Below are 70,345 nucleotides of genomic sequence, written 5' to 3' on the forward strand. Positions count from 1 at the left end.
ACAGGAGGACAGAGAGAAGACACAAGGTACGAGGAGTATTTCTCCAGCTGGTGGAGCTCTGTGTGGTCTGTGCTGTTCATCTGTCACTGGCACACACACACACATTGTGGGTGTAGTGAGGGTGGCTGTGTACTTGCTCATAGTGGAGAAGTATTCAGATCCTTTAGTAAAAATGTCAATACCTCATTACAATTCAATTACAAGTCCTACATTTGAATATTTACTTTTTTAAAATTTTTATTAGCAGTAAAATAAGCATAAGTATCTCAAGTACAAATACTCATTGTTGGGTGAAAACCTTGTATTTTCAATCGACAAAACGATCTCAACAATGCCTTTATTAGAGAGCCAACAGTAGAGAGTTGACAGGAAATGAGGGGAGAGAGATAGGGAATGAAACAAAGGCCCCCGGTCAGATGTTGAGGTGCATGGTCTGCACATTAGTCCTTACAGGCATTTTGGAGATGCAAGATTTTCACTCAACAACAGTCATATTTGTTTAATTTAGTTTAATCTGCAACTGCCTCAAAAGCTCCCGGCTTACTGTGTGTCAACTGCTGGGTGCTAATTTAAGTGAAAAGTTTGCTCGGGAATATGCACCACTGAACCACGATACTGACACGATAAAGGCCTTAAGGCGAATTCTGCTTTAACATATAATCCTAAAACCGTTACTTGAAGGTGTCCAGGCGTCAACATCTACTTTTAAGACCTTTATTATTTCATCTTTGTGGCACACCAGCTAATGTTTGCAGAGGGGCTACTACCAGGTTAATCCGGCCATGTCGTGGAGAAACAAGTATGATATTTCTTAAATTTAGTGGAGAAAAAGTAGAGAATCTCCCAAAAAAGAAAATACTTAAATAAAGTACCAGTGCCTCAAAATAATATTGGCATTAAAGTATTTGAGTAAATGTACTACCTCCTGTGGTGGAAGTTAAGTAGAAGTAACAATAATACAGTGTAAAAATACTGCATTTGAAATTGAGTACTTTGAGTAAAAGTACATTGTTACCATGTCAAACCAGCAGGATGTAACGCTTTAATCTATAACAGTGCATCATATTTATACATTGATCACATGTTTTGTATGTAGAATCAAAGTAACTAGTGACTATAGCAGTTAATAAATGTAGTGGAGTAAAAAGTACAACATTTCCCTCTGAAATGTAGTAGAGTAGAAGTATAAAGTAGCATAAATTGGATATAGTTAAGTAAAGTACAATTCTGAGGTACTTGTACCTGAGTAAATGTACTCAGTTACTTGTGTGTGTTCAGAGATGTCGGAGGTGCTGCAGGATAAGGAGCGTCGTACGCAGCTGCAGCTGGAGCGCTGCGCTGAGGAGCGAGGGAGGAAGATGGAGGAGCAGAGGAGGAAGGAGAAGCAGCGCAGGGCAGCAGCCGAGGAGAAGAGACGGCAGCAGCTGGAGGCAGAGAAGGTCAGAGGTCGCACTGATGATGCATTCACTACACATTAAAGGAGTGAGAAAACAGGATCTTGTCTGTGGGTCGAATCACAGACACACTGACATCCGCTGACACTGAAATTATATTTTTACAGAACTTTACAAGAACTTAAAATACTGCAATGAAATACAGTATAAAGTTAACAAAATGTTAAAATCTGACCACGGATTTGAAGCCAAGTTACTCGGCCATTTTCAGTGACACAATATGATTAAAATATATTGACATTAATTACCCAGCACTGTTTGTAAAAGCACCCGAATCTAATTCCACTAACTTGTTTACTTGCTAAATTTCTAAATTAAATACATTTCATGAGAATGAATGTAAAGAATTTTTGTCACCTTAGACGTCTGTCATCTGCAGGTTTGATGTCTCTGTTGCCACATTTGGTGTTTATGTGAATGTTTTTACATATGATATGGTTAGAAGCAATATCACACTATTAACATAAACGTGTTTAAGATATCAACATACAGTATATATATATATGGATCTCACATAAGATCACACATACAAAATTGATGTTCTGTTATTCCATTAAAAACCTGTAAATCAAAAACTTAAACAACTTTTGATCATTTTTAATCAGAATTAGTTTGAAATTATTGTAAAAAGATAATATATCATGATCATACAATATCATTAGGATAGGGTTCAACTGAAGGTAGATAAACAATACTTAATCATCACCCCTAGCCCAAGTTGGCAACTCTTGTATGTACATTAAATCCCTTTTGTCCTACCAGCACTCTGTTGTTCACATTCACAAACTTAAACTAAGAAACAGGATAACTTGTGATGAAAAGCATCTGTTCCACCAGAGATCTCTCTCCCTTTTTCTCTCTCTGAGCTCTCTGCCTATTAATTAATTGTGTCGATCCATAACAGAGTCGGTGTATTTCCAGCTGTTGTTAGGCTTAGAGTTTAGGGGAATAGCAAGTAATTAATGCAGAAGCTCTAATGACTTTCTGTCAGCTGACCAATTGTGTGCATTCAACTGAAACGTGACAAGTTTGGCTGGTTTTCTGCATCAGTACACAGGCACCGAGTTTATTTTTCTCCCAAGAGGTGCCCGACGTAGCTGCAGCGGGAACGTGTTCTGAGTGGGTGGTGCTGTGCTGTCAAATCCTCCCAACATCCTGCCCAATCTTCGTCGCCACAGCAGATCAACACAGACAGAATCCTATGGAATATCACTCAATATATCATAGGAAGCCATGAGGAAAGCCTGCGCGTGACTAAGAGATAGAAAGATGTGCGTTACCTGACAAAAAACAATATTGCAACAATACAAATAGATAACGTACCTCGGCCGGTATTTTGGAGCACGACTACTCTGCTTTTTAAAATTGGAAAATTATGGTGCAGGTGTCGGAGCCAGCAGCAGAACCAGAGATAGCATCTTTTTTATTCCATGCATTCTTCTTCCTTGTCAAAACATGGCGCCTACATTACCCACAATGCATCTGAACAGCTGAGAGTTCGGTCGGAGAGTCGGGTGTGTTATGCTAGTAGCGGCTAATGTAGCCTGGAGCCTCTAACCTGCAGCAGAGATGAGCAGCAGGACGCAGAAGTCTGGTCAGCTCACTTCTCTCTAACTCACCAACACACAACTTGTTGTCTTCAGACCCAACGGACGCTGACTCGAGTGACGTCACTTGAGGACATTTATCAGACTTCACACGGCTCCCTCTGAGACACTAAAGGCTTTACTTGTTTCACATATGGAGACAGACACTGGTGTGGAAAATCAGTTCTCCTTTAGATATAGAAATGGACGCAGTTTAGCTCACAGTTGACTCCATTTCAATCTCTCTTTGTCTTCATCAGACAGCAGCCCATTCTTCCCATATTGTCACCCCACTGTATGATTTCCCAATGGGCGCTCACTATTTTTTAGTCATTGGTGGGGGAAAATGTAGAGACACATTATTTATATTATTTTTGTTTGCTGAACTATTGAAATTCTTCGCACAATAGCTCATATTGTCTGTAATTAGTCAAAAATACCTGTACCACTTGTGAAGTGCTCTTGACGAGGCACTGTCTTTACAACAGCAAGGCTTCACACTGTGGCGTAGCATTAGCAGTGCGTTAGCAGCTTGTTAGCAGAGCAGCAGCTTCAGTCTTCCGTCTGTGTCTACACATGATGCGTTCAGGCACAGTACTTAGTGTAGGTCACCCATGTTTTGCCAGCGCTCACACTTGAAGCGTAAAGATAATCTCTGGGCCACCTTTACGGGGATGTAGCACAAGTAACATGCGAGCCGTTACGAAGCCTGTGTTGATTAAAATAGAAGCACATATAAATCTGAAGTAGTCGATGATGTCGTGGGTTATGAGATTGTTCTGTTCATGGTTGGTGGCCTTTTCTCACCACTCTACATGAGTGGGCATCACTTGGCTGAGAACCACTGACTCATATTATTAGAATCCCTTCTAGAGTCCAGCATAAAGTATCTGCTGCGTTTGTGTGTTAACCCTTTCAGCTTGACTTGGAATATAAATTATTAGTGCCTGTTGAGATGCTAAGCAGCACATAAAGGGTTAACAAGCCCCGAGTCAGTGACAGTTTGATCCACAGAGAGTTCACCATTCACCGCTCAGCGTGTGGGGGGGGTCACTGTCTCTATTGATTTAAGGGTTCTATTTGCATGCTAACAGTCCCCTCCTCTCTCCCCTCCTCCACACACTCATATGCATAACTTAATGACATAATGATTGGTCAGTCTCAGGGGGCGATGACATCACCGCCAGCGTATCATGTGCCGTTTACTGGAACAGACAGTCGATGCTTGCAGTGCTGTGACAAGCACATATTTCACCTCTGAAGAGGAAAAGACATCTACAGAATCAATGTTTCAGATTATATAGACGGAAACAGAAGCTTTCATTAATCCTATTAATATCGGAGCAGGCAGAAAATAGTGAAAAATGCCCATCACAATTTCCCAGAGACCTAGGTGACGTCTTTAAATTATTAGTTTTGTTGGATCAACAGTCCGAAACACAAAGATAATCAATATAGATATAAAACAGAGAAGAACGTTGAAAAAGCTGGAACCAGAGAATATTTGTAATTTTGTTCTTGATAAATGACTTAAACAATCAATCCATTATCACAATTATTATAGATTAATATTCTTTCGGATCATTATACAGTAGCAGAGATGTATACTGCAGTATACTACTCTGTACTCTGTATAGTGATGTGGTAGGTCTGCAACAAGTAATTTCATGATCGATTAATGATCATTATTTGCTGATTATTTTCTGGATTAATCAATTCATTGTTTTTGTCTATGAAATTAAATACTTCAATCAAAATTTTCAAAACCCAAAGATATTTAATTAACTATTATATGACCAAGATTAAAAAACAATTAATCGATTATTAAAGTAACTGCTCATTAATCTTCTCGTGATCAACTACTCGATTAATCAAATAAACATTTCAGGTTTTCTGATTATTAAAGCCCAAAATAGTTAAATTTGCAGCAGCTTTTTTCCAATTTTAAACTTCCTCTGATCATATTTGGGAGTGTTTGTAATCGTCACAGTGGTTCTGGGTCCTTTCCTGGCTAAATGTTTAGGCGTATTGTGTGTAAACCACATGTAGTGTCTCTAATTCTAATTAATACTGTACTGTGTCTGTCTTTTAATCTTTGCTGGTAGGTTTATTTAATATTCTGATAGGGCACTGCAGATGGAAATTAGTCCATTAATGACTAGCTCTGCCACATTTGCCTCGTAATTAATGATACTTAATGCGCCGCTCTGTCCCTGATAAATACAACAAATTAAATACCAAAAACTACTCATAGAAATTCACAATTTTGTGCAGAGAAATGTTGTGAGGGTTGAATGTGTGTTCATACCCCTGGAGGGACTAGCTATGCTGAACTGTATTATACTATAACATCCTCATTCTTTGATCTATATCTACAGATATATATCTTTCCACTTCTACCATTCCTTCCCTTATCTTACATTTCTGCTGTCTCTTTTTAAATCCCTCTTCTTGACTCTGAGCCCCTCCTCCCGTCGTCTCTCCTCCCTCCTGCAGTTTGTGCGTGACTCCGCATGCACCTTCAGCAAAGCCCTCACAATGCTGAGGTGGGGCCTTTCCATCCTTTATATATACAAAGACAGTATACTGGAGCAGTTTATGGTGTGCAGTTCCTGTATATACGCCTGCTGTCTGCTCACTAACACCGCCACATTAATGGTCGTTGATTGAAAAGAACAGTATGGGATGTGGTTGATCCACATAAAAAGCAGGAAGAGAAAGAGAGAGTTGAATTTCTGGCCTGTGAAATAATGTCTGATCATCAACAACTACTTATAAATCTAAACAAAAGTATAATGATATTTACTCTATATAATACAGTGAACACATCACTAAATATACTGTATAAATATGTCAAAAAAGTACTTAAATGTCAAAACAAACCACTAGTTTTCCATCATACTTTGACTGGTATGATCATGAAACAGATATTGTATTTCATCTCATGTGGTATTAAAATTACTTAACCCTGCAGAAATACATCAATAACCCATTAAATCTCTTTGAATATCTGATTGAAAAATATATGAATAATAGATTGACACTGTGACAATATCTCAAATTTACTTGTGTATAGATCTTAATCTAAAGGCAGAAAATACAGAAAGACCATTGGATTCTGTTCTCCATTCATTCAGCCACACCCCGTGGGTGAAGGCATATCTTTTGATCTGTAAGTGTAGTAGGAAACATTCGATTATATTATTATTTCTCTTCTAGATGGAAAAAAACAATTAATTTGAACAACTCTGTGTAATTACATACATATTATGTATGAAGTATATTGTGTTGTTGCTCTGTTGTGGTTTGTATTTTTATGAAGTTGCTGTTTGTATTTTACAGTATATTATAGTGTGTGTAGTAAGCGAGGCAGAGGAAGGTGGAACGAGTGAAGGAGACAAGGAAAGGAAAAAAAAGAGCAGTGGAGATAAAACCAATGCAACCAGTATCAATATCCAATCCACCCACTCTGCGTGTGTGTGTGTGTGTGTGTGTGTGTGGAGGCATGGTCCCCTGTGTATTTGTGTGTTTGTGGGGGTGGTGACGGGTTGCATTTTGTCCCTTCCCGTCTGACTAAACTGCTCTGTGAAATAGACTCAGTTATTAGAGAGAGGGAGAGGGAGATCGAGGTAGAGAGAGAGAGAGGGAGGGAGGGAGGGTGGGGTAAACAATTGTGAGGTAGGAGAGAGAGAGAGAGAGAGAGAGAGAGAGGGAGAGAGAGAATCAGTGCTACCTAGAGGGAGCGGCAGACAGAGAGGGAGACAGCAGTGCTGCTGTATTATGTATCACTGAGTGACAGACGAGCCAGCGATCGAGCGCTGGTGACCGCCAGGAGACACAGAGCAGACGAGTGTGAAGAGGACGGAGGGGCGAGGCTGCTGCGGTTGCATGCGGTAACCATGGCGCAGCCGTCTCCGAGCGCATCGCCGGGCGCCCGTCGCCGTAGCGACGGCTCAGTGAGAGAGTGTCTTTTCTTCCCTGTTTCTGAACGCAACGAGCAGGAGAGGCTGGAGGCCCTGGTCCGCCGGAGAGCCGGAGGTGCCGAGAGACGAGGAGGAGGAGGAGGAGGAGGAGGAGGAGGGGGGGGGGGGGGAGGCCCGGGACCACCTGGATAACAGGCCTAAACGCTGGACATGGGGAGGACCGCCTGATGGAGTTGAGGGTGAGTATGATGGGAGGTGGGGGTTTTGTTGACAAGGTGATGGAGGAAGAAGGAGAGCGATCGTGATGATGTCAGTGGAGGGTTGGTTTGAGACGTAGAACAGGGGAGACCATACAGGCGGATACTGATGGGGGCTGGGTGGAGGGGAGGAGAGAGGAGAGGTGTTTCGGGGGAGGTCTGGAGGTCAGGGGGAAAAGGAAGAGGGGGATGGTGGGATGAAAGGGTGGGGACGACAAAGCAAAGACAGGGTGGCTGTGGAAACAGAGCGGGTGAAATGAGGATGAAGAGAGGAAGGTGAGGAGGAGAAGAAGTGATGGAGCTAAAGAAAGGAGAAGGGCAGCGGATGGAAAAGGGTGTGGAGGCTGCAATGCAGGAGCTGCTCAGCGCTTTGTCTCTAAATCTCATCGGGGTTCGGAGAGGCTGTGTGTGTGTTTACAGTCGTGCAGTGTAATCAGACGTGCTGCAGCTGTGGTTATAAGCTGGTGGTTTTAGCTTGTAAATATGCTACAGGTGTGTGTTTGCATGTGTGTGTGTGTGTCATTGCTCTGTTGTTTTATTTCTGGGAGGCAGGTCTAATTCCCAGAGAAGCAGGAGTTACACATCAACCTTGAACGCACCAAAGCCACACACATAAACACAGACAAAGTGCGACATGAGGCTGCTTTCTGTGCCGACATCCATCTCTCTTAATTTGTCTCTTTTCCTTCCGTGTCACATCATCCTCGGCTTCACTGAGATATTTCTGCCGTCAGGTCGGCCAGCGGGAGGCCAGAGCGCCACCAGCTAGCTTCCAGATCCTGTGGTGCATTCATAACGCCATCAATTATTAACAGTACCCATCAGCCCGGCCGTTCTGGCACTGACCTGGGACAGGGTCCACCCAGCAGCTCATCTGGCTCCGGCCTGGCTGACTGGCAGATAGGCTGCTCTGGGATCTGCCGGGCCCAGCAGAACGCTCACTGCAGCAGAAACAGCAGCATCTCATCTTACAGCTCCACTCGATTAAAGGACAGAGACTCACTAAAGACGCAAAGTGTGTGTCTGTGTGTGTCTGCGTGCTGCACATTTTTCTCTGCTTCCGAGGTAGTCCACTTTAAATTCTGGGCACTAATAATAGCTGCCTTTTCTCACTTTATTCTGACAAGATGTTAAATCCATCATGGCAGCAGTCGTAGTTTTTGTCTGAACCAGAGGTCCATCACAGCTGACTCATTCGTGCTCATGTGCTTTATGTTCTGGAAAATTGAAAGAAATATGGAGGCAATTGATTGGCCAATAATAAGCTGACCTTCCAGGCTATAAATCAACCAGCTATAAGCGGCTACTTCAGCATGATAATAATGCAAATACAACAGGAAACCGACGGTCAGACATTACAAACTCATACTGTGCAGCCAAACATTGTTCAAACCACAGTGCTTTATTTAAAATTCTAGTGGAGATCCTAACGTTTTTTTTAGTGTTATTGTCCGTCACCCTGCAACGGTTTTCTCTCTACCTAAATAAAGTGCTGCAGGGATGACGTATTTTTGTAGGCCAACCCTGAAGTTAGCATCGCCCTGGTTCCCTCAACAAAAAGTCAATGGGATTTTTCTATTGGATTTTGGATTATTGAAGAAAATAAACTCTGTGGCAAACAAAAGTTTAGGATATTTACACATGATACTTTACTTATACTTACAAGTTTATGATACTTACATGCTCCACTTTTATGATTTTTGAAGCGTAAATGAAATCGCCAAGAAGTAAAAAGCTAACGTTAGGCTATAAACGAACTACACCACGGTAGATATATCGACAGATAGATATAGAGTTTAAACACAACGATTAGTGAGCAGATGACTTTCCGTGTTCGGCATGAAGACGTTTAATGTCCGCGACAACCTCTGTAGTCTCATTTAGCCGCTTGTTAGCAACCGCCTTTTTTAAGACACGTAAAAGCTTCACAGTCCACGAGTGGGGGGGTATCTACTGACGTATTTTATGTCGTAGAACAAAATGTATAAAATCTCTTGAGCTTGTGTTAACCACAGACCTTATTTCAGGCATCTAACCAAAAAAAACACATTCAAAAAAACCCATTGACTTCCAGATGAGTGAACAGGAAGTGTAAAAATGCTGACTCATTTCTGGGTTTTAGGACTCATTCCTGCAGCACTCTATTGTCGGTCACCTAGCAACAGTTTTCTCTCATCCTAAATGACTACAAGCGTATCGTGTAGACTTCCTATGTTGCCATTACACTTGCAGCTTTGGTTTACTCACAGCTTTATTGCATGATGTGTCACTCTGTTCCGCCATGTCAGCTTGGACTTGTTTTGTCTGACTTGATGAGAATTCGACATAATAATGCGGCACTTCCTGCTGGGAACCTTGTAGTGTGTGTGTGGTGTATCTCAGATGTTTCTTCAATGTTTATGTCAGTGTGTGTGTGTGGATGGAGGTTGGTTGTTGTTACCTGTTTGTGTGTCGTGTTAGTGACCCAGGTGTACGAGTGTGTGTACATGTGGACGTGTGAGTGTGTAACGCTTTGCTTTCTCCGCTCTGCTTCACCTGCTGCCCAGGTAACCCTAAGACCCCGCCCTGCCATGCCATTGGCTCCACTCAGCCCAATGAGCTTCCTGCTGCTTCCAGTGCCAGCCAATCCCGTAACGGTACAGACCACATGACTCTGTGTGTGCCACGCTAATTCCGCCCCCCCCCCCCCCCCCACCACCAATCCTGCTGTCTCACCTGCAGCTGTTCCTCCGTCTGCATGTGCGTGGACGTCTTTGTACTGTCACATCGGCTGTTTTATCATCCTGGAGTGCATTTATGACGTGTGTGTACTGTGTCTGGTGATGAATTCAGTGCAGTGTTGATATTTAGTCTTTTCTTTGAGTAAATTCCAAAACATGCTTCACCGATGATGAACATACATGAACATCTTTGCATAGAGATGCAGCGAAAAGGTTTTTCCTCCAAAGTCTCAACTACAGGTCGTGTCTATCTGCAGAGATATCCGGCAGCATTTGGCTGACACCCAACATGGAACTAGAAAGAGACAATCAGATAGTGAAAGCACACAGATGATTTGATTACTTTAATAGAGTTATTTCTTAGCTAGAAACACAGGTTTCTGTTGCCAGGGTTTTTCTTTGTTACTGCACAGTTTGGTAAATGCGACATAGTGCACAGGTTAATGTTACCTGCAAGTATGTTGGCAGACACGCGAAAGTCTGGGCTGACTTGCAGATGAAGAAAAATGTCAGAAACAGACAGAAATACTGTGACGCAAATGAATCTAATATGATTTGTAAATAACCTCTCCTCTCTCTGCTCCTCAGTACTCTTGTATGAATATCCACTGCCTGATTTTTACATATTACAGCCAATTACTGTTTACATTTTACTAATGTTGGTAACTCTGCTGACTCTCATCATGATGGGATTTTCAAAGCCAACTCCACAGCCAGAATTACAAAGATAGATTTTAGACTCTTGACGTGTTTGTGATTTCTCTCCCTGCACGAGTCACATGTACAAAGATATATTGTTTTTTGAAAAGATGAAATAACGAGTGTTTACGAGTCGAGATGGAATGAAAAATGCCTTTTTTTATCCTTTTAGATCACATCCCGATCATATTGTGCACTTATTTAACAATATATACCAAAACAAATTTAAAAAACACTTTCTTTGTGTTCTTATATCAAAATCCAATCATGTTTTCTTCGTGTAAAACTAAATATGACTTGTGCTTACAGAAGCTTGAACCAACCAATAATATCACAACATCCAGCCATCAATCAATCTTCAACTTTTAGCAGCACCAAGCTAACGTTCATTAGTTAGCTAGCTAGCAACAACATGGCACGTCGGTTATGACACGCCCACTTTTCAACGGTCAAATGAAATTCCTCCCAACATCACGTCCCGCCTCGGAAATACGTCACGATACAGAAGCTCGATACTCTCGAAATGCAGTTTCATCCCGACTTTAAGGTGATGAAATCCCAAAGTAATAAGAGAGAGAGAAAATGAAAAATGCTTAAAGACAAACACGTGTGTGACCTCCAGCACCGACTGTATGTTGACTTACTGTACTTGTGTTTGTCTGTAACAGAGAGATAAACAGTGCTATTGTTCATCAACAGTTCACAGCACATACACTATTTCCACCTAATGAGTGTCTGGTTTGGAGCCCCCACTACACACACACACACACACACACACACACACACACACACACACCCATGCACACCCTTATCACAACAAAGGGCTGCTCCACTTCCTGTCTTCCTGGCCCAGGGCCGTGTTTAGTGATGCATACATATCATTCTCAGCAGGGAGCCCGGTCTATAAAACACCCCTCTCCACACACACACACACACACACACACACACACACACACCATACATCATACCAGACATTTACCCCGCAGCTCTCTCTCTGAAACTTATTAGACCCCACATACACACAGGCAAGTACGATCAGATCAAAACACACACACACACACACACACACACACACACACACCAGACATTTCCAATCATCCCATACTGCAGAAGCAGCCCCTGCAGAAATCCACTAAACCCTAGAAAATTAAGCCAGAGTGTAATTTCACAGAAACTTGCCACTTTTACTCTGTTTCTAACGCACTAACTTGATTATCAGTTGGTTGAGAACACAATAATGCTGTTTCATAATATTAAATTAATTATTCAGTTGGCTACAGAACTGATGCAGGACACCAGAAGCAGAGAAGACCATCAAAAGGGAAAAAGGAGCCAGTTAGTTAAGAAAAATCTCTGAACGTTAATATATTATCTCCTCTTAAAACTAATAAAATTGTGTCGATAAATCTGATTATAATACAAATTATGTTAACATGATAAGCTGTCATGTAAGCACCCTGTCTGGTTTATTTGATCATATTTATTTTGAGCATAACCTGATTTACAGAGCTTTTTATAACACTTTTTATATTTCTGGGACAAAAAAAAAACAGCTTTCAGGTCTACAGCTAACAGTTTGTGTTAAGAAGCTCCTTTAATTAAGTTTATTAAAATGAGAGCAATTAATGTCAATTAAATCCTTAGTTTTTCTTCCTCTTTTATTGACTGTATTTTTTCTTCATGTATTTATTAGTTAAGGGACGCTGTTGTGTTAATAAACATTAATAAATATGCCACAGTTAATGCAGCAGATTCTATCAAATAACAGAAATACAAACAACAGCACTGCAGCTGCTTGTTCCATTGATACCAAATCCAAATCACCTTTAAAGCCAATTTAAAGGCTTAGCAAAACAACTAAGTTTCTGTAAGTATTGCATTGCATCACGTATGATGCTAATCCATTTTCCTCGTTGTCTGTTCAACACACTAAAAGGCATAATAGAATTTAACAAAAGGTAAATAAAAATGAGCCAGCAGCAGGTTAGCTTAGCTTAGCACAAACACTGCAAACAGAGGGAATAGCTAGCCTGGCTCTGTCCTAAGGTGGCTAATGAACACGTTATATCTTGTTTTATATCTGTTTGTGCCGAGCTACATTAAAAGGCTGCTGGCTGTAGCATCGTTTTGAACGGACAGATGTGAGTGTGGAATTGATCTTCTCATCTAAATCTCTGCCAGAAACTAAACAAGGCTGTTTCCCAAAACTCTTTTTGTTGGAAAAGATAATGTGGATTGAACAGGACATTATGCTACATTATCGTTATCATTTTGTAGCACTAGAAACATGTTTCCTGTTCATAACAACTCACCCTTCCAGACGTAAACCTGAATATTATCAAACACATCACGGTTTTAAGAAGTTTTATTTTCCCTCTCATCTCTCTGGATGTTGTCACGATGCCTTCAGGTGCTGCACGAAATGTTTTCCTCTCAGTTTCATGGGACTGCAGCGGCCGCCTCTGTATCATCATTCCTCCATTTCATGATGAAGCAGGTTGCAGAAAGACTTGCTGTGTCTGTCTCTGTTCTTGCTGCTTCATTTCTGTCTTACATCACCAAGGTTAATTTATTCAGCAGCCTGCATGGCTTATCGATCAGCAGGATTGTTTTCTGTGTGAGCTGGCACTTTTGTGTTTGTCGTGCGATAGGTGTTTGTTGTGGGGCGTTTATTGAACGTATTCGTGACATTTACATCATCCCTCAATACAGCACGAGTCAGTACTTTGATTCGCTGTCATATATGTGTCTGTGTAAGTGATTTGTGTTTATGTATTTATCTTTTTTTTTTATCAGTAGTTGACTTCCTGTCTCCACCTGGGATGGATCAGCCAATCAACAAACAGCTCTCCAACTCTTCAGCTGCCCTCCATTCACCAGAGAGAGGTAAGAGAGAGAGCTGACATTCAGAAATGATTCTGTAGCACTCTCCAGGTGGAAAGTAACTAAATACATTTATTAAAGGACTGTATAATTGAGGTATTTTCACTTTACTTGAGTATTTCCAGGTATTTCCAGGCAACAATTACATAAAAAAAACATAACTTTATAACATAAAATGTCCTGATAAAGATTCAGTGGTGCCCAACCTTTTTGGCTTGTGATATATTACAAAAGAACCTCCCTTAAACCTCTCAGATGGTTTCATGTAAATAACTGTTTGACACAAAAGGAGCTTTTTTTTCAAACTTTCAAATATTCCACAAAGAAAGCAAAGATTTGAGCAAAGTAAGTAAAATAAGAAACAGAAATTTGTGTCGCAAAGATTTATCTTGTGAGCCACCTCAAGCTACAACAATAAAATGCTGCTTACATGTTGATGCTTCAGTATTAACAATCTTAAAGTGTCACAGGGGACATTTTTCTAAGTAATGAGTACCTTTACTTTTGATACTGTAAGTACATTTAGCTGATACTACTTCTGTGCTCTCACTTGAGTCGGATTTTAAATGAATGAGGTACCTGTAATGGAGTAATTTTGGAGGTTTGATTGCTGCCGTTTTTAGGAGATTATTAATTGTAAGTAAAAATATGACAAAATTATTTTTTTACCCACAATAATGAAGAGAAGGAGTGTGTTATTTCAACCCTGAGTAGTGCCTGCACAGGCTGCACAATGCTTCAACAGCCTGCAGTAAGAGGACAGGGCAGAATGTATGTACATGAAAGTAGCCTGAGAGGCCAAAACAAATTGAAGGAGACTCAAATAATTGTATTGTAACTTTTTTGTCAACTCCTCTCCTCTCTCATGTGGATTTTGGCAGCTGGGAAGTAAGAAGACGATGCTTAGAGATGATTTAGTAAGAAAATAAACCAGAAGTTATAAATGTGAGTGGGACATAAATAGGATTTTGAGAAAATGAGGGGTCTATTTTTGTCATTTTGAGAAATGTTTTTAAGCTTTAACACATTTTGCATTGAAAACAGGTTGAAATAATCCCCCTTTGAACATTGAACATTTTGCATGATACACTGATTTCGAGTGGCTATATTTCACTCTGCAGTACATGAAATTCATGGTTGCTCACCTGACTTTGCACCAAAAATATCCAATATATGTTTGTCCAGGTGCCAATAATACAAGTGCTAAAAACTTGTTTATGGATTAAGGTTACAGGAAGAGGAAGAGAGGATCTCTTTCATTTGTATAATATCATAATATTTTCTAAGTGTCTTCACTCATTGGGATCTTCTTGATTTTCTTTTGCCCGTGTCATCGTCATGGTGTGTGTGCATTTGTGTGTGTGTGTGTGTGTGTGTGTGTTGGCCTGTGACCTGTCAGTGTCTTTTGTGTCCCATCGAACAGCTTCCCCCAGCAACCACAGACCATACAGAAGTTCCTCCAACCGCAGGAGCGTTGCTGGATTCCCTGAAGAGGCGTCCAGAGCCAAAACACCCACGGTCAGGCCTCACACACACACACACACACACACACAGGCCTGTACACACACATACACACATACAGAACTTGACATTTGCAACCTCATTCAAGAAGATTTCACTTCCTGCCAGACTCTAATGTGGTTGACATACAGTATGTTATATATATGTTGTTTACAGTATTTAGACTTAAAAATGAATGTTGTCGTGATTTCATTGTTTTCAGTAAGATGTCATGTCAGCGATATGTTTCTGACTATGGATGGATTTATAAAATGCAGGGGGAGTCTCCAAACATACCGGCCCGCAGTTCTTCCTTCAGGGCCAACAGCAAGGGCCCCGCCACACCGAAACGGTACTCAACACACACACACACACACACACACCTCACCTGGACTATAATCCAGGTGATCTGATGTGGTTGTGTTGGTTTTCAGGGTGAGGTCGACCCGGAGTCGCGCCCAGTCGCCCTGTTCCCCCGGCCAGTACCCACCCTCCCCGCACCGGCAGAGGGCCACCACCCCCGGCACCGACGACAGGGGTCACTCTGAGGTCAAAGGTCACAGCACCCTGGAGAGGAAATCAACCAAATCTGAGACCTCGGAGAAAAAGATCCCTAAATCCACCAGCAAAGAGCTGACTGCAGGTACAGGCACAGCGTGAAACAGAGCTTTACAAAAACACTGCCGTATCATTGACAAACCTGTCTGCACCAACCGTCTTTGTCTCTCTGCACATGCCCAGAGTCTCCGGGCACGCCCACAGGAAGGAGTGTCGGTGGGACGACGGATGCCGAGGAGGCGTCCAGACTGCTGGCAGAGAGACGACGTCTGGCCCGAATACAGAAGGAGCAGGAGGAGAGACAACGGCAGGAGGAGGAGAGGTGTGTGCTGACACCATGGGTTTTACATTTAAACTGATCTGCCACTACTTGGATAATTGATTCCTCGTTTTAAGCCATTTAAAAAAGCTTTTCAATTGATTTGCTGCATTTCTTTGTCTTATTTGATAGTTAACAGAATGTCTTTGGATTTTGGACTCTTGTTATACAGATTTTTCACTACTTTCTGGCATTTTATACAACAAACGATTAATTGAGATAATAACTGGCAGATAATTCCAGTTGGTTTGAAGCTGAAGCTAGGACTGGGTGAAATGGAAGACAGCATGTTACAATAACCAGAGAATCTTATTTAGATGTGTTAGTGCATACTGTATATACTGATAATACAGTGATAATACAAAGACTGGAACTGGGTTTTTTTAGCTGCTTTTTCAAGTGTTTCACTAATCATTATGCAATAAATCTCAGTGTTAGTTTACACAAAAGAACTGTCTCGATTTACTATTTTAAAACATATTATGACCAGAAACATTATTGACAAACAGAATTAAAATGCCTTTTATTATTCCTGAAGTAGGCTAGCAAAACGCATCGTGCTGTTGTACGGTGGCCTGTACAGCTCAAACCTCATGTGTTCCTTCAGGCTGAGGGCTGAGGAGGAGCAGAGGAGGCAGCAGGAGGCGAAAGAGAGACAGGAGAGAGCTGCGCTGCAGGCAGAGGAGGAGAGAGTGAGGCGGGAGGAGGAGAGGAGGAACAGGGAGGACGAGGAGAGACGACAGAAGGAGCAGAGATGGAAGGACATGCAGGATCAGCTGGACAAAGAGGTCATGAATGTCTTTTTTTAGTCATGTAATGTTGCTTGTGATTATCAGTGTTGGTTTCTTTCTTTTCTTAATTTTATTTTTAACTTTTGGAATAAGTGTACACAAAAACACAACCAGGAAACTACAAACCCTGATGCACCCCCCTTTGTCTTCATCTAAATAAACTATTTAAACAATTACTTGTAGAGTAGACTATTTTCATAGTACTTTTACTTAAGTAAAGGATCTGAATACTTCTTCTATTACTGCCACTTATAAAAGATAAATGTCTTATTTTCAATATCAAGTTCAGTCTGAGGACAGATGCAGTGTTTTCTTGATTGAAGCCTTTGATTTAAGGTGGTATGTGCATCATTTTAACATCCATAAATTATTTCAGTAAACAAACTACAACCTTTTACAGCTAGAATGAAATATAGACGGAGAATATGACTAAATTGGATGTTCCTGGGTGTTTTTCAGAGGGAGGAGGCCTTCCTGCGAGCCCAGAAAGAGGCAGAGAGGAAGAGACAGGAAAGAGAGCTGCTGCACATCCAGGAGGAGCAGGAGAGACTGCAGAGGAAGAAGGTATCAGATATCAACACATATATCTGTTTCACGAATTATAGATTTCACAAAAAAACACAACGACTGACAAAGGACAAACATAAAACATTGATACATTTAAAAGATATGGTGCAAACTATTTTAGAAGCGAAGAGTATTTCACTTTGAGTGACTCCTTCATAAACGGCACCAGTAGTGGCTGTTTTTACGTTGCGTTTTTGTCCGTTTTCACAGAGAATTGAGGAGATTATGAAGCGAACAAGGAAGAGTGAAGTGGAGCCTCTGTCTGGTGCTGCAGGTGAATATTGAATACACCACCCTCCTTTAACACCTCCCTGCTGGACACGACCAAGCTCATAACCTCATCTCCCTGAGGACTTCATTTCCTGCACCGTGGCAATCTGATTCCTTTTATTTTTATTTCTTTTATTAACTTTTTTAATTTGTATGTGTTGGACTGTTTTGTCTTGTTTCTCCAGCATAATTAGTTTTCTACAAATTTGAATGAGATCAGTCTCAGCTGCAGTGTGACTCAGCAGTGTTAAACAGGCCGGGGAACAGTGCCCCCTGTTGGCTAAAAGGCAGTAAGACCAACACTAAGTACACTGCAGCATTTGATGAACTCTCTGAGCCAAACTGGCTTAAATTACTCTTGTTTTGTCAGCACAGGTGGCCCCGGAAGAAATATGACTTCAGTATTACACGCAGAGTTATAGATAGATTTTCTAGAGAGAAATGTCTCAACAATAAAGTGTTTTTATGGGATTTTACTGTATTATTGCCACAGAATTGAGAAGCAGCCACAGGTGAAACACCACATTAACTGCACAAAATGTGAGAAAAGAGTCATGAAAAAAATGTCATGACAGGCTTTATGTTTCCACACAATTATTTATAAAATTGTATGAATAATTTTAAATGTTTAAAATGTTGTGTTTAGTCCAATTTTAGTCCAATTTAATCTTTAATCTTTTGCTTTATCGGCAACTGTTTGATGTTTTAACTTGAAAAACGACTTTAACAGTTAATCAGTTATCATTTAGTTTAGTATCAAAGATACTAAAGGAACTGGAACAACAATGAGAAGGTTAGAGCTATTGAAATAAACAACAGTTGGTAGAGACTGGCTTGGATATCAGATGATAGTCCGGTTGGTTTTAGGCAGGCAGCTCTGTTATAATATTCACCAATGAATTTCCCAGAAAAATCACTTTTAAAAGATACTGTGTGTTCACAGCATCTGACGTGAGGGCAGAGGCTGCAGTCCCCCCTGAGGAGGACGCCCCGACTCCAGCTGAAGCCCCCGTCATCACTCTGGGACCCCTGGAGAATAAGAGCTTTGTGGACGAGCTGTCTGACGGAGTCCAGTCCATGGACGTCAGGTGAGACGTCCCTCTCTTTTAACTGTCGCTGGCTGTGTCCAGAACTTCATGCTCAAATGTATTTTTTCAAATCATCAGTTTTAGCATCGTCTCTGCATGTTTGTGTAATGAAAAGACACCACAAGAACAAAAAGAATCACAGCTGTTTTGCACTTTTTTTCATACTTCTTGTCCATGTTATACATTTCACTGAGTGTGTCTGCCAGGTTTTGTCTGCATTGAGGTGACTCCCCACGTACGAAGCAGCCTGTTGGCTTCTGTTTTCCAGTCTTGCATCTCATCGTTGCCCCGTGCTGCTCGTCCAAACAGTCAAAGTGTCGTACTGAGTGTCTCAGATGACGGAAGAAAGATGTCTCTGTTGCCAGGGAACACTGACATATTTAATGTTCATATAAAAAATACACAAGCATGGAGACTGCTTTCATCCAGATCTCATTCTGTAGCACATCTTTCCATAACGAAGCCTGAAAATGTTTGTAAAATCACCCAATATTGATTTAATACTGCAGCTGTATTTGGAAAAGTGTAAATCAATTAAATGTTCTGTCTCTGTCATCATTGTGTCTTTAAGTTCTCCATCTGTCTCCATCAGTCCAGTGTCCAGGGAGGAGCAGGCGAGCGCTCAGGAGTTTTCACCGGTCACAGAGGGGACAGACGGCTGCCCCCTGGAGCACCTGATGGACCTCGACGCCCACGGGCGAGGACAGCGTCAGGGTGCAGAAACACCCCCCTACCCCAAGCTGCAGGCCGGCAGCGGGGTCGGAGACCTCAACAAGAACCTGCTGATTCAAGCGTACAGCGCCGCCTCTGAATCCTCCCAGCTCATCCACAGCGTCGGCCCGAACAAACTGGACGTCCAGTAGCCAGGTAGAGACGCCTCTTGTACCATGGCAACAGTCGTCTGGAGGAGTTCTGTATTTTCTCTGTCAAATCTGAGACTTCAAATCTCTAACAGAAAGTCTATGTTACAAACTGGGGACATGTGATTTGAAAGACAGGCAGGGATGGTCTAATGAAAGATGCTATTGAGTTGCATTATGGGAACTGTAGTATCCAGTGTTTTTGAAGCTCGACCCATACCAGAGATTAAAGGTCTTCTTTTTAAAATCTGTCCCCCAAATTTATGAAAGTACTAAATACTAAATAGCCGGAGTACCCCTTTAGAGGAAATACGCTTACTCTCACTCTCAAAATATGAACCTACAGCCAGCAGCTGATGCTAAGCTAAGCTATTTCTTGGTTGGGCACAGGAACTACAGGTTGTCGTTTTCACACTTAGTTTTTGTAAGAACTAAACAAACGTGTTAATTAGTGATCTTTAGAGGCATAATTATTGAAACTGTTTTATCTCCACAGTGATGAATAAAAGTTGTATAGAACCTTAAAGCTTTGAATATTGTGCATGAAGTGAAAATACAAACAAGGAGCTGCAGAAGTCTGATAGCGTTTGATGGCCAACGACAACAGGAAGCTAATTGACTTTTTAAGGTCAATTAGCTTATGGAGCATTTGCACATCCACTCTGCTGTATAGGACATAAATACACTTATGTGATGGGTTTCAGTGAGTCATAAAAGTAATATAGATTTAAAATTGAAGCTCTTTCTCTCTCCTACGACCTTTTGCAGGAGCTGGCAGGTTCGGTAGAAACAGGAGCCAGGAGAAACAGACCAAGAGACCAAGAGATCACCTCTGTCTGCAACAGCACCAACAATCATCATTTCCACAAGGAGCAAATGCTGAACAACTAATTTCACATCTGTATTACCAAAAGTTGCAATCTCATAACAGTAAAGCTTCTGGACACATTTTGAGGCAGTGCAAATGGGCAACTTTGACTCTCACAAACACAACATAGTTCACGCAAATAATGTGAAGTATATTTATGACATGAATATGTGACAGAGAAGGAAGTGGGATCAGCGGTTTTGCATGTTTGTCATATGAAAAAGTTTGGGAAAGTAAAACGACTGTAAACTTAAGGTCATGGTTCAGTATCTTAAACTAAGGCTTGCTAAAAACTAAAACTTTGTTCATGTTATAAAACTTGCTGTATAGGCATGAGTTGCAGGTGGAACCAGTTCAAGATCAATGCACACATCAACCTGCCTTTTCATTTAAGTCATCTCACAAAATTCCCCGACACTGGACTTCGTCATTTCACGACCTTTTTGTTCCTAACAACTCTCTGAAATCAGCACATCTCCTCTACATCTGTTCCCGCCGAAGCCACCATTGCCCACCTGCGCTGCCACAAAATATCACTCGAGTATCATCCGCTTTGATCTCTCATCCCTGCTTTTGTAAAACTCTGTAAATAGATCTGACTGGGTGGAGTAGTCTGTCATGGTAGGGGGCAGGGAGCGGCTCTGTAGCAGTTTATCTGGAGGGAAGCCGTAAAACAGACACTGTTGTGTGAATCCTGTGTAGCATCTTCAGTGAGGACTAGCTAGTTGAGCTGTTTATGGTTGTAGCTGTGTACTTGAACAGTGTGTGGGAGTTTATCTCTGTCTATCAGTGTTTCTGATGGTTCCTGTGTGTTTATCTCACCTCTGACCTGCTCTACTGCTGACAGCGACTCCTACTTCTATAAAAACCCAGTCTGCTGAAGATTCCCTGTCAGAAAACCAACAACAACTCATATTATAACCCCGCTGTTGACCCATAACGCGTAGCGTCTAGCTTTGGTTTTTCTGCTGCTCGTCATTGATCAATGGACGTTTTGTGGAGGTGCAACAATCCACAGCAATATGAAGAAAACCTGGGAGGAAAAAAGGGGCGGGGAAAAAATATGTCATATGTCCTGTATTTTTATCTGCAGGTCAGGAAAATATTGACACAGTGTGTTGTGTATTTGTCTGGCACTGACTGTAACCACGCTAGCTGCCGTTTATAGTGTGCACTTACAGTAGTTGTGTGTTTCACTGCTCTGAAGACGCTTGTATCTCCACCTCAACTCATTCCCCCAACTAAAATATACCTCACCAATTCAGAACAGACTCTGGTGTTAAACAGCGCTCACCACCTCGCAGCTCATCACCTCTGAGGCCTTAAACCTCTGTGCAGTCAACATCTTCCCTTAAAACCACCTGTCCTCTGTGCTTTGCCCTCAGGCTGTGTTTCATCCAGCATGTGTACTTTTGCTGTTTAAAGGCCCTTTTCCACTAAAAGATCCTGGAAGTAGAGAAACAAGAACTTCTCATATACCTTGAGCAAGTTTGTTTTTGATTTTCAGCTGCACCTGATTAGGCAGATCAAAGTAAGTCCAAACTCCCCCACCAGAACCCCACCCACATGCCCCCCAAACAAATGGACCCGTCACCAACCAAACTCTGTACAAATTTAGTATTTAAGGAAAATCTGTTTATTCAGTTATATATTTTTTTGTTGATTTTTCTCTCTACATTATGTCTGGATCCAGGTATGTCATTCTGGTTAAAAATACTAAATTCCTTCAGTTTTTTTTGACCAGCCAACAATCAAACTCTGTACAAATTTCTGAGTATTTAAGGAACATCACATTATATTCTCTCTATTCAAATATTTAGTTGTGCTCAGTTGATGCATATTCCTTTATAAATATGTTCAATCTGAAGGTGACAAGTGTGCTGGTGGTAGTGGTGTTGGTCCAGAGTCTCAGTAGGGGCCCACAGCTAATTTTTGCCCCAGGGCCCCCAAGTAGGTTAATACAGCCATGGCTGAAAGTATCCTCTCAGTCACAGGGAGGGTTTTTTTTGGGGGGTAGGAACTGTGGAGAAGGAATCAAATTTGGATCCAGGTGCACAGAGAGTTCTTGAAAAACCTTGTTGTGGAAAAGCGGCTCCTCTGCTCCTCCAAGGTGAGGGGTGTTTACCCATCACTGCTGCAACCTTCATCGCTTAGTTTTATGTTTTCACTCTCCTGTCGGCTTCCTTCTCTCCATGTTAGCTCATGATTCCTCCAGATTCTGCTGAAAATCATTGTAAGAGGGTCTCCTGGGTCCCTTTGTATATGAAGTAAAAATAAAGGACATAATGTTTATCCTAATATTACTTAACTCTGTGACACTGCAGCTTGGTGGAATATATCATTGTAGATGTGGTGCATGGATAACTGCTGAAAAAGAACAATAAACTTCATCAAGCCATTTGTGTCAGATGGATAAATAAACAAATGTATAATAATGGCAAACAGACAACTTTGGTTGTGGAAATTAAATCAAGGGAATGTTAAAGATTCAAAACTGTATAAGATGTTTACCTCTGACGTTCATAACATGCCACATGAAATGATAGATCTAGTGTAGGGCTTAATGCAGCTGCTTTTATTTATCATTATATCTCACTGTGTGTTAACTTTATGCTGCACTGAAATTAAAACTGATCTGCAAATGTTGGAGTGAATAATTAATTAATTCCTTGAGATTCCTACACAGCTGTATTGGTCTGAGGATGTCATTAAATGTACAGATACTTATATATAAATGTTATTGGGAACAGAACACAACTTCCTGTTTAGCTTTCAGCCTTCAAAATAAAACGGAATTTGTGACCTGTTAGTTGAACATTGGGAATGGTTTGGACAGGAGTCAGAATAACAAACACCAACAGTACTAAGTAGTCTTACATACACATATGATCTGTTATCCGAACACATGGACAGTCTAATTCAGTGTTATTTGTTGGCAAATGACCATAATACACAGATGCTACAAACTGCTGTACTTAAACAGGACAGGGCATGCACATTTAAGCGCTAATAAGAGTCGCAAAACAGTATAACCCATGCAGGGCTGAATTATCAACCAGGCAGAGCGGGCAGCTTCCCCCTGAAAGCTCCAGACTTATTGCGTGTCAACTGGTTTGTCCTAACTTCATTGAAAAATGTGTTTGGGAATATGCAGCATTAAAACATAACACCAACTGACACGATAACGACAATTTATTTATACAATATCTTGATGTGTTTTGATTCGTTTTTGTGCAACCGATAGTTTTATTCTGAAAAGAACGTGGCGGAAGTGCCGAACTCGTACTGTTCGGTAGTTTGCGGAGAACACCGAAGTTTACGTCAGCACAGCCATTTTCTTGCGGACTTTAAACGGAAAACATAACGCATTTAGCTAGCTTTTGGTTACATCTGATAATAAATAGGGTTTTATTGTAAAGTTACAAACGGCTATACTGTTGTGTTTTGGTGTGGTTATCCTCGCTTTAGCTAACGTTAGCCGCGGCAGCCTGGCGCGTGTCGTGGACGAAGGTAAGACAACTGCGTAACGTCAGCGGCTAACTAGCTTTGGCGTTATTTAGCCAAAAGTTAGCTTATTTGCGAATTCAGTTTTATTGTGTTTTGGAAGGTTTGCGGAATGTAGTGCAATACACACTGTTATCTCATGGTGTCTGATTATTCAGGAAAGTCATCCCTCCCTTTACACAGTAGATAGATTTAGCTAAAGTGAGCTTGTGTGCTCTTAAATGCAGAGTTATGGGAACAAGAGTTGTAGTTTGTATACAAACAAACGTGACGTTATATTTGTCATGTCATTGGAAAGGAGGTTGAAAATCGTCGTTGGTTGTATTGTATCAGACCTAGTGATTAAAGAAACTCTGATCAATCTGCCGGTAATATTAATTATTTGCCATTGACTTGTAATGTTAGTAACCGCTTACAACTTTGTTCCTTAGATGGAAGCTGAGTAAAACTTGATGTCCCATTGACATTGAATCCGACTCACTCCCTGTCATGCCAGTTTCAAGTCCACCTATTGTAGCTAAAACCAGTCTAACACTGCAATAAATCCCACTTTCATGAAGGTTTTACAGTTCAAAGGCTGTTTTAGAGAGCTGTTGACTTAACATTACAGCAGGGCTGAGTAATATCCTCATCACAATATTCTTTGGATCTTTTGCATTTTGCCGTAATTGTACCTTTTAGGATTGCATGTGACAAATAAAATAGTTTTTTGTCTGCAGCTTTAATGTTGAAACAAAAACCTCTCCTTTCCTTAAAGGTTGACACAATGTCAAGACCTCGGTCCCGATCACCACATTACAGGTAAATGCATTGTCATTATTTGATTTTCAAATATTTGTCCCGCGAGATCTGTGCAACTTAAAACCCAGACATTATGGTTTGCAGTCATCCGCTTTGATTTTTATTTTAAATCAGAATGTGAATGCTGATTTATTTAAGTGCCAAGTGGTGACATGAGTTTCTTTCTCAATATTTACTTTTTCAGGAGGTTCCCATGGGAGGAACCCAACTTTGATCCTCACAAAGTCCTTGCAGTACTCAAGGGGAATCCGTCCGACAGGAGCCACCGCTCCAGAGAAGACTCTGAGGAACACTGGGACCACTTCAGGGAAGACATGTACCCAGAAGACCATAGAAGATCCCCTACTTTCACAGATGACCATCAGTTCAGGCATCAACGACATCCAAACCAGGAAGAGCTTTACCGCGGGAGGCCATCCCCCCATCATGATGTGATGGGACATGATGACCGGAGGCTTTCCCCACTGCGTGATGGAGATGGAGATAGACGCAGAGGAGGGTTTAGACAACACTTTCAGAGTTTTGAGAGGGGGAGGTCGCCCCACTTGTCTCAGAAGTTGATGAGGGAAAGATTGCCGGTGACACCAAGGTCTCACTCAGACCACCAACAGAGAGAGCCCGGGATGGGCTGGAGGAGAGAGGAGCAGGGCAGAGGTCGAGAGAGGGTCAGAGACCTCAGTCCCAGTGCGAGGTCAGATGACCAAAGACGGGGAGCAGGTAGGGAAAGAGGAAGGAGGAACATACAGGGTCCCAGTAGAGACAGGCGAAGGGAAGATTCACATCAAGAGAGGAACCCCCCCTTTAAAAGGCAAAGAAGACAAATGGATGACGTCAATCATCTTGGGTAAATTTAAAGCAAAATGCTTTGCACCACTGTCGCAGGGAAAAAAGGAAACGAAGAATGCAGAGGATTCTCATCTTTCTCTTTTTCCATAGCGCAAAATTCCTCACTGTTTGTCATCATGCCTTATTTTCCATAATGCAAAATACTAATCTAACAAATATTGCATGGCTTAATGTTTTCTTGCTTAGCAACTTCTTCTAAAACTATAAATTTCTGCATGTCTTATATTGAACACGCTCTAGTTGTTAATGCCGATGGAAGTTTTAATGTAGTTTTTGAATTTCATGTTAGTGGTAATGGGTAAAATCCGAAGCTAATTTCAAGTGTAACTTTAAAAGCAGATGTGAAGATATGACAGCTCCATGAATAACTGTTGAACCATGTCACTTCCTCTTATGCTGTCACAGGTACAGGAATGAGGAGGACTTATGGGAACAGCGTTACTCAATGGACACACCCAGAGATGGGTTTGGAGGAGACACTAAGGGGGGGGGCCTCCCCCATGGGGACATTCGGCCCTCTGGACCACTCATCATTGAACATGATCATGGCATCATAGATGACAGAGAACCGTCACAGTGGAAACAACATGGGGATCGCGGAGATCTTGACCCTGTTTTTGATCGACAGAGGAGTCCACGGTCAATGGGCTCCTCTCAGGAGCGTTTCAGGACATCAGACAGCAGGTTGGATGATCGGGAAGACGCAAGAGAACGCCATTTTCAAGATAATTGGAGAGACTCCAACTATCGTGACATTAGGAGGAGCCCTACACCACAAGATAGACCAAACCCTGTGAGATATGGTAATCGAGATGGTCCCACGAACCACAAGGCGAGGGGCGGCCCTCGGCCAGCGAGAGGGCGGGTCAGTCACGGCCAGGGTGGAAGGACTGGACCGCCTAGGAATCAACTGCGCTTACAGCAGTCCTCCAAGGGACACCAAGATCTTCCTCATGAAGAACAAAGACCGGGGTACCGATCCCTCAGGGAAGATTGTTACGAGGATCCCAGCGAAGGGGAGCCTGACTGGGCAGAAGAAACCAGACTTAAACAGTGGAAACGTGATAGGCCTGGAAGTCTGGACCGACACTCACCGAGGGTTGACTTGGACCCTAAAATGCCCCGTCAGAGGGTGCGAGGATGGAACGATCAGAAAACGAATAACATGTCCGTTGTAACACAGGAAACGCTAACCATCAAAGTGGACATGAGCCGACCCGTAAACCGAAACAGGTAGAGTATTTTTTAAATCAAATTAGCAAGGGTGAGAGGTGAAAGTTCACACTTCTCTTTCTAAGCTGCTGCAGGAAGAGGAAAGAAACGAGGCTCTTTGAAAACAACACGACTAATAATCAGAGGACACATGATACATTTTAATTTACTGGATTTTATTGCAGTTTGCACCTTTAAAATGTGTTTGCTCATGGATATTGGAACGCACTGCTGGTACAAGCATCTACCAGATTATATTGGCTGTTGCATCATACGATCAGGATGCCTCGCAGAAGTTTCTCCAAGTAACGTTACGTTTTCATCAAGGTTGCCCTCACGTGAACACTGGTCGATTGACGCCAGGAAGAGACACGTGCTACTTTTACTGCAGAAGCCCAGGAAAAGCTCCTACCTCCAGAAGTGAAATATGCGTTACTGAAGAGTCTTGGGGGTGTCTTTGATTAAGTGATCATGTTATAAACAAGATGGCATCACTTGCAAATCATTCCCTTATAGAAATGATTTCAGTTGCATCTCATTCAACACAAAGAAGAGGAGACGCTCACCAGCTGGAAACTTGTCTGAAAGAATTTACTGGATTTTTATTGAGTCGACTCTCACATTGCTTTTGTGCTTGTGCACCGATGTTGAAGGATCTGGTATTTAGTCACAAAGCAAGATACAGGAGAGCACAACATCTGCAAGAGCAGACGACTGACTGAAGCCACAGTTTGACTTCAGATTGCTCTGTTGGAAACCAGACAAGATACTTATTGAGGACCGTTTGGACATATAAAAGTTAATAAAGGTAACACTGGACAACCTGAATGCTTATTGGCTGAAAAGCATCATAAAGAGTACGTTTTCTACAAATGTACTCAGTATTTTTACCTTTGACTCAAAGTCTCAGTGAGCTGAGAGGCAGATGGAGAAGACGACATACGAGACGTGGTTCTGGCAGGATTCAATCAAAGGCCGGCAGATGTAACCTCATGTTCACCGCTGGACGGCCAGTGTGTCCGTCTTTCACAAGGATCACAGAGGAAGCAAGACGAGTGAAGAGAGGTGGGCTGCAGAAATGGACCATTACAGTCACTGTGGACTTCCCTGAAGCCAGAAACATCTCATATTGAAAAGACCTGAACCAGGCATTGATTCTTTGTGACTGTGAAAGGACAAACCCTGCAAACATCACCTGTTAGAGAAATATGTTCGAAGGGATGTTGCAGTACGACTCAGATAAGTGGTGTCTTGGTAAGTCGTAGACCTCAAGAAAAGTTTTGGATCTTTCTGGAGCCACTTGGAAAGGACAACTATCCTCATTTGTCTGCCAACAGAAGGACATCATTCAGCAAAGCTCCCTCTATGTGACGATCTCTATAATGATGATTGTGTGTTTAACCACCTCCCGATTGATTCTACACATGTTGCCTCTGGTCGAGCTGATTTCCACAGTCGGCATTTATGATTCTCTGACTCATTTGAAGAAATGCCAGTTGCGGTCTGTGAAGCTGGATCAGGAAACACTGCAGAAACCGAGGGAGGAAATGTCTCTTCACTGCCGCTGTTTCAGGAGGGAAGTCAAACGGTGCTGGCAGAGACAGACGGTGCGATGTACAAAGCAACATCACCTACCTCGTGACGAAGCAGTACCTCTTGCTTTGTCTTCAGAACACCACAGAGGATTCGACAGTCATTAAAGGAAAGAAATCACAAGCAGAAAATAATCTGAGCGCTCTGCGATGAAGGAATATTTCAGTGGCATAAATCAAGATGTTTGACTGGAAGAGGAGAGCTTTTTTGAGCTTGACAGGATCAGATTTTTGGAAATAAACAGAACATGCATACGTTGCTCAGTAATACGCGGAGACAAACACGCTAGACGTGGTCCGAAACTGTTCTGGCCCTGTGTGGATGAGCAGGGAGTGTTTGTGCCTGTGGCTTTTTAGAAGATCAACTTCTCCCTTAATTGGCTAAATACTGAAACATGTTTGTGGAACAGCAGTGTTTATTTAATCCCAAACTTATTTTGGGAAGAGGATTCAAGGCATGTCCACCATGCAAAAGCTGAGACGTATCCAAGTTCAGACAAACATGAACAACTAAGGAGTTTTTGTCCAGCTTGCTGCAGGGACTGATGATGGATGGAAAGAAAGACAAAAGATACTTTACTGCTTTCAGTTTCACAGCGTGAACATAGATTCATACACGCTGTATGAAGAAGAAATTGAAACTGTGAACAGAAACATCAATGCTGTTAAAAGGAAAAACCAAAGCATCATCGATGCTGAAAATGAGGCCAAGAACAGTGATGAATCGATCCTAGATGAAGAGATTGCAGCCTCATCAGCACCATCAGGAGAGGAGAAATCAAAGCCATGAGAATAAATATACATGCTGTTAAAAGTAGAAATTGAAGCCTTGAACAAAAACGTCAATGCCGAGAAGTTGGAGTGTCATCGATGCTGTTAAAAGGAGGAAACGAAGCCTTGAACATAAATATCAGTGCCCATAAAGGAGAAATTACAGCATCATCAGTGCTGTAAAAAGCAGAAATCAAAGCCATGAACATAAACATAACTGATGCCAGAAAGCGGAGGAGGTTGAAGCATCATCACGGTTGATTACACAAGAAATTGAAGCCATGAACGTAAAGAAAAAAGGACACATTCAAGCCGGGAGTATAAAAGGTGCAGGTGAAAGGAGAAATCAAAGCCTTCCGTGTTCACATCAACAGACAGAGAAAAGAGCTATTCAGATCATGAATATAATCATCCATGCTGATCAGTGGAGAAATTAAAGTGTCAGCAGTGCTGTTAAAAGGAGAAATTGACGTCATGAACCGCAATATCCAAATCAAAGTGGCTCCAAAAGCTAAAGGAGGATCAGTCAAATCCCGGAGAGACTGTGTGGGAAGTTTGAACAAAGCGCCGTCACTGGTCCAGAGTGGACAAGCTGACGTATGAATGTCAGCGGCATTTGACGGAGGAGTCGGACAGCATGTCTGTGTCCACTCTGAGGACCGAAGTGAAGACGCCAAACTGAAGGTCGAACAAGAAAAGAAGTGTGAACTTTCATCCAACCTTTCTCTTAAAAAAGAGGAGTGTCTTGGTCTCCTCCGGCTTCCACTTTAAGCCTTTTATAAATATCCATAAAAAGATTATGAATTTGTATGATTCTGTGCACTTTCAAGGGTGAACGTCCCTCTTTGTAGTCAACACATGCGGTGTAGTTATTGTAAACGTTGTCAGCTGTGGAACTCGTGAAAGGTAAGTGTGATGGGTAAGGTAAAGATCTCTGATGTGATGGGAACAAAGTAGTTTACATAACATATTAGTAAATATACGAATATATGGTTCCACTGAATACACTAATATTCATTCATCCAGGTACGAGCTCATGTTGAGGGGAACCAGTTTTACCTCCCAGCCGGTTTCATTCATCCTTTTCTCCTCCTCTGCAGCCTGCTGTGTTACTCCTCAGACAGGCAGCTCTCTTTAGACCTGGTCAACGTGGGTCGCCAGCGTCTGGACTTCCTGCCCATGCTGGAGCACTCTGGGACGTACCGGGAGACCGCAATGCACACTGGGACTTTTGCCCAGGAAATCATCACACTGGTGCACCATGTCAAAGGTCAGCATCCACACATGCGCATCTATCTGCTGTGTCTTTGGTTTTAAACTCTATACTTTATACTGATTTTTGGTACTTAATTTGTTGCTTATTTGCTGTTGAAATATTAAAACCCTCTTGGAAAGATATACAGTTATTTTATGTGAGCGTAATAAAAAGGTGGACATAGTTATGTAGAAAATGTAGGTGTGATAATTGAGGTGCAATAAATATAACTAGATGCGTATGAGCATGTAGTTATGCAAACAAACAGGATCTAAGTGGACGAATGTTGGTGTTGACACAAGATAAAGTCAAGTTAAGCTCTCAGACAAAGTGAAGTCAAGATTTCAGGGCTAGTCAAAGAAATTCAACGCCTTCTTTGTTTATGGAGTTGTGCCAAAGTTTACATCCAAGTAACATTGCACAGTCGGTCTCCCAGTTTCTAGCTTCAGAAAGTGCACTAAACTCTCCTGGGCCTCAGGGGGAAGAGCAGCTGTTTCCTGCAGCAGTGAAATAGTGGTGGTTTTTCCTTCGTCCACTCTGCGGCTGGTCAATGCAGATTAAAGTATTAATAAAGTGAGGCTGGAAACAGAGTACAAACGAACCTTGTTGTCTCGAGAGCAACCAACAAACTAACAACACTCAGAAAGTGTTCTACCTGAGTCTGGGTGGTGGCAGTCACGTCCTGTTATTCCCCCAGAACTTTCCAGATCATGGTGAACGCCAGCTCTCATAGTTTATATATTATCGTTGTGAACGTTCTCATCCCTGCCCACTGGGAACAGTGGTGTCTGACCAGCTCACGCTCTTGTGCACCTGCCAGAGCCTCCCACCCAGATCTCATGATACATTCACAATCATTATATCGTGCTACGTCGAGTTCAAGCTCTTGAAGTGTGTCTCGTGTGTGTTTACAGAGCAGTATTTCAGAGATGATGGGCTCACCCTGAACGAGCGTTTCTCAGCTCCCCAAAAAGGCGGCTGCTCTGAAGAGGAGACGGAGGAGCTGACGTTGGATGAGAGGTTCAGTTCAAACCGGTGCGTCGCTCAGTGATACGCAGGCATAACTCAAAGTGGTACTACTGATGATCTGTTTAAATGAAACATACGATTACTACTGCTAAATTCTATCAAGACACATTAACATTGTGCACTACTACATGCGCCTGCGCGCTGATGGTGTCAGGTGATTTCAGATAGAAATCGATTGATTTTAAAAGATTCTGTAAAAAAATAAAGGGGGGGGGGGGGTGTCAATAAGATCAGTTATAAAATCACATAAATAAGAGATTTGGACTTTTACGTCAGTTTGTATTTCAGCAGTTGTGATTTGTCTCATCTGTTCTGTTGTGTTACACTTTTAATTGCATTATTCACTGCGTTGTTGTTGTGTTTGTAGTTTCAAATGTTTTAATTTTGTGGCTTTGTTTTTGAAAGCTGTTGTATAAATAAATATATTATTTTTTATTTCCTCCTCTGCAGAGGCTTCAGCTTGAATATGAGCTCGCTGCTCGACGACGACGACGACCCTCTGTTCTCCAGACTGGGATCCTTGCAGGTAAATGAACGAGCCTCTCTCTAATACCATTTTAACGCAGTGAAATCACGAGACCGTGGAGTTGATAGATGTTTTATTTGTTGTTGATCTGATCGACGATGCGACGACAGCCGGTGCGAGGCCCGGGGGACCTGAGGCACGACCTGGAGAGGAGGAGACAGGAGAGGCTGGAGGGGGTTAAAGTCACGATATCGGGGAAAAGTATGTCACAGCGCCCCCTGGGTCCAGTCAGGTGAGAGCTGTCATCTTCATCTTTCGACTTTAAATACGAACTATTAGGAAGACCGGGTTTTTTAGCTTATATTCACTAAGCAGAAAATATACTGTTTTATACATTTATACTGTTTTGATCAATAGAAGATGATGAATTAAGCTTCTTCTCTCCTCTCTGACTAACCCTGAACGAATCAGCTGCAGCAGGTTATAAGTGACGTGGGAAATGTTGGTTGAGCATCAGTTATTCTCGCAGCCTTTACTAATTAAAATTGTGTTCGTGTTTGTCCGTCAGCGAGCCGGATGTAGAGTACAGTGACAAGGACGAACTGGCTCAGATGGAGGACGAAGAACTCAACTGGCCGGAGGAGCAAAGCAGGAGGCGAGAAGGCAACATGGTGAGTCGGCTTTCATGTGATCCGTCTGACGGAGACGACACGTGGAGGTCAAAGTGAATCTTTCTCCTCCTTCTTTAGGGGCCGAGGAGAGGAGCCTCCTACAGGCCGAACACCGGCGCCCAACGCAGGAGCAATCGCTTCGGCAACCGGCTCGGACCAATGAGGCGACAGAACAACCACAGCGGCCCCGCAGGTAACTGAACACAAACTACTGCAGCGGAGCTTTACAGAGAGTTTCAGCTCGTTGTTCATCTGTCCGGCACACGGCTTTTTGGTTTTCTCTCATAGCGAGGCTGTAAAACTCACCGTAGCGTAGCTTGCTTATCAGCGCCCACATTCATCAAATAAAAAAAGTGTTCACAACTTGTTTCTGCTGCCCCCAAGTGGCCAAATACATCAGTTATTGCAGGTTTAACGTGAAGTTGGCCTACACTGCACTGATGTGACCAGTTACACTGCAAAGTTCTTTACTTACAACTTGCTCCTAATCGTCAGTTTGGGCAACAGAGCGATAACATGAGAAGGTCGTATCGTTGTTAACTGAAACGTAGAACGAGAGCGCGAGGATGGGGTCAAATAACAAACGTGCAGGTACAGTTCATTTGCTGTTTGCCTCATAATGAAGATGATGAAGATGATGAAGAAAGACCTCCCGGCTGTAACCGTACCCAATCGGTTTGGGTTGATTTAAAGCTACTCTGCAGAGTCCTCTCCTGCCTGTCCCTGTTCCCGCCATCCTGGCAGCCAAACTATTGATCGTGTGCAGCTACTACGTCAGACTGAGTGTGACACATTCAGTCAGAGTTGTTCTGTGGTGAACTCTGTTTGCTCCTGTTGTGTAACATCCCTGGCGGCTTCATGTTGAGTCTTTTTAAGGTGGAATATTTCCTTAATGTATTAAGGAGGTTTCCCGCCCTCCCACTGATGGGCTTCTAATCATACTTAAGCTGGTGCAATCCCATCTTCTCGCCTCCTCTTCCTCCACTCACTCTGGTCAAATCCTCTTAATCCTCTTTTACTGTTGATGTTTATTGTCACCTGTTGGCCGGGACCCGGGTTCCTCTGACCTCCGCTCCTTATCTCTCTCTTTACCACTCGCAGGTCCTAACTGGTGATCGGACACTGGAAAGGTATTCCGTTTGGATGCTGCTGATTTGTTGATGACTAATAATTAATACTGCTCGTAATCACCAGCCATTTAAACCAAGTGTTTTGTCCTCGTCTCGGGCTGAATGTTGGCGTCGTCTCAAACTGTGAAGAAGTCTCGATCGATGAATGTGAGACGTTGATACCTGCAGCCGGCTCACTTCCGTTCTGTCCTCCCATCTTTGCTCATTTGTGACTTTCTGTTATTAATGTCTGTAATTTCACATTTCACACTTTCTCTTTTTCTCATGTAGATGTTTGTTCTTTGATTTAAAACAACATTTTTAAATTTTTTAATTAAAACTGTCGCCGTTTTGTCGGGACAGTGTCGGCTTGAACATGCGCAGCTGTGCTGTGGGAGACCTTTAAATGGCCGTGATTGTACACTCATTGATCTTAATCAACACATCCTCCCGCCCAGTTAACAGTGAAGTACACGTCATTAGCGAGGGTTTAGCTGCTTATCGATGACGTCATTAATGAACAGAGATGTTGTGCTATCTTGATTCCTGCTGTCTGCTTTATCCAGGCTGTACAGTTCAGCGTTACACCAGCCTTTCTGTCAGTGACACACGAGCAGACGCCACAAACTGTTCAACCAAGTGCTGCTGAACAAATAAAACGTTTGTCTTTTTGATTTTTGTCTGCGTGTCATTGGTGTTTCACAGTCAGCCTCGTGGAGTGAATCCATGAAACTGACGTGACTGATGTGTAGATTGTTTTGCAACATACAGTGAAAGAAACCTCTTTGGATCTCTGTGGTTCTTAACTCGGAGAAGCTGAAGCTGATATTCCACCGTGGTGTGTTTCAGTCTGAATTTCACAATTGGAAGTGACTTTCAGAGCAGCTTGGATGATTCACGTTCACGCCACAGCTTTGACCTCTGCCTGTTACATGATCATCATCATCATAATAATGATATACTTATTTATCAATTACATTTCACTGTGATTGTACCTTTATATGATTAACAGTGACAAATAAACTTAGAGAACTTTTCCAGGGTGAGGCAAATAAAATCAGACAAAACTCAAAAATAAAAATTTGATAAAATATCCAACATTAATAAATGATGAAAACAGTAATAAAACCAATAAGACATGCTAGAAAGAGAACGTTGTGCTAGCATTAATAAACACAGTAACTCCCTGTTTCTGCTCAAGGTGTGTGTTCTTTGACTTTGACGTCATGGTAACTAAAGTGTCAGTGACAACTGCACTAACTGCATCTGCTGATGAAGATGATGAAGATGTGGCTTAAAGCTCAAGGGCTTAGTGACGAGAATGTTTAGTAAAATTCAAATACTCAAAAATTTGCTTTCAAGCACAAGATTCAGTTGTAAGGAGACACTTTTTATAGTGCAACAAATATTCATTTAATCTCATTAATCGGAGTATTTGTCAGCAACGGTATCACAAGTAAATGTTGTATTTCATTTTGAGAAAACAGACTTCTAGAACTTTTTCTCTCCATATAAACACTTAAAAATGTTTGGTCCTCGTGACTCGCAGTTAAATCCGTTTTTGTTTTTTTTTGCTGTCTGTAGAAAGTCGAAAACTCAGACTCATCCAGTTCAATCTAAACCAATCGGCCAAAAATAAACCTGCTTTGGTCAGATATATTTTGAAACGAATGTTTATTTCAATCCACGGGTGAAAATACATCATAAAAAAAGACAACAGTTTAAACACATTTTACACGTCTTTGTACTGGCTGCTCAGTTATGTCAACAGTCACAACGTGATGCATTCACTGACACTCGAGTCTCTAAACAATCTGTTAACAGCTTGCAAAAACCTTCTTGGCTGCTGCACAACACTGATACTAAACTCCTGTAGTACAACAGCTTATCACTGGTTATGTATGAGGACAAACGTCACAGCAGCGGTCGAGGCAGCAGCTTTCAGCCCTGTAGTAACACCCCCCCCCCCCCCCCCCCCCCCCCCACCTGGGTGAAGGGAGTTGGTTGAGAGCTGCTGGTAAAAAAAAAGGCACCGAGAGAAAAGAAGCTGCACTGAAACTCATCGAAGGACAGACAAGCACCAAACTTCATAATAATAATGCAAAGTTTTCCAGAGCTTATTCACATACTTGTTCACATTATGTAACTGTGACACATACAGCAAAAGTACATGACCCAGTCAGTTAAGGATTTGCTGTAATGGGAAGGGTGGGAATTCAAAAATAAGTGGTTTCAAATGCCTTTAGGTGCTCGGGAAGAAAGACTGGTCACAGAAAAGAAAATGTTCTGTAGAGACTGTAGGACAGAGCCGGAGGAGGAAGGGTCAATTCAAAGGCCTTAAAGCCTTAACAAGCATATTAAGAGTTTCAACCTCACAGGGTCTTAATCAATACATTTTATTAGTTTTAAATATTTGCAAACGTTTCTTCTTCTTTCTTCACAAATCCAAATGTTATGTTAAAGCACTTTGTAGTCTTTGGTTTTTATAATAAACAGTTCTGAAGTTGAATTTCTGGCTCTGTTGCTGACAGAAATGACACACACGCAACATTTATTTAAAATGAGAATAAAATAGTATTAAAATAGTGAAATTGAAATGTTTTTTGTGTAAATCCCTCCGTGTTGGTTCTGTGTAAAAACATATCTTTTGTTTATTTAGCTTAAGGAGAATTTTCTCAGGACAGCCAGAAGTAGCTCCATGAGTCACTGCAGTTACAGGTAAAATGTTCTAGTTAAAATGCAGCCAGAGATACTGAACACAAATGATCCCACGGAGAGGGAAGTCTCTCCTCCATCTCATATCAGCTCTCCAGAACTCCCGTCAGCACCAGCAGATCCATCATAACGTCTGTCCAGTAACCAGGAGTGAATATCCACAACACTGGCTCCTCCTGTGGGGCCCCCGGAGGTCCACCTGGGGCCGGGAGACCCTGTAGCACCCGCAGGACGTCTGGGTTCGAGTGAGTTAGATGTGTTTCCGCAGAAGAAGAAGGAAGAAGAAGAAGAAGAAGAAGTGTGTCCGGTCGGGGAGTCAGAGGTGAGAGTTGCAGGGTAAAGGCCGAAACGCCACCTCCATGTTCTCCTCCATGATGATGTCGAAACGGCACATTAAAGGCCTGACAGAGAGGAAAATAGACAGTTATCGATTATTCAATCAGTCTAATGATAGAGAATTAATCAGCAACTACTCATTTATCAAGTAGTAAGGCCAAACATTTCCTCTGTTCAGCCTCTCAATTGTGAGGATTCGCTGCTTTTCTTTCTCTTATGTGACAGCAAACTGAATATCTTTGGGTTTCAGACATTTTTAGTCTACAGACCAAAATATTAATGCAGAAAACAATCAGCAGATTAACCGACAATGAAAATAATCCATACTTTACACATCTGAGCAAGTTCCTGTCTGTTTAACACCTTTTCAGGAAATTATTAATTTATATTAAAATTAAATGATAATTATATAGCGTTTAAATCTAACTAGATTTAACTTGACGTCTCCTTACCAGCGTTTTCCAGAGCTTGTGTTGAGATTATTTCGTTTCTAAGGTCAAGAATGAACTTGGCGCTCAATAGTGTCTCAACAAATAAATATTTCAGTTATTGTAAGAATCATAGCTTCAGTCAGTTCACACTGGAAAGTTAATTTTTCATAATTATGCTTTTGATGGCAACTATTTTCCCACAATGCATTGCCAGGGCATGGGGGGAAATATTACAACTAATTTTGGAGGTCAAACTGCTTCGTGAACTACCAAGAAAACAACAATTAAAAAAACTTTTTGCTGCATATTTGTACAAAAAACCAGCATGAAAATCAGCTAAGTGACTCCAGTGATGAAGAGCAGCACTCCGGGTTCAGGACTGACCTCTCGGGGTGTTCCAGCGGCGTGAAGCGTATTCGCAGGAGTCTGATTTTGTAACGCGGGCCGATCACGTTGCCGGTGTTGATGCGCATTGAGATCTTCTGGACTTGCTGCAGATCCTCGTCGAACTGGGCCAGCAGCCGCGTGGAGGTGTACTGCTCGAACCGGATCAGTTTACTGGGAGCAAAGAGGAGGTTAAAGGTCAAATTCACAAACTGGCATCCAAAATATTCTTATTGTCAACAAATAAAACAAAAAGACAGTGAATGTATCTACTAACAAGTGTAATGTGCGTATCAGCCTGATTTATCTTCTTCCTCTGAGCCATAAAACACACACACTGTAGTTTATCTCGACTCGTCCCACACACACCGTCCTGCTGCCCCGAATACTCGCTACAGCACCAAATGTGGATTCATCCGCCGCTGAAAATAGTCCCCAACAAATTATTTTTGTTGAGGTATTCCAGGTGTTCTGCTGTCAGACTTACTGGTCTATTCGGGCCTCTGTGAAGTTTCTGCCATTGTGCAGCCGGATGTAGACGACCCCCCAGCGGAGGTACTGGTTCCAGGTCACCATGTCCACCCTGTAGCTCAGCTCTGCCACACACAGGACACAGACGGTGTTACAGTCTTCTCATGTTGGGCTCTGTTCTAATGCTGTGCTATACTTTATTTTCTCTTGTCTGAAGACAGTGAATTGATGGATGTTTTCTGAGACTCACTCCTGTAGGGCAGCGTTGCCGTGGTGCTGAAGAAGACTTTGGTCTGTCCGAGCTGCAGCAGAGTCTCCCTCCACTGGCTGACATCATAACCTGCAGGTGAGCCCACACAGGTGATCAGACCTCCATCAGTCATGCTAAGAATTATTGACACTTAAAGTGATTTACTGACATACATAGACTTTCAATGAAAAAGGCACAAAAATGAGTTAAATTGTAGTTTTATTTCTTACATTTTTCTGCTGTATTTGTGTGTATAAACAGTGAAAAGATGTTTTTTTCAACATTGAGCTGTGCTATAGTAATATTTAGAGTAATAATCACTTATTATTTTTACATTTTTGTAGGCGCCTGTGCACTTTTTCTTGTCTTCTGGGTTCTTGATACTTGATACTTTGATAAATTGACAAAATGATCAATGAGATTTGTTGCTGAGTTTGTGCTGAAAAAAAGGACACCATGCAGGGACGCATTAAAAGCTGCTAAATAAAGACAAAAATGAACACACAGAAACTCAGCTGTAATTAACCAAAATTAACTTAATTAAGATTTTTTTCTGTTTCCATGTAAACAGGAAGTATAATGTCACCATTGAGTGAGTTGAGCTCCGATTTTTAGCTTATATTTGTTTATGTTTTTGCAAGTTGGCACCATTAAAAGTATGCCGAATTAACAATTAGCACTTCCTGTTTGCAGTGTACCCATGGATGTGCAGACAACTATCACTGGATTACTTTGATACTGAAAAAAACTTAAAAACGTGATGATTCTCAGGCAAGTTCTGAAGTTATAAGGAGCATCTTTGTTTTTCTTTATGGAGGTTTATTATGGCCGGACATCAGAGATAACGCCATCCTCTGGAAGCGTAAGTACAAAAATGTGTTTAACGCCTGCGTGTTCACATTTGACAGTTATGACTCTGAGAAAGATTGTCTGAATTGTAAAAGTATGTTTATAATATGTAGGAGGAGAAATATTCCTGTTGCAGTTCATACTTGTCACCGCTACATGTTGATAAAGGCCCTGCAAACATTTCACCACCTACCGAGCACAGGACAGGGGGCAGGTTTGAAGGCCTCACACTGCAGACACCGCCCCTCCAGGAAGTCGCTGTAGGACGAGCAGGGGTAACCGGTGAGGCTGCAGGTTCGGTTCAGAGCGCACAGGAACAGAAACACCGAGCGCTGGTGGTCACACACAAAATAAGATTTACCTGTGGGAGGAAAAAGAAAAAAGACAATACTGCCGTGAGCGTGCGTGTGTGTGAACGCATGTTTTCTGCTTGTGTGTGTGTGTGTGTGTGTGTGTTCACCTGCGAAGATGGTTTTGGGACACCCTGGTTGGTCCGCTCCACCGTTGGCGTAGAAGTCAATGTGACCATGAGCTCCTCTCAGTCCAAATGCTGCACGTGAAAAACACAGAAAATACAGATTCAGTTCTGAGTGTAAAACATTCCACTGAGATGTGAGATGAAGTCCTGAACCTGCGGATTGTTTTCTCTCTGCAGCGGTTAAATCCTCTGATACGAACGAGCGGTTTGTTCAACTACATGTGCCATCGTTTGAAAGTGTAACCTTTATTTAATTAGTCAAATACTATTTAAGCAAATGTACAAAGCTTTCAGAGGAGGTCATGGCTGTATTCAAAAACAGTAACCATTTCATTTTATTTGTCATCATTTTTAGGATTTTGCCCCAAAACGAACGGCAGCTCTTAACCTACTTTTTAAAGATAGCGAGTTGTTACACTGATTTCGTTGTGGTTCCCCTAAAAATCACCAAATTTGCTACTGTGCTACTTCATAAAAGGACGTGATTACAAGACGAACATCTGTATGTCTTTCAGTAACACATATAAAAGCAGAAGGAACTCATCGAAGCCACAGAACTGCAGCTGACGGCAGACGAAAGAAAGACTCTCACAGTTCATGTCGGTGTGAAGTACGTCCACGAACATGGCGTCTGAGGGGTCCAGCCTCTCCTCTGGGGTGGCGCTGGTGAACATCGGCCCCGCTGGGTCCAGACCTGGAGAGGGGGTTTGGTGGGGGGGGCAGAGGGTCAACTAAGGCTTTTTAAACCTTAAACTTTGTTACGAAACCCAGCTTTCCTGATTCTTTTGTCACTCAAAGTTTAAAGTTGTGCTGCTCTCTGCTGTTTTTCTGTCTGCGAGAAATGTTTTAATATCTCTTATCTGTCGTTTTCATATTCCTTTTAATTCGATTTAAATGTCTACACTTCTGTAACGTCACTTTCAACTTGTCAACTTCAACTTAACTTTGGTCTTTTTGTCCTAAAATTCTTCTCCTTCAAACTCAACATGCTGAGCTGTTCCCTTTCCCTTTGCTCTGCCACTCGTTCCTAACTTCCTCTTTGTTCTTTTATTTATTTATTTATTTATTTATTTATTTACCTGTGATGCGTCCAATCTTCCCCTTCAGGTTTGCTCCTACAAATCCAGCCAGGTGAGCTCCCAGACTGACGCCGATGAGGTGAACTGAGCTCAGAGACGCTCCTTCCTCCTGCAGACACAATCAAAACTCTCCGTTGCATTCGAGGAGCACATTGTGTTCATCTCACCGTCAGGACGACAGCACATTAAAGACTCCCGTTGTCCTCTGCGTATTGTGGGTATTTTAAGACTCTTTAAACTTAAATTTAACTACTTTTCAGCCGACAAAAAGTACCTTCACCGTCAGAGTTTGAGTCCTGGCAGTGCAGAGAAGGAACAGCTGTGAGGCCTTCATGCTGGGAAATATAATTTCCAGAAACACTTTGGATGATTGTCTTTAAGGAGGCGGGTACGTTGGGGGAACTCAGACTCAAGAAAAGACGACGTATTTATTGACTGCTTTTGTTCAGGCTGTCTTAAACTTGGTCAGGAGATGAGACGCGAGCCTCTTACCACCTCGATGAAACAACTTTCAGGAGGAAAAAACGGACCTGAACTTGCAAATGTTGACCTTTTATCCACTTCTACATTTACAAGCTTCCAAACTGTACTTTTGATTATAATTCAGAACTTCCTGCTTCCTAAGAGGGAAAATAAAAGAAAACAACGTTCTAGGCTCTCAGTCAAGAGGTCAAGAGGTCAAGAGGTCAAGCCTGACATAACAAAAACTAAGAATTTAGCTTGTTTTGAGTTTGAGTTTGTTTGATGTTTCTTTACGGCTGCATTAACTGTCTGAAAGTCATTTTCACTTATAAAGTTGTTTTATATCAGCTGGTCTCTCGCTGTCTGTCTGCTGAGCAGGTAGTTGTAGGTTTCTGCTGGAAACACTGAGACTGAACCGGACAGTTAATGTGCTGAAAAACCAAAACGAGGAGCTAAAAGAGGCTGAAAAGCTCTGTAGATCTCAGAGTTGGGCTCTCGTCCTCAGACAGACGCGTCTCACCTGCATAGTCATGATGAAGCCGGTCAGGTTGTAAGCAGCATCCCTCGTGTAGGTCACGGCGGTGAAGTAGTTGAGGTTGGCCGCCCCCTTGTTCCAGTCCACCACGATGATGTTCATGTCCTCCTGCTCGGCCAGCAGGTGGACCAAGTGGTCTATCCAGATGGGGGGCGCTCCGGTGGGCCGGTAGCCGTGGATGACGAAGGCGGTGGGGTGGGAGAGGTTGAAGAGCGGCTGGGAGGACAGGTGGTGGTGGTTGAGCTCACGGCCACAGTCGAGGTTGGAGCGGGTGTAGAGCAGCAGCCGGACGTACAGGCTGGTGCCCATGAAGCAGTGGGACAGGTTCAGGTCTGTGAAGTTATCGCAGGACTCGCCGGCCCCGCTCTCCTCCTGGCCTACTCAAAGGAAAGAGAATAAAATTAAAGTAAAAGTAGACAAAGAATGAAATAAAGGAAGGTGCAAAGTACAAATTCCTTCAAACAGAAGTCGAGCCACATGATCACGCACGAACCAGTAAGAAGTGACGAGGTCAAAGGTCGCTGTAGCATAAACAAGACCAGCGTGAGCATGAATTAAATGATTTTTCTGGGGGAATTTCTTCACGAGAAAATAAATATTTGTTTTCTTAAGCCTTATTTCTGAATAACAATCTGCTGTTTTCTCGTGCAAATTGCGTAATTTAACAAAGAGAGAGCTACTTTATTATCCCCAAATAATGCTCTCTGCTTCCAAACTGAAAGGACAGAACTGCAAACCTGTAAATCTACTTAAATCTATGACAGAGGAGCTACCTAATGATAACAAAAGCAGCCAGACTCTTGACTCTTTCCAGAGACACCTCTGATATGGTCTTTATCTAAATGTTTGCTGACATGTTTCAGCCTCTGACCCCCTTCATCCTCTGCACAGGTTAAAAGTCCAAAGTCTGGCATCAGTAGTTCGTCTGGTAAGTGACGCTGAGCGTCAGTCGGACCTCTTTAGCTCTATGATGTGAGGATTAATCTGCCAGTCAGGCTAACATAGAGTCCCTTTAGCCTGTTTAAAGTGTCTTCAGCCTGCGTCCTGGACTGCACAGTAGTTGTTGTCTTCTGGAGAGGATTCAGTTTCACTAATCACTACTGACTGGTGTATCTGGAAATGACCTTTTTGTTGGTTAAATGTTAATAAAAGACAACCAGGCCATTGTTTTCCTGTATCAGGACACCTCAGAGGGCGTCATCTCTGATTCAATAAATCAGGAGAAATAATTGAAGCATTCAAAGAGATTTAGTGACTTGATGTAGTTATTCTTTCAGTGGTCAGAGGGTAACAGGCCAGCGAGTCCCACATGTGACCTCAGCCCTCTGTTCTTTACTCTGATTCGGTCACACAGCGTTCAGATGTCCGCAGGTGAAACGGACATTTAAATCCAGCATTTGTGCTGTTCTGCTCTGCTCGTCTTCTTCGCTGGACCTCCTGTATGTTAAGCTCGTGTGAAGCTGAGGCCGGACGACACAGTCTGTGGAGTTATTGGATTTGACCTGGACAGTTTTTGTCATTCCTGACAGACATCTGAAAGATTATTTGAATCATTTTGAATAGTTTTAAAGGCCTGAATAGGTAAAATTATTTTTTTAACTAACAAGGAAACAAAAGGTTGATGTGAAAAAAACATGATTTTGCGCATTTTTCTGCTTTTTCATCCTGTTAATCATCTAAACACCCCTCAGATGTGTCGTGTCACTACTGATTTAAAACAGTAATTAAACTGTTGCCTGTAACTGTCCCTGTGTGGTGAAATTTGAGGTGAATGTACATCTGCGCAAGTTGAAAATGCTTGTTTTGTTTAAGCTCTCTGATTGGATGTTTCTTGCCGAACTGCACTTAAGTTTTTATGTCCACGAGCTTGTACCCTCGACTTTTTATCAAAGAACTAATGCAGTTCTTAAACTTTTGGACTGATGATTCAGCTGGTTCATTCATAACTTTGTAGACTTTAACTTCTGGAACACTACGTAACTCCATCTAAAACCACAAATTTTGTTTTTGTACGGATTAAACAAATGAGATATAACATGTTAATTAGTGAGTTTTAGGTGCTGTTAGGCAAAGTTTTATAACTTTGGACAGAGCCAGGCTAGCCGTCTTCCTTTGCTTTCAGTCTTTATGCTAAGCTAAGCTAATTGCCTCTTGTCTCAAGCTGAGTGGTATCAATCTTCTCATCTAACTCGCAGCAACGAAGCAACAAGCAAAGTTTTTCCCAAAATGTTGAACTATTCTTTGCAGCCAAACTGTCTTTTTATGCCGACCACATAGTGTAGTTTCAAACATGGCTGGTATTTAGCGTAAAGGCTAGTTTCCCGCGGGGGGGGGGGGGGGGGGGGGGGGATCCCAGCTCTGCAATTAGCGCAAACGAGTGCGACACTGCCCTCAATAGGATCAGGCTGCTATAAAAAAACACCTCATCCCTTCACCACCCGCCCCACCCTGAACACAAGAGGGTGGAAATGGCCCCAATCCAGCCCCAAACACACACATTAGTGACCTATGAACGACTGATGACTGGCTAAGAGACTATATGTGTGTGTGTGTGTGTGTCACCTGGACAGAAACAGGCTTTTCCATTTTCAACTTCAGAGTGGAGCAGATGAGGGGGGTGACTTTAAATAATCTGTTCCTTCCTACACTTCACTAAGCTGTTTCTGTCTGCAGTCACACACTTATAATGTCTTTTTGTGGTTATTTGAAGGACAACACAGTTATTTTGATCTTAGTTTCTTGCAGGATCAATCCCTCCTGAAGATAAGAAGTGAACTGTAAGCAGATTCCAGCTTTCACAATGAGCAGAAGTTCTAATTTCTCTGACAAATAAGCAGAATTGTTGGTGTTTTTCTTACCTTTGCAGAGCGCGAGGAGTCCCAGCAGACCCAGGAGTCTGCAGGGCAGCATCCTACCTCCAACCACAGAGACGGAGAGGGACAGATGGAGGTAAAGTCAGAGTGAGAGAGAGAAGGAGCTCTGAATGCAGAGTGAAGGAGGGACCGACTGAATGAGGGAGGGAGGGAGGAGAGGTGGTGTCTCCACTTAAAGTAAGGATCAGTTTCTAGAAGGATGGAGAGGCGGGGAGGGAGGGAGGGAGGGGAGGAAAGACTGAGAAAGACAAAGACTAGTAAGGACAAAAGTTAGTAGATGCTGAAAGGGAGGAGGAGAAAAGAGACCATAAATAATTTCCTATTTGAAAATTCAACAATAAAAAAACACTCAAATAACGGCTATAATCAATATTTTTTACTATAACAATAAATCAAATGATAATATGAAAACAATGAGCTCCCATCGGCTTTACGGGGCTTTGTAGTGAGTTTCAGCTCATCGTTTATCTGTCCGGCCCACAACTTTACTGTTTTTGTTTTCAGAACATGTTCATCTTTTGTAAAAGTGGAAGTGGAAGGAGGTGGAAGCACATTAACCACATGGATTCCTGTGTGGGAGTTGTGCTTTTTCTACTTCCTTTCAGTGCTGTCCTGTTTTCTGTTTTCTGTTTCCTTCCAGAAAAGCCACTTTGTATTTTGGTTAACCCCGCTTGCTCCAGTGTTTGTGTTTGAGTCGGCTGGATATGTGAACAGGCCGTTATGCTACAGTTCAAAGTAAAATTGCAAATCTTAAAACATCAGATCTTTCAGTTTAAGATTTATATCTACTAATGTAAGATGTAGAGCCTGCTCTGCTTTTTATAGTCACTCATGAAGGTTTTTACAATACAAGAAAACACGGGATGCAGTGGAAAAATGTCTAAAAAGATGAAAAGATGAAAACCTGGTAGGTGGTCTTCAACTCAACTGCTCCTCATCACTGATTAGTGAGGCTGAAGTATCATTGTGGGTCAACTGTGGCGTCAAAAGTTGGAGCCACACCATTGATGGTTATTAATAGCTCCACAGGCTCCGACCACACTGCGCCCCGCCCATCCTGCCCTGCACTCACTGGATTCAACACGAACACATGTAATTTAACATCCAGAGAGAGCAGACTCTGAAAACAGGCTGCACGCCGAAACCGCAGAACAGGAGCTCAGTTTGACTACTTGAAGACACGGAGAGAGACCAGCATGTAGACTACACATAGACTATCGTCACCAGTTGGTCTGTGTCGTCCATCTGTGATCCGCCCAAAAATATGCACAATGAATTCTCCTTTTAGCAGCAGTCTCCTAACGTTGCCTTGCTCTGAATACTTAAAACAATAGTTTTGGGAAATACACTCATATGACGCTACCAGCAGCAGTCATTTAGCGTAGCTTAGCATAAAGGGTTGCATCAGGGGGAAACAGCTAGCCTTGCTCTGTCCGAAGGTGATCAAATCAGCCTACCTGAACCTTAAAATCTCAGTAATTAACATGTTGTTCCTAACCGAAGCGTAAAAACAACACGCTGTGTTTTTCTGGAGGATAATGTACCAGATTAATGACGGATTAAACCTTCACCACCCCGCCCTTTAAGACAGAGGACTACAAAAAGACGTTGGGACATCTGGACTGCGTTTCTGTCAGTTTGTGTTTACGCCCCCTAGTGGTCAAAAATAACTTAATGCAGCTTTCTTCCTTCCAAGCATCCATCTGTTATATTGGATAGTTTTTAATGTGTGCATCACCAAGCAGTAAAAATAAAAGAAGACGTATGCTGTGGTAGATGAGCAGCGTTTATGTCTCTGCAAGTTGATTTTTACACTTTTTTACAAAGAAAGGAAACCAAATCTGTCGGTTGGATAAATGCATTCAAAAACGTGCAGTTCCAGGACTGAACAGTGATTGGCAGGTGAGCAGCCAGGTAAAAGGTCAGTGTAAGGTCACAATGTCCTGGCCAGTTAAAGAGCTTACCTTTGAGGCTCTCATCAGTCTGCTGACTTGCTAAATAACAGACGCCGCTGTGGATCGAGTCGAAGAGATTATAAAACCAGCAACGTGTGCTCAGGCATCACTATTTCTTTTTTAAAGACGATCTTTATTTATCCAGAGAAGGTTGACGGGCTGCTTCACACTTTTCATAACTTCAGCAGATGTTGCGCGCTAGTTCCCAAATTCAAATCTGGTTTCCTCGTGTCGTCGACAGTTTGGAAATGAACATTAAAGTGATGTAATGCATCAATAATTATAGTCCAACAATCCTGTATAATATACATTATTCTGAAATGGGCCATTCTGCATAATGAGTACTTTTACCATTGGTACTTTTATTGTAAATATTTGTAGTAAAATAAGTACAATTTTGAATGCGTGACTTGTACTTGTAGTATTTCTTCATTGTGGTATTGCAATTTTTACTTAAGTAAAAGGTGTGAGTACTTCTTCCACCACTGCATAAATTAGTTTAAGACTTTCGAACTTTTCCAAACTCTGGGGATCCCAGAGTTTCATAACATAGGAAATATATCAGGCTGACTTTTGGGGAAATGTGTATAAAATGATGCACAAAACATCTAGAATATGTCCTTTTGATCTGGTGGTGCATGTTCAGAATCAGAAATACTTTATTGATCCCCGGGGGAAACTACACAATGTTGGGTTTGCGTATTTCACTATAAACCTCAGTATAAACATCCTGTAGCTGCAGTGCGAACTAAAGAAACACATCATTCTGCTCTCGGCAGTTGGTTTCAGTTGAACTTTCTGTTGCTATAGTAACCACTACTCGCAGAGCTCCGTAGCAACAGCAGTTTAACTGACGTTGCTAGGTCTGCCATGTTGTCAGATCTGTGACTCAGCAAATATTGACAGGTGTCTTTTATCTAACGTTGCGTTACCAAACACTCTGGTTGATGAATTCTTCTGAAGGTGCTCTTTATTTTATTTATATTCATTCTCTACAATCAGTTTACTGCTAACCAAGCTAGCCATTATGCTAGCTTTCCATTTAACACTTTGAATGTGATCAAATAAGAATGGAGATCCGAGGCTAGTGTGTTGCTATTTACTCTTGGGCTAACTGTTAAAAGCTATTTTACTTCCTGTCATTAGGGACAATGTAATCCAACAGTTAGCCAGTCTGTACTTTTTCTGTGAATCTTTACTTTATTAAGTATTTTTTACTTTACTTTAATACTTTTGGTCTAACTATCATTTATGATATCTTTTTCTAATTTGTATTCACTATCATTGAATCTATTGTCACAGTTTTACAATGCATACTGAGTATCTGACACTCATGAAAGCAACTGTAAAATGAAAATTAGCATTAATTTAAATATAACTTAAATTAGAGAAAAAGGTGCATGAGAATGAATAAATGATGTTTGACTCACAGTAAAGGGAAGTTATGGAGGTAAACCAGGGATCATGGAGTTACCTTAAACCTCTGTAATCATGAATCTGACCACATGGGAAGAAGCGCTGTGATGTGTGAAGTTCAGATAAAATCCTTTAAATGGTTATATTTGTGTATTGGGTTAGAGATGGTCACATTTTAATTTGGGTTTGGTGTGATTCCAATCAGGATAAAGATGGTGGAGATGCAGAGAATAGACCAACAAAATAAAAATGTCTTGCAGGGGTTCAGATAAAGAATAATTACCTGTTAATGAGACAATCAGAGGCTGGGTTAGAAAAGGTCAGGATGTCAGGAGGGGCTGAATGTTCTATTATAAGAGTCTTCAGCTAAAGCTGCCGAGATAATCGCAGCTAAACCGTTGAACCTGAACATATTCATGTCTCTGTTAAACTGCAGTATTAGGTAATGATAATGGGATGATCCAACATGTATCTGTTCTTTGACACCATGAGCTGTATTATCAGTTATGACCGGCTGAATTGTGTGTTCTACGGTGTCATAACAGCTGAGCCCGTAAAGAACTGGAACAACCAATAAATCAAGTGGGCTGATATTACATCACAGATACATATCAGTCAGATATCGCTCTGGTGATCCTTCCCCTCTAGCGCCATCATCGGGTCAAAATTGTAATTCAGTCATTTGGTTCATTGTTGACCAAATTACCAAATACACGCAACGCTAATGACATTCAGCCTCAGCCGTACTTTGCAATCAGTGCTAATTAGCAAATGTTAGCATCCTAACACGCTAAACTAAGATAGTGATCAGAGTCAAGATTATACCTGCTTAGCATCATTGTGTTAGCGCAGTCATTGTGTGCATGTTAGCATGCTCAGTTTACATTATAGCCACAGTGGATGAAGAGACAAAGAAGGGCACCAAGCTGCATCAACAGAAGCTCCAAAGAAGATGCAGCTTTGTACAATGTTTGAATGACAGGTGAATTCTGGGAAATGGAGTGCAGAATCAACACAACAAACCAGCACTGAGCTATAAAAATGGTGACGAAATCAAATAACAAAAACTGATTTCAAACACTGAATGTAAATATAAAAAGGACTAATATGCAATTACAGTATATCTATCAGTAACCACAAATTTACAATCACTTTAACAGCCACAGACCACAAACGTCCACCCTGCAGAGACATTCAGTAATTCATTCCTGCAACTTGTGGAGAGCTAAGGCTGATGGGAGAATAACATGTCGAGGAGCTCTGTGGGGAGGGAGAAGACCACGATGGACGCGCTGCTCTGCACGGAGGACAGCGACTGCAAGTATCTGAGGTGGAACGCCACGGGGGGAAGTCCTGACGCCGCCTCCTTCAAAGCACGGGACGCCTTCACCTCTCCTTCGGCCACAATCATCTCACAAACACAGAGAGAGAGAGGCAAGATGAGGTCACAGGACAGCAGAAAACCCTCGATATGAAGTCTATATGTCTCATAAAACCACACCCATCCCCTCCCCACAGCCTGAAGAAAGAAGAAATACAAATGAATAGAGCCTTCCTGAGCCCAAAACACTGTACTGTGACTTTGCTCATGTTTTAAACCTGCAGGATATCAGTTTAAGCCCACACAGGCATCAACACACAGTATGTTTCATGTCAGTAGGTGAACTTGCAGTGATTAAAAGAAACAGGTGGCAGGAGCTCAGACACACTTGTGTGTTTTGTAACTGTTCTCAACGCAGACAAGAAGACAAATCTGTAGAACTGAAGCTGACAGGCAACACCTGACGGACAGATTGTGTGTGTGTATATATCTATATATATATATATATATATATACACACACACACACACACACATATAGGTACCTTGGCCCTGGCCTTCCTGGCAGCCTCAGCCTCTGAAGCCATACAGCGCTGCAGGTGGACGGGGAGAGTCAGGTCTTTTAGCTCCACCCGCTCCACCTGAACGCCCCACAGTCTGGACGCAGTGTACAGCACCTCCTGCAGGACAAAACAGGTACAACAAATCTCACCATGTATATGTACTTTTGAAGTTGAATTCTTCATTTAAACAGGTAGCGTGAACAAAACACTCACTTCCATTCTCTTTGTGATGCCCGTCCTCTGTGTCAGCACGTCTGTCAGAGTGTGTGCGCCCAGTGTGGCCCTCAGGGTCGTCTGGGCCAGTGTGTGTGTGGCCTGGTAGCCATTTTGAACACGCGTCACCCAGAGGGAGGGGTCCACCACCCGGTAAAACACGACAGCATCCACCTTTAACGGCACCCCGTCTGCAGTCAGAACCTAAGCAGGGTGAGGTGAGTTCATCAGAAAATAAATAAAATGATGCAGCATTTCTGTTCTGCTCTTTGTGGAACACTTGAGGGAATAAATTCCACATATAATCTTACAATAATCCCCATAATCATCTCACAACCTGCTTGTAATGATAAGAACTACTCGTTTGTAACCGTGCAGTGTGCAGTGTGTTCAGATCCAGAGCTGCTGCTGCTGACCTCTTGTGGCCGGGTGTTGAAGGAGACTGTCCGCAGGTCTACTTTCTGGATGACGTCCAGCCAGGGGATGAACCAGAACAGACCTGCAGAGACACAGTAAGGAGAGCGGATTGCTTATTAAAACCTTCTGACCCTTTAATGTGTAAAACCAGAGTCGCACAAAAACTTGGAATCATTACCTATAAAACCTAATATGTCATGAGTTTTACCTGTAATTTTGGATTGCTGAAATGTTTTTATTTTCATATCTAATTCTCTTTATTCCACATTCAAACTATTAAACCACCTCAAACCTTTACAGCAGTCTACAACAATGTAAAACAAAATGTTAAAGTACACCAGAGGAGTGGGAGAAGTTCATGTTCGGCTTCATGGAGAGAGTTTTGCTGGAAAAACCTCACCAGGTTCTTCATTACTCCTGTTCAAAACCAAATCCTCCAGCTGCTGGAGACCATGTGGGTCCTCCGAGGCAAATCATTATCATATATTCTGGTTTAGTCCATTATTTTTACGTTTGTTCTGGCATGAAGTTCATAAAGTTTTACAAAAAGTGCTCTGGGTGGACATATTTGGGCGCCCTGCCTTGAGAAAATGAGATAATTGATTTGTACCAGGTCCTTTGGCTCGTCCTTTAACAACGCGGCCCAGTCGGAAGATAACGGCCCTCTCGTACTCCTGGATGACCTGCAAGACAGAAACCACAGAGTCGAAACTTTCTACACTCATATAAACTCACAGAAACTTGTGATGGTCATTTTTCACTATTTTCTGACATTTTACTGATGGTAGGCACAAGCCTTTCCTCTGGTCTACTTCTATCTTATCTACTTTTATCTTACAAAAACAAAACAAAACAAGGTGACACAAACACACACCTTCAAATCAGCCTCACGATTTGATTAGGCTGTCAGTTCTTTTCTCAATTAATCAATTAATTGTTTAGTCTATAAAACTCTCAAGTTTTATCTTTTATCAAAATAATAGGATACCTTTCTGTCCTTTGGCTAATTGCTTAATTGACTAATAATTCAAGCTCTATTTTGTAAAACTATTTGAAACATGCTGATATACTTTTCTGAAGAATAGAAGTCCATCAGTTATTATGTTTAATCTTACTAGCAGAAACACAGTTGACTAGTATGTTTTATTTATGGGGGGTGGCAGGTAAATCTTTGTTTATATCAGGTCACCTTCGCACACATCCAGGCTGTGAGGGGGAAGGTGAAGAGGATGAAGGCCACGGACAGCAGGGTCAGCACCGCCCCGCAAACCTCCAACACACCGCCGCTCCTCCTTCCTCCATCTACCGACAACAGAGGCAACCAGGTGGATGAAACCTTAACACTTCTTCGGCTGCAGAAGACGTTAGTGGAGCTGCTGGCGAAGTTACACCATGTTAGCTTGAAAAGTGCAACTAACCTAGCTTACTCCGCTGACCTTTACTTCCGGCAACAAATTCATCCGCGCAGACATCTCCGACTCTGTTACCGGCCATAACCCTCCGCGTCACAGCGACATGACTCGCCGGTTCAGTCATGCGGTTGTAGTTAACGGAACCGGAGAGTATTTGTCTTATTTTCAGGCCATTAGTCGCGTCAGGGATTTGCTGGTCCGACCCGTACATACCACGTCTCGTTGCCTAGCAACGAACGTAAGAGACCGCGGCGTCTTGCCTGTTTCGTCACTTTTAGGGAGGGGCCAGAGAGCCAAACTCCTCCTCCTCTAACCTGATGTCTGGTTTTTATTATGAGTTATTAAGAGTTTTGTTGATGTATTAACATGACTCTGTGCTTGTTTGTGTTTACAGTGAACATTAAACCTTAATGTCAGTGAGAAATAAGAAATATTCAAATCTCCAGCACTAGTTTCACACAGTCAGCACGGTGCACGCTGCTATCACAGTAATTCTGTGTGTTGACGTCTTGTGTTGGTTTGGCAACGTGCTTCATTCAAATCGCATAGACGAGAATAACTGCACAATGAATGTATTTGTACAGTAGTAGTACTAGTTCTAGTAGTAGTATGTAGTACAGTTGTGTGATATATGGAGAAGTATATGTGCAGGTTTGTAATAATACAGGCATATGAGGTACAATATATATATAAACAAACAATATATATAATCACACACATACACATACTTATACATTGTTATTGTATATATTTTTTACTTTTATTTTTCACTTAAATACTGTAAATGTGTATATTTTTATTTTCTATTTCTTATTTTTATATTTTGTACATACTTTTAGCTCTAAATTTATGCTACTTTCTACTCTTGAATGGGAGCACCGGTACTGTACAACCCCCCCCCCCCCCCCCGGGGGGTCAGTAAAGTATTTCTGATACTGATTCTGATTCTGAAGGTGCCTGGATTTAATTTACTAAACAACTAATGGACTTTGGATACATTTAATGTATCTATTCACATTAATATCACATTATAAACCGTGAAAAACATCCACACATTGTGTTAAAAGCCTCCATGAATTAAGTAATAATAATTGGTAGAGCTCCAAGTCCAAATACGTCTTTGATATTTAACCTCATTACGCTGAGTGGAACTACTTCTTAATAATAATGATAATTAATAATAAAATAAAGCTTTATTCATATAACACATTTTAATGCAAAAAGATGCCTAAGATGTGATTCATATTTAAAAAACAGTAAATCAATAATTCATTCTGTAGGTGAAGTACAGGGTTCCAGGTCTGACATGATGAGTTTTAAGATTTCTTTTAAAACTTGTAAGCGATGTGCACATTCTCAACAGCTACTACTACAAATACTTTTATTACTCATGCAATACTACTTGTACCACTACCCCTGCCACGACAACTAATACTTCTGAATCTACTACTACTACTACCAACTACTGCACAACTGCTACACTGTGAAGTAACTGTGTTGAGTTTGAAAACTTCAACGCAAGCTCAGGGGGGATATTTGGGGATTTTGTGAGGTGCTAGTGGTGATGAGAGCGACAACAAAGTCAGACCTGGATATTGTACCTTCAGTACATCATATACTTCATGGCCAAAAGTGTGTGGACACAGAAGATATCTCTTCTTTGGAGCTAAGGAGTCCAAATCATCAAACAAGTGTACCCAAAAGTATCTGGACAGGGGTAACCACCAGCAACCAGTTCATTACAATACGGCTCTTTGTGGTCTGGCCCCAGAATATATAAACATCTGTTATATGACATGTTTATGAACCTGGCAGAACCTGTATCAGCACCTTGAACTGTGTCTATAAATATACTTTGTTGTGTTGCTGTGACGTGAATTTCCGTCCTTTGGGATCAATAATAATCTCATCTTACTTTTTTCTCTCTTGTTCTCACACATGCTCTCTCTCTCTCTCTCTCACACACACACACACACACTTCCTGTGAAACTGTCAGGCTCAACTCAGTGGTTTTCTTCTGTCTGTGTTTTCTCACTGAGCCCTCGGCTGAATGCCTCCATGTGTTGAGTGCTGACCTCTCTCTTTTCCTTCCTTCTCTGCTGCGGACCCTCCGGACTTCAGGGACCGAAATCAACCATCGGCACCAGATCTGTAAATCTATGGCACTCGTGTTGAATCTCAGGGGGAATGCAGAGCTGCTGTTCTTAGAAATTAAGCTGTTCTGAGAAAGCAGAGAGACGCGTGCGGAGTGGCAGATGTCCCTCCTCGCCATGGCAGCAGCTCTGCCGGTCTACTACCACGGCGCCATCAGCAAGAAGGAGTGTGAGGATCTGCTGGGAAAGAAGAACAAGGATGGAGCCTACCTGATCCGAGACAGCGAGACCATCCAGGGGGCCATGTGTCTGTGTGTTTAGTGAGTACTCTGCGCTCCGTTCTGGTCGCTTAAACTTTGATGTGGTGCACTTCCCTTTTAAAGCCACAGATGCTTAGTTCTTATAAGTAGAAATATTAGTATTGACATTAGTGTCGCTCATGGTATTAGTATCAATATTATCATTACTTAGACATATACACATTTTAAAGCTACTTTTGTTTTGTGGAAGTTTTAATTTAAAGCAAAGATGAAAGGAAAAGTAAACAAGACCTAAAACAGAGAGGATATTATATTAAAGAACTGAGCCCAGTAATGTTTGTTAAATGAAAATACTTTTAAACATGTAGTATTTTAGGAGGTTTGTAAGAATACTAGTATATATATCTATATATTTCTTTGTGTGTGTATTTGTTTCAGTTTTGCACATATTGTTGTGCATGCATGGAACAGGAAGGACAGTCTTTCCATGGTCGAAATGAGCAAATAATGCATGTAAAAGCTGCAGTGTGTACGGTTCACAACAACAACAGAATTCTTTTAGACAAAGTTGGTTTAAAGAAATAATCAAAGAGGTTTAGCTTTGTGTTTTATTGCTGTACTTGTAAACACGTCACGTTTGTTGTGGTCGAGTGAGATTGTGTTGTGGTTGGTTGCTGTTTTTGCCTCTTAGAAGTTTTCCATTTCACGTGTGCAGTATTTATACACGAGACAAGAAACAAAGAACTTCTTATGCACCAACAACTGCAAATATTTTTTAAAAGAAATGTGTTTTTATGAGAGATGAGAGAAAAATGCCTCTCCTTCAGGTGTTAATGACACTGGAAGGAGGTTTGTTCAGGTGGGTCATGTGACCACTTCATTCACGGTTCCCATGACTCCTCAGCATCCTCGACTAAAATTGTTGATCAAATCCTTCTTATTGATCATTATATGGTTAAAATTCTGCAAATATTACGTATTAACAACATGTATCTTGTTTATCTTTGCAGTAAACAGAGGGTGGTGTATACCTACAGACTGCTGCAGACACACACTGGACACTATACGCTCATGGTAAACACACACACACACACACACACACACACACACACACACTTATACATACTACATAAACATTTAGGGCCAAACGTCTCTCCACTGCATGCATAATTAATTTGATTTTCCAGATTCGATACCCAATACTTTCCGAGTACTGACAGAAATGCGCCTGTAACATCGAGCATCGATATTTCCTCGTGTAAATGTTTAGGTTATATTTTATTCAGGCAAAACCTTTTCATTTAACTTGATGTGCAGTATTTTAAATGACGCATCCATACCCAGCCCTGCTTCTTTATTCATTTATCTGTTGGCCTAAAAGAAGTCATATTTCTAGTATATTGACACATGACCTCAGTGTCCTCAATCGCAGCTGCAGCCCTGCACACAGAAACACCACAACTCTTCTGCTGCTGAATAGACAGACAGCAAAAACACATCCTTTGATTCATTCATTCATTGTTTATGTGTATTTTGATATGGTTTCACATGACACGCCTCCTCAAAATAAGTCACGTAAAAGGTCGACCACAGACGGCCCGCTGACACCATCAACGGCACATGTACGTACAAACATCAAAATGCACACGACACCAAACATGAACATCATATCGTCCAATTATTTGGTCTCTATGCATTTTCTTTAAGTACAAATTCGAGGTACTTGTACACTGCTTTAATGTCGTACATGCAAACTGAGTTTTAAAATGAAATTCATCATCAGCTGATCTTAACACAAACAACTACATTTTCACTATAGTTTTTGGCACTTGATAAACAGTGTGTTGATTTGTCCATTTGAATCCATCTTATTTATAATTCATATTGCTCCTTTCTGTAGTGTACAGTATATAGTGGATTTATATTAGTTGTGTATCTGATGCCTCACACCTCGACACAGTAACTAAAATATGGGAAAGTAAGTGAGAAGTGCAACATTAGAAGTTTACTGTGTTCAGAACAGTTTCAACCTCCTCCACATGAAACTAATACACATTCACCACAGATCAGACCAGTCTGGGTCTCTTTAAAGGAACATTTCACCTCCAAAGTGGAAACTCAGCTGCTAGCAGCCCCCCCCCGCCTCACGTCAGAGGAGTTTCCTCTGATGTTGACTTTTTTTCCGCTCCACTCAAAGCATGACACGTCTATCAAATCAGCACAAATGCTAATTGCAAATAGTTCTTGAAATCGCCGCCCACATCTCAGTTTTCTTTAGCGGTGAACGAAATGGAAATTCAAACTGATTATCAGGCAGGAGTTTTAGACACAATTTACCTCTTGATTGGAAACTTCCTTGTGATGTTGTAAACATTATTTCAGGCTCTATATGCATCTCTTTCTTTTTGTAATTCTTTTATATTCTTGTTTCACTTCTAATCTAAATGTTTGTCTCTCTTCTTTCACATTTGTCATTTCACTTCCTACATGTTGCTGTTTGCCCTTTTAGTTTGTTGTTATTTACTGTATGCTGTTGTTATTCCTTCAGGCAGCAGGAGGTTTGGATGAGAAGTTTTTTAAGACTTTGGACGATCTGGTCCGTCACTATAAAAGGAGGAACCAGGGTCTGGCCATGCACCTGCGCCATTCTGTCAAAAGGAAGACAGCCTTGGTGATCCGGCCCCCGAAACCACCCGAAGACTCACAGAGGACACAGATGTCTCTACCTGAACAAGACTATGAGAGTGCGTCATGTATTTTATCTTTCTGTCTTCTTCTCACAGCATCTTCTTTGATTCGTGGTGTATTTGACCTTTTCTCTGTTTTCTTCTAGATGCTCCTGACTCTGAATACGTCGAGGTCTTGCCTCCCTGAACAACTCTGATTTTGCCTTTTAGCATCACACGCATGAGGAGAGTGGCAAAGACATTTGGGGGAAAAAGTCAGAACTATAGGCGACAGGTTCACAGACTGGATCAAACTGGAGTAAGGAACCTGGACATATGCTGAAGAACAGAGCTCTTCATCTGCTTGTACTCTTGTAATTATAAGTTTATTCTTTTATTCCCTGTTTTTAGCCATGCTAGCAGCGTGGCTCTACGGACGGAAACGTCAGTCTGTCCGTCCACTACTGTCCAGACTGATAGATCTCAAAGGCTATTTGATGGATTGCCATTAAACTTGGTTCAGACGTTCAAGGTCCCCAGAGGATGAATTGTCATCACTTTGTTGATCAGACGGATCACTCCGTACTCTGGTTTCATTTTGTGTCCAGTTCTTTGTTCTGTGACTACACATTTGCGAAACTAATGACGTTGTGTTTACTGCTATTTAGCAAAGGTTAGCATGCTAACACGCTAAACTAAGATGATAGACACGATAAACGTTATATGTGCTTTGCATAAACATGGTGCAACATGCATTAGCATGCATTACTGATAAGTGAGCGGAAAATTTTAATGATATACACATGGAAACTCTTGACCTATGAAAGGAAGTCATTGGTGCTAATCTACTCAAAAGATCTGCCATCCAGTCATTCAAGTGAAAGACAGTTTCAGTGTTTCTCAGCACTGGCCTTATTCGCGTGTTGTTAACCATCATTAACACCCAGGCAGAGCACAATTTCACAGTTTTTTTAAATTGAGAGACCACTTTATCTGTTTCTAACTGAAACACAACAAAAGAGGTCATTTCTTGGTCTGAAAGTCGAGTTCGTTTTCATACGTGTCAACCAGCAAAAAGTCTCAAGCCTTGTTTTCTTTCAGGTTTTCTTTTAGTTTTATTCAATTATGACTGCACCAGAAGTAGGATGTGGAACAAAATGAAAGTATAAGTCTGGTAGTTTTCTTTGTGTTTTTTTCTTATTGTCGACAAATTCCACGAAAATACCAAAATCAACAACATGTTTTTCCATCTCTCAGTACTTTCTGCCCTCACTACCCTGTCTGTGGCCCCCCCATTGGTTCCTATTGAAGACGTACATGTTTAAAAATGACTTATAGTTTTATTTTTAAAAAATGCTCAGTGATTTCCTAAAACAGCTGCTCACTGTAGTTTTTATCAAACAAACAGGAGGAAATAGTTTGTTGGGGACTATTTTCAGTGGCGGATGAATCCACATTTGGTGCTGTAGTGAGTATTTGGGGCAGCAGGACGGTGTATGTGGGACTGAGACAAAATAAACTACAGTGTGTGTGCTCATGGTGATGAAGGAAACAACAGTGAGGCTCACTGATGTGTTTTTAACAGTTTTTGGACAACAATGGAGCTCTGTGGCTCAGAGGAAGCAGATACATCAGGCTGTGATACACACAGTACTTGTTAGTAGATAAATTCACTGTTGGTTTTGATCTTTTCATGGGGTTTTAGAAATATTTTCACCAGCGTTATGCCGGAAATTGTGGAAGCCCTTGACCTATATACGCATGGCTTTGACTTGTGTGGTCTGGCTGCACTTAACCACTCAGACTGCGGTGGCTTCATCTTTGCCACTGTTCAGATGCTGCACTGCAGTAGATGCAGTTTTACATTTTAACATTGATTTCTATTACTGCAGACAGATAGATTGGGGGAAATATTTGATATTAATGGAACGTTTTTGTTTTTAAGGAGGCAATCAACTCTCTTGACGTCTTCCTCACTTCGTGTAAATATTCACACACTCTGTTATTATGAATCTTGACTGGCTTTAATCCCTTACCCCTCTTATCTTGTCTGATTCCCTGCGATTGTTATGTGCTATTAAATTTAACTCTTCCAGACACAAGAAACCTTCAACTCTCTCACGCTTTGCTCAATGGCATTAAAAGTATGACTCGAGAAGCTTTATCTTAGTTCGTGCAGGCTAAATAGCCTTTAAAGATGTGTGTGTTACCCGACCACTTCTATGTATCATTGTCTGTACAGATAAAAACACAGCCACACATCCTGTATCTGTTTTCACACCCCTCCTTGAAAACCTGCTCATGAGGCACTTTAAATTTGTCTCTTTTAAGCATTACATTTTGTTGGGGTTGTATGGGCTGACCATACAGGCCGATCTTATCAGCCTATAGCTTATCACAGATATGTCAACACGGGGGTATATTTGAGCTGATAATAGTAGTGATGGGAATTCCGGTTCTGTTTTGTGGCTCCCAAACGGCTCTTCATTTTACCACTTATACCGTTTATAATTCAGCCAAATTTAGCGCTATTTTGACTATTTTCACTTAAATTATTCAATACATCCTTTGTACTGAAGTATGCAAAAGTAAAAATTACATTTTCTAATATCAATAAATTGCTGTAGCCAATTGTTTTCATTGCATTTACAGACCCTTGTAACTCTGAAACCACCCAATGAATGCACTGACTTGCTTGTAGAACCACTCTGCTACGCAAAGCATAGAAATTAAAAATAAAGGACAGCTATTGACATTTTCAATTTTTATTTAAACACACACCCCTAACAAAACAGCAGGGCTTTATTTTAGTATTAACAAAAGAAAAACAGCAGCAACAGCAACAGCTGACTTCAAAACTTTGCTGAGCCTAAAAATAACAAGTACAATATACTGTATATGTGTATATATATATAAAAGTAAAGTACTGAAAAAGTAAAGTAAAGTGAAGTAAAAATAATCATAAATAAATATAAATAAATAATAAAAATAAATATAATGCAATGTGCAAATTGCAAAACAGCAGCATCCAACAGTTTTAGGTGTCTCTATGAACTTACCACCATCAACTATCTAACTAACTTTTTATTATTTTTTTCAGGGCAGACACATCACTAGATAATAGGAAGAAGGTGGGGTTAGTGGTTAAGATGCATGTCATGTAACTGCAACGGACCGTTGCTGCTTGTCATACTCCTCTCTGTTTCCTGTCTATTAAAGGCAAAATGCCAAAAACATCATAAAAACAGAAATGCCAAATATATGTTAAATGTGTCTCTTACATAGTTTGTCCACCAGAAGAAAACTGACAAGTTAATTTTTCAAACTGTAAAATGATCCTTATCAAAGAATGTTTATGTATGTGCTATATTCTTAAAAAACACCATTTGTTGACCCTTTGTTAGTTTACAACATACAGTATGTATGCAGTTACCAAATGTCACTTCTAATACAGAAAGAAAATCCAGTTTACTAGAGTATGTATTTTTATTAATTTTATAATGTTGTTTTTGTGTTTTGTGTTAATTTCTTACCTTCTCATGTTGTTGTACTGTACTGTAATATTCGACCCCTTTGTGTTTGTAAATAGGCTGGACAAAACATTATTAATGCAGCACAGTGCAACAACACCACTAACCAGAAAGGTGAATCCATGGTAAACTTTTTAAAGACTGGCCTCTTGTATTGGATTGCATTAGACTGTAGATAAACAAAATCAACAAAAACATCTTTGTCTACAATGAATGAAAAAAAGTGAAAAACATGTCACCAACAATAATATGACTTTGATTTATTTTAATTTTACGGTAAAAAACTACGAGAACTCCAATGGCTGGTTTTTGCTCCGCCCCCTCAGGTTACGTAGATTCTCGCGTGGCGTCGCCCAAGACATGTAATGGAGGGGGGGGGGGGCTGTAAATTTAGTTCTCTTAATTAAAAAGAACAGACATCAAACCTTTACTTGTTGTTTAATTCAAGGCCATGACATACGTAGCAGTGCGACCTTTATGTTTAAATTAAACTCGAATCAACGTAAGCCTTATCGATGTAGATTTAACCGGGATGTTACCCCCCTTTCTCGTACATGGTCCGCCCCACTCCCGTTCGAAGCTCGAAGCGGGAGGAAGTAGCTGCTGTGTAGCCGGTTGTTGATGTTTCCTGAAGAAGAAAAAGCACCTCAGGTAGTCTGCAGGAAACAAGCACGAAAATACTTCATGTACTGGTTTGAAATAAAATTTAAAAAAAGCGGCGGCCAAGAATTTTAAGCCACTTTTGAGTTAGTTGGTTTAATTTGCTGCTGTCATGAAACTAAGATAGGCTTGTTAGCTAGTGTTAGCAGCTTTGAGGTTCAAGATGGAGGTTGCAGAACGTTACTTACTTTGCTTTGAAAGTATAGTTTTGTGGGCTAACGTGTTGTCTGATTATTATAACCGTAAATAGTTTTGTTCTACAGGATGGACATGACTACGTGTTTGAAGTCTCTGTTGCTGGCTATCCAGCAGTACAGAGACGGCAGGACAGCGCAGAACGCTGCGCAGCTTCAGAAACAAGTGGAGGTGAGCTCTGCTGCCGGTCTCAGGTCTGATTTTGTCACCCTTCATGGCAGCCTACCACACCAAGGGCACAGGTTAGGTTTCAGAGGTTATAGGGACACAAGGGTGGGGTGGAGTATCTGGTAAATCAGAGGTTATGCTGTGGTTCAACAAAATACATCTTGCAAATAAATGCCAATCATGGAGGACAGATATATAGAAGCAATAGCCTTAGTATATAAGTGTTGCACTATATCAGAAGCATAAGTCACCCCCTCCCATGACGCAAACTTGGACAAAATCCTCACCCTCTGACAGCACAAAGGAGTTTGTAATTAAATAATATAATAAACGTATAGATATAAACATTGTCATCCAATGGCCATTGGTGTGATTATATAGATTAACTACATAAGCTACTGCAGGAGCCCCTAATTAGTTCTGCTTAACTGACTTTTTTTTCCTTACAACAAAAATTGCATAAAATAAAATTTGTAGATAGCTACATGAAATAGAAATTGGCATTACAACTAGGATGAGTATCAGATGAGGTGAAGCTGAAAAACTGCGCTTGTCTCTAAGCACAGGACAGTGTGAATGGGATCAAACCAAAATGAAAATCTGTTTTAGCTTTTTGATTACAAGCCAAAATATTGGTAGGGATGCTGTATCTTTATTGAAACTTGGTGGTAATGTTCCATACCATCCTTGTTTAAATGCGTGTGTTTGCAGGAGGTTTCGGGCCTGAAATGTGAGAGGCTGCTGTCTTCAGGCCACGTTCTTCCCCGTGAATGTGTGAGTGGGCTGGTGGAGCTGGCTGGAAACCCAAACACCAGCCCGACTCTGACGAGCTCCATCATCTCCCTGCTGGTTCAACTAGGTTGAGTGCACAAGTGTACATACTACATACAGCCAAACCAAGCCGCTAGCTCTATCTGAAACAAAATCTTTTGTCTTTTCCCCCTCCTGCATGCTCTCTCCTTCAGCCTGTGATGATGACAGTCGGGAGATTCTTCACAGCAGCTACAACCTCACCAGCACCCTGGCTTCTGTCATCCACTGCCACAGCGCCACCCCAGGAGAGCCCCTGGTACTGCAGGTAAGTCCATCGCTGCAGTAAAAACACTTTGAGCAACAGATGATATTGTCTCTAAAAAATCCTTATTGTAATATATATATATATATATATATATATATATATATATATATATATATATATATATATATATAGTTTTACTACAGACAGAGCTTCTTGTTTATTTTATGTTTATATTTATTGTTGTAAAAATTTAACATCAAATCATCAATCATCAAATATTTCAGTTAGTTATAGCCAATGCTCCTTACAGGCAGAGTAGTCGGATGATGCCTGGCACATGTTTAAATTAATTCTCCTATTTTCCTAAAAGAAAATCATCATGGTTGAGGTACAATATTTGAATACTTCTTCTTGTATGTATCATTCAGTGTTTGCAGGTGCTGCAGAAACTGACTTACAACACTCGCATCTTCCAGTCAACAAACTACATTCATGAGCTCATCACTTTTCTCATGACCAATATGTAAGAAACCACATCTCACATCTCCCAGTATGTTATGATGAAGCTGTATTTTTGACATTCAACTGTGACCATATTACCTCGGGTCCTGCACCACAGCCAGTCTCACGATGACGACATCATCATGCCGTGCCTCGGCCTCATGGCCAACCTCTGTCGTGACAACCACTCTGTGCAGAGCCACATCAAGTCTCTGGTGAGTCTGCTGAGTACACCAAGTTAAACGGGATGTCTGTCTGTGTGTGAGTACAAGAATGAACATTTCTTTTTTCAATAGCATTTTATTTTAACAGCATCTCAGGTTTAAAACAAGATGCTGAAACAATTACTTGATTAACTGTCAATCCACAGGCTCTTTCTTTTTCCTCTACTTATTTTATATTAATAGTGTATACAAGTTTGCAAACAGTAACTTACAAATATAATATATAGATAAAACAAAACCAAGCAATTTGTAATTTCCTATATTTATCTGTATTTGCATGACCTGCTGTCTGCCAAATGACAGGAAAATGTGTCTGTGGTGTCTTAATGAGTTTAATGACACCAAACTGCATGATTAGTTCAATAAAATAAGTGCCTTACAATAAGTTTTGATGCAGCCATGAACAATCACAAAGCATCTGAAATGTCTAGAACAAGAACATGTCTGGAAAGTTTTTCATGGTTGGCGCATTTTGTTTAGCCTAACTAGCCATTGTTTCATTGGTTGTGTTGAGCAGTAACTAAAGTGTTTGTTCCAAATCAACACAAAGATTAAACCTTTTTAAGACAGCAGACAAACGTGACATCCACACAACGTACAGAATCGCCCCTTGGTTCTTGTGTGTAATATATGTGTGTGTGTGTGTGTTCTTGTAGGACAATGTGAAGTCATTCTACCGTACTCTGATCAACTTCCTGGCTCACAACAGTCTGACTGTGGTGGTCTTCACGTTGTCCATACTGGCCAGCCTCACTCTGAATGAGAAGGTTGGAGAGAAGGTAGGTGGGAAAAACTCGCTACTGGGGTCTGCTCGCATTTAAAACCAGCTTTCATTCAAATTTTTTTTAACTTTTATAACGTTGCACAGCTGTGAATACGCGACCCATCTCTCCCAAACGGAGAAGAATCTTGACGGTGTAATGTTCAGCGTTCCCGTAGCTTCAAAAGGAAACTTGCATTTTGGAAATTTCTGTGTTCAATTTTGCAGTTTCATATATTTTCAAATATTGCACTGAAATTATTTTGATTAATTAACATTGTAGTCCTATCAAACATGCATGTTGGGATCTACAGTATCTGTGCCGTCAGGCCAACAGCACTTTGAAACCCTTTAGCTCAGCCAGTAGTCAAATATTATATATGACTCACTTATGAGAAAAACTATTGTTATATTTAACTCACAGTTTCAAAAGTATGTGTTTGGTTCCTAAATATATGACAAGATTTTATATCTCAACAGCACAAACAGGTATTTGTTCCTTCTTTCTGTTTGTTCCCTCTTCTCACTTCAGTTTTTATTTCCAATGTGAAAATAAATAAACCAGCTGCAGACAAGTTGCTTAATGTCGGTCGGTCAGACTCACTCGTCTTCTGTTTGTATTGGTGCATTTTTCCCTCAGCTCTTTGATGCAAAGAACATCCACCAGACTTTCCAGCTTGTGTTCAACATCATTGTGAACGGTGACGGTACTCTGACAAGAAAATACTCTGTTGACCTTTTGGTTGACTTGTTGAAGAACCCGAAAATAGCAGATTACCTCACTAGGTACAAACGCACACATACATTAACCTCACTGTTAGCTTCAAGGCTCTGCGGACATGAGCGTGAATTAACGTTGAAAACCTCTTTTCCATTTCAAGGTATCAGCACTTCTCAGCATGTGTGTCTCAAGTTTTAGGACTGCTGCAATCAAAAGACCCCGACTCTGCAGCAAAGGTGAGACGGGAGGAACCAGGCAACATTTACACACGTGTTACACATTATTCTGTATATTTATATGACTTTTAATTTCTGCACAAATAGGCACCATCACAGGTGTCTCAGATGTGCCAGTTGTGTTTGATGGTTAAAATGTTGGTGCAGGTGTTGGAGCTTCTCCTGGCCATGTGCGGTGTCTCGGGGCTGTGCTCGCTGCTGTGCGAGGTGGTTTTCAGACCGGCGGGACCCAAACTCAGGGCTGCAGGCCGCAGACAGGGGGCGGGACTGGACGGTGGACGCAAAGCTGAGTCTGGTCTTGCCCTTGTGCAGTGGCTGAGCTCGCCCGTGGAGGGCGCCGAGTCCTGCTCGCTTCAGGCCCTGCGGCTGTTGAATGAGTTGCTGGAGGTACGGCAGCCCTACTGGGACCTATCAGAGATTTTAGTCAGCTGGTGTGGTGGTTTAACCAAAATCAAAAAAGAGAGAAGTTTAAGACCAGGTGCACCTGTGAGTCCTGATTAGTCAGTTTCAGATTGATTCTGTTTGTCTGAATCAGCCAAATTCGACTTTTGTGTGACCTACGGTGAACTACAATATCACGACAAAACTCCCTGGCCAGACTTGAACCAGGGACTACATAGTCAGCGTCTTGAATGCCACGAGGATTGTTTGTTTTTTTAATTCTTTATTTTGAGAAATAAAAGAGGAGGCCAAACTTCTGACATGTTGCCTAAAGACAAGCAGCCCTACAAAAACATTGTCAAATAAAAGGTCAAATTATGAATTTCATCAAGTAAACTAGCTTCTGGTGCCTGACAGTTTTTGTGTAAGTGACATCGTAACTTCGCTGTAGGTCTAATAGGTTCAGGTAAAAGCTGAATTTGTAGCTACTAATGTTTTCTTATCCATGTCTCTTTTTCCCCTCCATGTGTCCTCCTCTCTCTCTCCATCCAGGAGGCGTTGGGAGCAGAGAGTGTGTCTGAATGTGTGCTGAGCTTCGTAGAAATGTTGCTTCCAGTCCTGTTAGGGCTGCTGAAGAGCCTCGATCCTGCACAGGGGGACGCTCACCTCAGAAAACACTGCCACCTCATCACACATGTCACCAGTCTGCTGCTCAATATCCTTCCTCATCAATACCTCATCAATACCTGACTGTGCCGGTCTGCTGTTTGTGTGTTTGTCTTTGTTTTGAATCCTTAACTCCTCCACTCCTGTGTGCTGAGGACTCCACCAGATCTTTGGTGTCCCGTCAGGTGAGCGCTCAGCTCTGCCTCTCGCAGCTGGAATCCCTCCTCTCCTGTTGCCATAGCAACAGCCCCTTCACCTGCCTCCCTCCTGGCTCTGACAACGATCTCAGGTGAGTGAATGCTGTAGTTCTGATTGCCAAGTATTTCTCTGATGGCACGTGATTAGGTAGTTTGTTAATGTATTGGCTCCATCAAACTGTGATCTGAACTGTGAAGTGTGAGGCGTCTTGGGAAGAGTTACTTTTAAAGTTTTAAAAGTAATAAAAATGCTACTTACATGTTATTTTATCAGTAATAATAATCCAGTTGTGTGAAAGGATAATATAAAAGCAAAATAGGCTTTGTCAGTGTTACATTCATATTTAAGTTCATCTTTCTGACAATACTTTTGCTTAAAAATACTTGTTTGAATGCAGGACTTTCACTTGTAATGTCGTATTTCATATGCTGTGATATTACTTCTTCTACTTAAGTAAAAGATCTGAACACTTGGTCCACCACTGCAGCCTCGGTACAAACAGTTTAAGCTGTGTGTTTCCTGCTTCAGTCAGGTGTGTGCAGAAGCTCTGCTGAGGACTTTGGAGTTAATGAGCAAACTGAGGCAACAGGTGAAGGACATGGAGACCAGCTTCTACAGGATGTTACAGGTACACTCTCTCTTCACCTCTTTCACCCACTGTGCTTCATCTTCTGCCTGATTTCCTGTTGTGTGGTTTTTCTCTGCGACCCGTTACTCTCTGTCTGTCTTCCTCTTTCAGGACCAGAGGATCGTGACCCCCCTCTCTCTGGCCCTGACGTCCCACCACAGAGAACGAGTGCAGACTGGACTCTCGCTGTTGTTTGAAGCCACACCCCTCCCAGACTTCCCCTCGCTGGTGTGAGTCACTCGCTGCAAACAACACGATTATATAAACCCGCAGGATGCGTTTACATTTATATTTTCTCAGCTTCATTCTGTGCACAAGTAATGAGAATTTGGCAGTTTATATTTTATCTGTTTAACCGTCAAGTTCAAAAGTTCAAAAGCTGATGAATTGGTCTGGAGCCCACAGCTGCCAGTCATGTCAGGTCAGATTTGTTTGGTTTATAATACATCTCACAAACCAGAAATTGGTATGTTGATGTCTTGAAGTGTTTAGAGCGTGTACATCCCAAAGAAAGTAAACAGCATCCCAATAAATTTCATTTAACAGAGCCACGTTTTGACCCACATAGAGATCTGGGGACACAGTGACTCAAACTAAAGCCTTATTAAAGTGAATAATTAATTGATTAAGAGTAGTTTAGCTTAGTTTTCACCTTAAAATAAGTTGTTTCGATAATGCTGTGAGGCTGTGTTTTTAATTACAGCCTGTTGTAGCATCTGCTCACTTGTTTTTATTTAAACCCAAGATTGAGCTCTGCTTGAAAGTCACGACCAATATTGGATCATTCACCTGAAAATAATAATTAATTGAAAAATGTCTAGAAATGGATCAAGTGAATAATATATGTTGTGAAATGTGGACAAAGTAGTTCTCAGTATCCGGCTCTGCTGTTGTTCCTGCCATTAATAAAACCACATTTCTAAAGTCTGGGAGAAAGTATCGCCGCCAACAACGCCTATCGCCAGAGGGAGGCTGAGCTGTCTGTCAAACGCGTTGCGGTGCAGGAAGTCCCGCCTTCCAGCATACTGGACTCTTCCCTTGGTTCCAGGAGTGTCCACAGTCTGGTTGAGAAGATACAGAATGGCTTTGAGGTAGGATATGTATGTGTGTGTGTTGGGGAAAAGGCTGCGTTGATACTGGAAAGTTATATTGCTGAGATTGGTGTTTAGTTTCACTTGAGTTTCTTAGAACATCAGTCAGATAAGATAATCCTTTATTAATCCCTCAGCAAGGAAATTTGCATTGTATGATGAAGGTAGTAGGAATATTTTTTCTCTTATGATGTTTCTGCTTTCTCGTAAGTTACTGCATCATTTTAACTCTTCAGAACCATAACAAGTATTCACATAAAACAGTTTGAGAGGACAAAATCAGTCTTTGTCTAAAACGCTCAGCTCCTGTAGGCATGAACAACCGTTGACAAAGTGGTGACAAATAGACACAGCTTTGTTTTAGGGGGTCACAAGCTAAAAAGGTTGAGAACAACTGGTCTACCAGCTGATCAACGCAGCTGTAAAGCGATGGAACCAAACATTTCTCTTTGCGCTATCACCCTTTCTAATGAAAATAGGTTTTCTGTATTGCTTTCAGCTGTTTACAGTATCTGTGAGTGTGAAATGCATTTTTTCACTGATGTCTTTTGTTGCTTCCAGCTGCAGGAACAGGTCAAGGACTCACATGTGTCTGAGATCATCAACGTTTATGAACAGAAGCTCTCGGCGTTTGCGGTGAGTACGTTCGTCAGAAGACGGAGGAGAATTTATTCTGTACAAACACACAATGACAAGCTAACGATGCTAGATTTGACCCTCTTATTCTACTTAAAAGTAGTGAAAGTTATAAGAAATAAATAAATAACTTTGTTGTTTACACAACAAAAACTGAGATAACTGGATTACAACACTCAGGATTCAGTAATTATGAAACCTTTGATTTTAAAGTTGTGGAGTTTGTTAGGGGCTCAGTTTTTTGAAGAGTAATATCCCTCTGTGTGCCCCCCCAACCCCATCAGTCTAAGGAGAGTCGACTGCAGGACTTGTTGGAGGCAAAGGCTCTGGCTCTTTCTCAGGCCGACCGTCTCATCGCTCAGTATCGCTTCCAACGAGCTCAAGCTGAGGCCGAGGTAACATTCACACAGAGCTACAGGAACATGGCTAGTTATTCCTTTTCTGTCATTCTGTCAAGCAAAAAGGCCAAACATTTATGGTTACCAGCCTCTTAAATGTGAGAATGTGCCATTTTTTTTCTATTTTATGTCACTGTAAACTGAATATGTTTGGGTCTTTGACATTTGAAAATGTCAGCTTGGTCAGATTAATCAATACTGAAAATGATTGGTAGTGGCAGCCCTAACTGTAATCGTAGCTTTCATTGAGCTTTCATACATTTCTGAATTTTGAATTTATCACAATGCTAATTAAATGATTTTTAGATTAAAATAAAGAGATTTGATGATGGAATGAATGATTCATGATGTTGAATGTTAAACAGATTCTTTGATTTCAGTCAATCGGAGGAGGTCTCAGATTTAAACAAACTGAATACTCAGAATGATCATCATTAATGTTCATTATTTCTTAATATGACATATATGGCTGGTAGAGTCAAGTCAGTTTTCATGTGTTTTCTGCCTACAGGCCTGTAAGCTGGGCTGCCTGCTGAAGGAGGCGGAGCGCCGTCGTGAGGATCTGCAGGGCGAGCTGAGCAACCAGGTGCTAGAGGTGGAGCGCTCCAAGGCCGATATGGAGGAGCTGCTGCAGCACAACGCCAGGCTGCAGCAGGACTCGGAGGAACACCAGGCCCTCAAAGGAGCCTACAACGCCCTGCTCAACAGGTCAGAGGCAGACAGGCAGGATGGATAGAAGAAGACGTTGAATTCGGCTCGTCCGTCGCATAAAAACTTAAATTCACTTAATTTATTTTATTTTATTTGATTAATCCCTCCATCTGTCACTTATCCAGATCCAGATCACGTTTATTTGATCAATTATATTATTAGGAATTGCTGTTATACACAGCTGGGACGTAATGGGACGACAATAGATTCATACTTTTAATAAATTATTGTAGGCCTTGAATTGCATTCTGTGTGGTATTAAAAAAAGTGATCCGGTCGTTATCCATAGACTCGTATCATTGTGACTCTCACACGAGGACTCGAATAACCAGATACAACCTTTCCATTGAGGATCAGGTCTGACACTTGGGGTTTACTGGGATGTGCAGTTGTTTTAAGGTGTGTAACGGGTCGATCTTCCGCGCAGGTTCAACGAGAGCGAGCGGCTGCTGAAGGAGCTGCAGGCGGCTCACATCTCGCTCACCAAACACAACGACACTCTGAGGAAGAACCACGAGGCTCTGCAGCTGCAGCACGAAAAGTAATCCACACATCATTCAGCAGTGTTATTGATCGGTCATCAGGTTCAATCACAGGTTCAGGTAGCAGCGCCCTCTCTAAATTCTGCCTCTGTCTTTCTCAGGATGGCGTCAGCGTTGGAGGAGAGAGAGGAGGAGATTGGATCCCTCCATTCAGATCTGCAGCAGAAGAACAGTGACATCGCAGGTTGGTCCGACATCAGTCAGCTTGTAGATAAGTCTTTGATAAGTCTTTGATAAGTCTTTGATAAGTCTTTGATAAGTCTTATGGCTGCTGGGAATAATTTAGTGTGTCTGTATTTTTAAA

General features: G+C 41.6%; 6 protein-coding genes across 6 annotated transcripts in view; 4 read left to right on the plus strand and 2 right to left on the minus strand.

Annotated features, from left to right (window-relative positions):
- Nucleotides 1–6,939: 6,939 nt before the first annotated feature.
- Nucleotides 6,940–20,522, plus strand: map7d2b (MAP7 domain containing 2b). Its single transcript, XM_070927827.1, is given in 14 exon segments — nt 6,940–7,107; nt 7,109–7,202; nt 9,767–9,856; nt 13,436–13,525; nt 14,922–15,040; nt 15,301–15,374; nt 15,457–15,665; nt 15,764–15,902; nt 16,507–16,687; nt 17,150–17,254; nt 17,468–17,531; nt 18,471–18,615; nt 19,187–19,482; nt 20,244–20,522. Coding segments are annotated over 13 exon segments (1,770 nt in total). The 3' UTR covers nt 19,479–19,482; nt 20,244–20,522.
- Nucleotides 20,523–23,726: 3,204 nt separating this feature from the next.
- LOC139304006 (bcl-2-associated transcription factor 1) lies at nt 23,727–34,273 on the plus strand. Its single transcript, XM_070927824.1, has 11 exons — nt 23,727–23,853; nt 24,605–24,648; nt 24,833–25,492; nt 25,900–26,727; nt 30,170–30,339; nt 31,239–31,359; nt 31,804–31,879; nt 31,990–32,111; nt 32,388–32,490; nt 32,569–32,683; nt 33,592–34,273. Exons 2-11 carry the CDS (start codon nt 24,614–24,616, stop codon nt 33,603–33,605), a joined length of 2,244 nt encoding a protein of 747 aa, XP_070783925.1. The 5' UTR covers nt 23,727–23,853; nt 24,605–24,613; the 3' UTR covers nt 33,606–34,273.
- Nucleotides 34,274–36,630: 2,357 nt separating this feature from the next.
- On the minus strand, nt 36,631–44,499 carry lipib (lipase, member Ib). The gene is made up of 10 exons (XM_070927836.1): nt 44,448–44,499; nt 41,575–41,966; nt 40,593–40,701; nt 40,106–40,207; nt 39,496–39,585; nt 39,229–39,396; nt 38,187–38,276; nt 37,953–38,061; nt 37,466–37,639; nt 36,631–36,715 (listed from the first exon to the last, which is right to left on the minus strand). Exons 1-10 carry the CDS (start codon nt 44,497–44,499, stop codon nt 36,631–36,633), a joined length of 1,371 nt encoding a protein of 456 aa, XP_070783937.1.
- Nucleotides 44,500–49,000: 4,501 nt separating this feature from the next.
- Nucleotides 49,001–51,939, minus strand: LOC139304016 (stomatin). The gene is made up of 7 exons (XM_070927839.1): nt 51,783–51,939; nt 51,536–51,648; nt 50,957–51,029; nt 50,346–50,428; nt 49,930–50,133; nt 49,699–49,833; nt 49,001–49,244 (listed from the first exon to the last, which is right to left on the minus strand). The coding sequence occupies exons 1-7, from the start codon at nt 51,880–51,882 to the stop codon at nt 49,059–49,061; spliced, it is 894 nt and encodes a 297-aa protein (XP_070783940.1). The 5' UTR covers nt 51,883–51,939; the 3' UTR covers nt 49,001–49,058.
- Nucleotides 51,940–54,013: 2,074 nt separating this feature from the next.
- On the plus strand, nt 54,014–57,312 carry LOC139304021 (SH2 domain-containing protein 1B). The gene is made up of 4 exons (XM_070927846.1): nt 54,014–54,171; nt 55,122–55,185; nt 56,660–56,855; nt 56,945–57,312. Exons 1-4 carry the CDS (start codon nt 54,014–54,016, stop codon nt 56,983–56,985), a joined length of 459 nt encoding a protein of 152 aa, XP_070783947.1. The 3' UTR covers nt 56,986–57,312.
- A 3,919-nt stretch (nt 57,313–61,231) lies between these two features.
- Nucleotides 61,232–70,345, plus strand: part of cip2a (cellular inhibitor of PP2A) — a 10,182-nt gene continuing 1,068 nt past the window's right edge. The window contains exons 1-19 of the mRNA XM_070927822.1: nt 61,232–61,333; nt 62,042–62,189; nt 62,296–62,408; nt 62,777–62,871; nt 62,968–63,064; nt 63,730–63,852; nt 64,474–64,619; nt 64,715–64,790; nt 64,938–65,177; nt 65,724–65,886; nt 65,979–66,126; nt 66,564–66,663; nt 66,775–66,893; nt 67,589–67,754; nt 68,316–68,390; nt 68,675–68,785; nt 69,300–69,496; nt 69,927–70,040; nt 70,143–70,225. Of these exons, the coding sequence (XP_070783923.1) occupies nt 61,232–61,333; nt 62,042–62,189; nt 62,296–62,408; nt 62,777–62,871; nt 62,968–63,064; nt 63,730–63,852; nt 64,474–64,619; nt 64,715–64,790; nt 64,938–65,177; nt 65,724–65,886; nt 65,979–66,126; nt 66,564–66,663; nt 66,775–66,893; nt 67,589–67,754; nt 68,316–68,390; nt 68,675–68,785; nt 69,300–69,496; nt 69,927–70,040; nt 70,143–70,225 (2,416 nt within the window). The remainder of the gene's footprint in view (nt 61,334–62,041; nt 62,190–62,295; nt 62,409–62,776; nt 62,872–62,967; nt 63,065–63,729; nt 63,853–64,473; nt 64,620–64,714; nt 64,791–64,937; nt 65,178–65,723; nt 65,887–65,978; nt 66,127–66,563; nt 66,664–66,774; nt 66,894–67,588; nt 67,755–68,315; nt 68,391–68,674; nt 68,786–69,299; nt 69,497–69,926; nt 70,041–70,142; nt 70,226–70,345) is intronic.

The sequence above is a fragment of the Enoplosus armatus genome, chromosome 21 (assembly GCF_043641665.1).
Source record: "Enoplosus armatus isolate fEnoArm2 chromosome 21, fEnoArm2.hap1, whole genome shotgun sequence".
Classification (NCBI taxonomy): Eukaryota; Metazoa; Chordata; class Actinopteri; order Centrarchiformes; family Enoplosidae; genus Enoplosus; species Enoplosus armatus.

Excerpts from the sequence above, each read along its gene's own strand:
- LOC139304006 (XM_070927824.1), top strand. The coding sequence starts at position 24,614 with ATGTCAAGACCTCGGTCCCGATCACCACATTACAG. Across the intron at positions 30,340-31,238 it reads ACTGGTGCACCATGTCAAAG|AGCAGTATTTCAGAGATGAT; the intron begins GTCAGCATCCAC and ends GTGTGTTTACAG. Across the intron at positions 31,880-31,989 it reads CCAGACTGGGATCCTTGCAG|CCGGTGCGAGGCCCGGGGGA; the intron begins GTAAATGAACGA and ends ATGCGACGACAG.
- lipib (XM_070927836.1), bottom strand. The coding sequence starts at position 44,499 with ATGCTGCCCTGCAGACTCCTGGGTCTGCTGGGACTCCTCGCGCTCTGC. Across the intron at positions 39,586-40,105 it reads ACTTCACACCGACATGAACT|CATTTGGACTGAGAGGAGCT; the intron begins GTGAGAGTCTTT and ends TTTCACGTGCAG. Across the intron at positions 39,397-39,495 it reads TCCCAAAACCATCTTCGCAG|GTAAATCTTATTTTGTGTGT; the intron begins GTGAACACACAC and ends TTCCTCCCACAG.
- LOC139304016 (XM_070927839.1), bottom strand. The coding sequence starts at position 51,882 with ATGACTGAACCGGCGAGTCATGTCGCTGTGACGCGGAGGGTTATGGCC. Across the intron at positions 49,834-49,929 it reads GCATCACAAAGAGAATGGAA|GAGGTGCTGTACACTGCGTC; the intron begins GTGAGTGTTTTG and ends TTTGTCCTGCAG. Across the intron at positions 49,245-49,698 it reads CCAGGAAGGCCAGGGCCAAG|ATGATTGTGGCCGAAGGAGA; the intron begins GTACCTATATGT and ends TGTGTTTGTGAG.
- LOC139304021 (XM_070927846.1), top strand. The coding sequence starts at position 54,014 with ATGTCCCTCCTCGCCATGGCAGCAGCTCTGCCGGTCTACTACCACGGC. Across the intron at positions 54,172-55,121 it reads GCCATGTGTCTGTGTGTTTA|TAAACAGAGGGTGGTGTATA; the intron begins GTGAGTACTCTG and ends TTATCTTTGCAG. Across the intron at positions 55,186-56,659 it reads CTGGACACTATACGCTCATG|GCAGCAGGAGGTTTGGATGA; the intron begins GTAAACACACAC and ends TTATTCCTTCAG.